At 37.2% G+C, this 60948-nt stretch overlaps 2 protein-coding genes across 2 annotated transcripts; one reads left to right on the top strand and one right to left on the bottom strand.

Annotated features, from left to right (window-relative positions):
- Positions 1–771: 771 nt before the first annotated feature.
- On the bottom strand, positions 772–30883 carry LOC118807453 (E3 SUMO-protein ligase CBX4-like). Its single transcript, XM_036569464.1, has 5 exons — positions 30815–30883; positions 30610–30653; positions 21836–21901; positions 8068–8121; positions 772–2071 (listed from the first exon to the last, which is right to left on the bottom strand). Exons 1-5 carry the CDS (start codon positions 30881–30883, stop codon positions 868–870), a joined length of 1437 nt encoding a protein of 478 aa, XP_036425357.1. The 3' UTR covers positions 772–867.
- A 15023-nt stretch (positions 30884–45906) lies between these two features.
- LOC118807532 (trypsin-10-like) lies at positions 45907–57322 on the top strand. The gene is made up of 5 exons (XM_036569555.1): positions 45907–45950; positions 49140–49332; positions 56521–56816; positions 56891–57042; positions 57136–57322. Exons 1-5 carry the CDS (start codon positions 45908–45910, stop codon positions 57280–57282), a joined length of 831 nt encoding a protein of 276 aa, XP_036425448.1. The 5' UTR covers position 45907; the 3' UTR covers positions 57283–57322.
- The last annotated feature ends 3626 nt before the right edge of the window (positions 57323–60948 follow it).

Here is a 60948-nt window from a genome sequence, read left to right as displayed (position 1 = left end):
TTGTTAGACCTTCAGACCACTGTGGTACCTTTGAGGGAACATTTATATTATTTGTACCTTTGTACATTTTTCACATGTTACTGGTTTAAGTAATAAATAATGCATTTTTCATATCAGGAATTAAATTTGCACGTGAGTCAAAATAAAGCATTCACTAATTCATTTGATTTTCACAGGGGCAAATTGAATTCCTGATATAAAAAATTAAACACATACAAGTTAAAATTTAATTTTCATGTGTGTAAACAGAATTCCTGATATCAACAAAAATAGGAAATAAAAGCTAAAAAGACTAATTGTGTGGGGAAAAAATGCCACATGTGAAGCTTTAATTCATGTTAGCAAAAAACGTTACTCCAGTTATAATGAATCAGAAAAAAGATTTGAATGGAAATCTTACATGCTAAAATATATTTCCTACAATTCAAAATTGAATTGATATTTTTATAATTTGTTTAATTTGATATTTTATAATATCAACTGATAAAGAATCTTTGTTTTCTGGTTAAAGTTAAAAGTTAAAAGCATATTTACTGAACAATTTACTATTATTTGTCACCATTTCTTCCCTTAGAATTTGTAGTTCTGTTTCTGAGAATTTTGGTTTTCTTTGTTTCTTTGTTTCTGTTTCATTCATGTACATTTAATCCCCCCAACCAGAGCTTCACCTGCCAGGTCTTTGATATGCATGACCTTATTTACATGTGGTTTTAATTGGCTCTTAATCAAGACTTGCTCTTTAAAACTTCATAATACTATCATTCTGAAAAGAGTTAAGGTGATCTTCAAGCACGAAGACCAGTTCTACTTTACATTTGTATAAATTAAGAGTTATGTTGTCAGAATTTTTTTATAAAGCAGTCATTTCTAGGCAGTAACATATTCCTTAAACATCACAGGGAGGCTGTTTGCAGTTATGTCTGTGATTATTATATTCCCACAAAAAGGAGTGAAGCTCGGAACAAGTTCAGATTCCAGTTCCTCCTCTGTATGTTGTGGACGAGGTTCCACCTCCTTCTCAGATGTTTTAGAGTTACCGTTTACTTGACAGTTTGTGATTGAATCACTCTCTTTTCTTGACTGTGAACAACTCAGGTCTGTGGGCTTGTCTGCGTGGTCAGAAAATTCAAACCTGTGTCCATTAAGGTGTGTGTCATTGATTTGCCAATGACTTGTCCCTGAGTTTGATGCATTTATAATCTGAAAACTCAAGAACTTTCTGGTCTCATCTTCCCACTCGCTGTCTGGTTGTGAGTAGTGCCATTTGTCACCACTCCTTTGATCTGAATGAAGAAGGACGCCCTTTTCTGAAGGCCTTGGGGCCAGACTGGACTTGCCCGTCAACTGCGATGGTTGATCAGGTTGATTAGGTGCTGAATTGTATAATTCCTTCCCTTTGTTTGTAATAGAATGATTCACAGCAGAGTGGAACACTCCATTTGTAAATCCACATGTGGGAAGGTTAGCCTCAATTTTGCTGTCCTTTTCACAATCATTATCAAGGCTGTGCTTCTTAGAGTACCAATTCATTTCCACTGCACTATCTGTGAATTTTAATGGACTCTGTAGCAGCTGCTTTACCCCAAAATCTGCTTCCTCATTTTTAATCTCAGCTGCCTGGCTGCTATTTTCTGCATATTTGCTCATGACGATGACTTTTCGACCAATTTTATTCTTGTTCTTCACAATCTTCAACTTGCTGCTTATTCCATTGGCAGGGGCTTCCTTGGCAACAAGACTGGAGCCAAGTTTTGGCATCTCACCACCACTGAAGTTAGCTGGAAGTTTCTCAAGCTTTATGGTGATGTCTCTTACTTTGCTGAGGCATCCAGTGTCCTCATCTTGAACCCATTTCTGCTGCAGGGCCTGAGGAATGTTCCAGCCTTCTTCAGTTGCCTCCATCTCTTTTACATTCTGGTATATTTTGGGGTCAGGCTGGTAGTAGTGTTGTTTTTCAGTGATCTGCTGCATCCGTGCAGTTTCAAGACAGATGTTATCATCCTGTGATGCTTCATGCAGGCCAGAGAGGATGCTGGATCTACGAGTAAATGATGGGACCTGAAACAAAACAATGATTAAACTGCCGTTCAGATACACTGGCCTAAACAAATAAGGTGCATTTCAGTCGCCCTAATAATTTCCTGCAAAGTGGACTACACAGGGTTTTTAACATTTAAAGGGAGATTCCAGACTATAGAGTGAAAATGTTCTGCTTGAGGGGAACTTTGCAGGGAGTAAAGGTTATTTATTTTTTATGATTTGCAATGATTTGCAAATCTTATAGACCCGTATTTTATTCACTATGGAACATAAAACACATATCAGAAAGTGAGACATTTTACCATTTCATGAAAAACATTAACTCATTTAGAACTTGATGGCAGCAACACATCTCAAAAAAATTGGGACAGGGGCAACAAAAGGCTGGAAAAGTAAGTGATACTAATAAAAAAAAACAGCTGGAGGAGCAATTCGCAACTGACTCACATGACTGGGTATAAAAATAGCATTTTAGAGCAGCAGAGTCTCTCAGAGGCGAAGATGGGCAGAGGTTCACCAATCTGCAAAAAACCGCATCAAAATATGGTAAAAGAATTTCAGAAAAATGTTCCTCGAAGTAAAATTGCGAAAACTTTGGATACCCCACTATCTACAGTACATAATATCAAAAGATTCAGAGAATCTAGAGAAATCCCTGTACGCAAGGGACAAGGCCAACAGTCAATATTGGATGCTCATGATCTTCGGGCCCTCAGGCGGCACTGCACGATTCTGTACTGAAAATCATTGCATGGGCTCAGGAAACTTCCAGAAATCACTGCCTGTGAACACAGTTCGCAGTGCAATCCACAAATGCAACTTAAAGCTGTATCATGCAAAGAAGAAGCCTTATGTCAACACGATCCAGAAACGCCGCCGTCTTCTCTGGGCCAAATCTCATTTAAAATGGACCGAGGCAAAATGTAAAACTGTTCTGTGGTCAGATGAATCAAAATTTGAAATTCTTTTTGGAAACCACAGACGCCATGTCCTGCAGACTCAAGAGGAGAGGGACCATCCAGCTTGTTATCAGTGCACAGTTCAAAAGCGTGTATCTCTGATGGTATGGGGTTGCATTACTGCCTATGGTGTGGGCAGCTTACATATCTGGAAAGGCACTATCAATGCTGGACAGTATGTAGAGGTTCTAGAACAACATATGCTCCCATCCAGACAACGTCTCTTTCGGGGAGGGCCTTGCATATTTCAGTAAGACAATGCTAAACCACATAATGCATCCATCACAACAGCACGGCTTTGCAGAAGAAGAGTCTGGGTGCTGAATTGGCCTGCCTGCAGTCCAGACCTTTCACTAATAGAAAACGTTTGGCGCATCATGAAATGAAAAATCCAGCAAAAAAGACCCAGGACTGTTGAGCAGCTAGAATCCTACATCAGAGAAGACTGTGGCAAGATTCCTCTCCCAAAACTCCAGGAACTGGTCTCCTCACTTCACTTTACATTTGACTGTTGTTTAAAGAAGAGGGGATGATACACAATGGTAAACACAGCCCTGTCCCAACTTTTTTGAGATGCTTTGCTGCCGTCAAGTTCTAAAAGAGTTAATGTTTTTCATGAAATGGTAAAATGTCTCACTTTCAACATCTTATCTATGTTCTATGTTCTATTGTGAATAAAATATGGGTCTATGAGATTTGAAATTGCCAAAATTGTATGAGCAAAAAAATACAACTGTTTAAGTACAATGTTCATCAACAAACAAAGACTCAGTGAATCTGCAAAAATCGAGGCTGAAAACCACAAATGAATATCTGTGACCTTTGACCCTTCAGAGAGTACTGCATTAAAAACCAGCTTGCTTCTGAGATGGATACTTTGACAACCTATTGTCAATAAACACCGTCTGTCACTGCATCCACAAATGCGAGTTAAGTTTACACTATGCACAGTGGAGGTCATATATCAACAATGCCCAGAAACATTTGACTTTTGTGGTCTCCAGCTCATCTGAAATGGACTGTCCACCTTTCAGACTGTTAATGGACATAGTGGATGTTGTGTTCTCCAGGCTAAAGAAGAAAACGACCATCCAGATTGTTACCAGCATAAAGTTCTAAGTCCAATGTCTGGCATGATGTGGGGGTAGTAGTGGGTAACCTGCACATCTGTGACAGGACCATTAATTCTAAAAGATATATAGGCATTTTGGAACAACATTGACTCTGTCTTTTTTAGAGACACTCATGCTTATTTCAACATGACAATGCCAAGAAACATTCTGCACATGTTACAAGAGCATGGCTGCATAATCAGAGAGTGCTGGAGCTAGCCTGGCCTGTCTGTCTCTCACTGAAAATGTGTGGCACTTTATGAAGCAAATGATATAGCAATAAAGTTAAGTTTGCACAGCTGAAGACTTGTATAACTAAAGAAAGGCAAAAAATCTGCTTTCAAAACTGGATCAGTTTGTGTCTTCAATGCCCAAAATGATTATTAAGTGCTATTTAAAGGAAAGGAGATGTAACACAGCGGTAAACATGCTCCTGTCCCAACTTTTTAGAATGTATTACAGGCATCATATTTGGAATGAATTATTTAATGAATTATTTAAATTTTCTATTAATATTAGCCCATTTAACAGTGCGCTGCACTACAATCTCCAGCATGCACTGCAATGAATGTACACTCTGACCTCCTTCCCCAATTATGGGATGGCGATTATACCACAAAAAGAAAGGATGCCAGTTGTCTAGTTCAAGCAAATAGGGCATTTAAATAGGTGTAACAGTTATTTAACAGTTATCTGTATTATCTGTAGCTAATGTAGCCAGTTGTTATATATATATATATATATATATATATATATTATGGCAAGCCAAACAGGAAATATTTAATGAACATTGATATATATATATATATAATGAACTTTGATTTATATGAAATTAACATTGATATATATATATATATATATATATATATATATATATATATATATATGTATATATATAATGAACTTTGATATATATGAAATTAACATTGATATATATGGAATGAACTTTGATATATATGGAATGAACATTGATATATATACAATGAACATTGATATATATGGAATGAACTTTGATATATATGGATTGAACATTGATATATATTGAATGAAAGTTGCTGTTGAAGGGTTGAGGGTGGCCAAGAAAAACTGTACATCAATAAATGGGCATTAACAAACTCCAGGTGGAGCTTAAAGGAAGGGAATTCTGATAAAGTGACCAGTATCTATATACAGTGATCCCATGGACAGAGTGACCTGAGAGTGGCTGATATATGATGTGAAGACACAGATGGGTGGAGTTTTAATATATACATAATTTGACATGGTGCAGAAGAAGAGTCAGATGAGGCCATAACTTCTGTTTGAAAAATGCTCTTTTATTGAGAGCAAGGGAAAACAATGGCACTTGAAAAGCAACTGAAAATTGCCCTACTCTTTCTTCTGATGGTCACCAAACACAAACACACTCTCCCTAACTCTGAGCTGGACACAAAATAACAGAGTAAACACATACACTGTAACTGAAGAACAACAACATAGCAACATTAAATAACAATCTAAACAGTCTGTTTGTTTGGGGTGCAAGGCTCCAACACACACAACCCCAGAGTCCCTCTCTGTCTGAACAAAACATTTTGTGAATTATATTATTTATTTTTTCATCTCAATGTTCGATCCATGTAAATCAAGCTTCATTCAATATATATATACACATTTTCATTCAATATATATCAATGTTCACTCCATATATATCAATGTTCATTCCATATATATCAATGTTCATTCTATATATATATATATATATCAATGTTCATTCAATATATTTCAATGTTCATTCAATAGATATCAATGTTCATTCAATAGATATCAATGTTCATTCAATAGATATCAATCTTTGTTCTACTGAGATATATTGAATGAATGGTGATTATATACAATGAACATTGATATGTATTGAATGAACTTTGATATATATGGAATGAAAGTCGCTATTGAAGGGTTGAGGATGACCAAGAAAAACTACATCATTAAGTGTGCAAGGCTACAACACACACACAACCCCATAAGCCCCTTTCTGTCTAAACTAAACATTTTATGAATTATATTATTCATTTTTTCATCTCAATGTTCGATCCATGTACATCAAGTTTCATTCAATAAATATAGATTTTCATTCAATATATATCAATATAATAATATATATCATATTCAATGACATATGGAATGAACATTGATATATATATATATATATATATATATAATGAACTTTGATATATATGAAATGAACATTGATGTACATGGATCGAACATTGAGATGAAAAAATGAATAATATAATTCATAAAATGTTTAGTTTAGACAGAGAGGGACTTATGGGGTTGTGTGTGTGTTGTAGCCTTGTACACTTATTGATGTAGTTTTTCTTGGTCATCCTCAATCCTTCAATAGCGACTTTCATTCAATATATATCAAAGTTCATTAAATATTTCCTGTTTGGCTTGCCATAATCATGTTTAAACTGAGAAATTTTATGTTTCATTGAAAAATCGCATTTTGAATTTGATGTCAACAACGCGTTCCAAAAAAGTTGGGACGGGGGCAACAAAAGACTGGTAAAGTTGTGTAATGCTAAAAAAACACCTAGTGGTTGATTGGCAACAGGTCAGTAACGTCATTGGATATAAAAAAGCATCTCAAAGAGGCTGAGTCTTTCAGAAGTAAAGATGATGAGGGGTTCACCACTCTGTGAAAGACTGCACGATCAAGCAGTGCAACAATTTAAGAATAACATTTTTCAATGTAAAATAGAAAAGAACTTTTGCTTTTGGACTGAGAGGAAGTGGAAAAGTGTCCTGTGGTCCGACGAATCAACATATGAAATTCTTTTTGGAAATCATGGACACTGTGTACTCTGGGATAAAGTCCACTCAGCTTGTTATCAGTGTACAGTTAAAAAGCTAGTATTTATGATGGTATAGGGGTGCATTAGTGAACATGGCATGGGTGACTGGCACATCTGTGAAGGCACCATTAATGCTGAACAATATATACATATTTTGGCAACATATGCTGCCATCTAGATGACTTGCTGTCTAGACCAATCACCACTGAAAACATTTGCCACATTATGAAATGAAACATATGACAAAGGAGACTCTGAACTGTTGAGCAGCTGAAATCCTAAATCAAACAAGAATGGGAAAACATTTCACTTTCAAAACTACAGCAGTGTCTCCTCAGTTCCCAAATGCTTACAGAGTGTTGTTAAAAGGAGAGGTGATGAAACACAGTGGTAAACATTTTTGGAACGTGTTATTGGCATCAAATTCAAAATGGACATATATTTTTCAAAAAACAATACAATTTCTGTTTCAACATTTAATTTATTGTCTTTGTAGTATTTTTCTTTAAAACTATGATTTACATGATTTGCATATCATTGCATTCTATTTTTATTTACATTCTGCACAGCGTCCTGCCTTTTTTGGAAATCGGGTTGTATATAATCATTTTGAAAAAAGGTGCTATTTGTGATGGTAATGATTATTTATTAGTAATTTCAATACAGCCCCACCCCCTGCTCATGACTATAATGGACTATTACATGCTGTTATGTGATGACTCAACTGTGTAAAGACAGACTGGTATGAATAAGCCATTAAAGTGATAATCTATTTTATGGAGAGGAGGTTTACAGTGTGATTTTTTTTTAGTAGACCACTTATGGTCTTATCAGGGGCCTCATTCTTGTCTTTTGCCTAGGGCCACAGAATCACTAAATCCACCCCTGTATACAGTACCCTTCTATAGAACATATGCATATTGAGTACAGCACACTACTCTGAGTCATACTTGTGTAATATTTAGAGTCAGTTATACTCCTTAAATTTCACCCCAATAGACAACTTTTCCCTCTGCTTGCACTGCAGACATTTAGCCACAAAACAGAATTAAATGTTTTGGGGGGTGAACTGCAATATAGCTACAGTGGAATACACTATTTCTCACCAGCTTGAGATGTTTTGGTTTTGGATCTCTTTTCTGATAACACATCATCTGCTCCCGATGCTCCCTGCAGAAGAAGAAAAAAGTGAGGTTCTAATCAAGTCTAGTCAAAGTTTATTTATTTAGCGCTTTTTACAACAGGTGTTGACACAAAGCAACTTTAAAGAAAAATCCGCGTCCAAGCCCCCATGAGCAAGCCAGTGGCGCAGTGGCAAAGAAAAACTCCCTAAGAGCAAGAGGAAGAAACCTTGAGAGGAACCAAGACTCAAAAGGAGAACCCATCCTCCTCTGGTCGACAAATCAGACTTGGTCTACTATTACAGTGATATAAACTGTCTAAGCCTATTCTAATTATTGTTGATAATATTACTGTTATGAAAACATGAAGGTATATTTTTATCTGGCTGGAGCACCTCAGCGACTTTCAACGTGGCAATGTCATAAGATGCCACCTTTCAAACACCTTTCTGCCCTGCTTGAGCAGTGATGATCAACTGTAAGTATACTTGCAAGGAAGTGACAACTTTGTGGTACTTTCTGCAGTTTAATAAAAATAAAACATTTTGTATTAATTAAATTTAAATTAAATTAAATTTATGATTATTTTATTCAGGAATGGCAATGAGAGGCAAAGATTAGTTGCGTATCTGGATTCAAGAGCTCTAAAAGTTATATTTATATTTTCAGCACAAGCAAAACTGAAAGGAAGAAAATACAGCTGTTAATATCACTGGACTTCACCTGTGTGAGAACTGAAAACAAGGAACTGCAGTTCTGTGCTGTTTGTTCGGGGGTCTTTTCAAATGAAGCTTTGAAACCCAACAATTTACACCATCACTCAGAGACTAAACACACTGAATATGTATCTAAACACAGTGTATATGAATCTAAACACAGTAAATATGTATCTATACCTGTTGAATTGAGCTGAACTCCTCAGCTTTCCTCTCTTCAGCCTGACATCCAGCACTCAACAGCTGCCAAATCAAATTCTCATCAGGAGAGTCAGAAACAATCAATTAAATCCACCAAAGCTTTTGTGAACGTTTATATGGACTGCAAGTTGCAAATGTTTGTGAACTCCTGATGCAGAGAAAGGACGGTTTTATTCTGTTAATTCTGGTTTTGTTGATATTCAATAATAATTCAGTTTCCAGTTACCTCAGACAGAGGCATCACACTTGGCTGGTCCACCTTCCCCAAGACCAAGTCCAAATGAGCTCTAGACTGAGATGAGACAGAGACCGCTAGTTTATGGTCTCAATACCGTATTTGAGCACTACAACGCTACATAAAACCACACGAATAGGGACCTCAAGGGAGATGATAAAATACAAGAAAAAATACAAGGGATGCAAATCATTAAAAACATTAACTAAATCAATAACATATTAACTAACTGATCTTTGGTGCTAAAACTCTTTAGAGAAAGCTGCTTTATGGGAAGCTTGGCTCTTTATCTTCATATACCAAAGTTGCAGTAGAAACCTGGCTCTGAGCTCTGTTTAATCTGCATGTAAACAGTCACTAAAGTAACTTTTTATCATTTGAGAAATATCACTAAAGTTCAGCAGAGTTGATCACTGTAATGATCTTACTGGAGAAAACAATCCATCCTCTACATCTTGTACAGAATGCAGCAGCACAGATCCTATGATTCTATGATCTTAGATCTGCAGATACTGACCTTCTGCAAACACCTTCCACAAAATACAGAAAACATAGACAGACTCTTTCTGTTATTCTGCTTCTAAACTGTGGAGTCCAGTTCACCTTTTATTAGACAGTCAAGATCAGAGCTCACTTTTAATAAACATCTGAAAATGCTTCAGCGCTTCATTAAAACTCTAAGTCTCTTTGGTGTTTGTCTTCTTAATCTAATCTGTCATTGCTTCGTATGATTTTAAATAATACTCTTAACTTTTATTTATTTTGTTTTACCCTATATTGCTCTGACTGAACAATAGCCACATCAGAAGAATTTAATTTCTTTTATTACTGTTAAATGTGTCTGTAAACCTGTCTGTAAAGCATTTTGAAATGCCACTGCTATGAAAAGTTATCATTATTAATACGTGTGTGTGTGTATGTTTATACTAGTGCTAAACATTTGCTTCTTATCAGTGAATTCAGTTACTAGAAAGTGCACTTATTGCTGATTGCAGGTGTTCAATTACTCAGAAATAGCTTGTATAATCTCCATAGAAAAGTATTCATCAATAGAACGGGACGCTCTGGAGCAGCCACATGTGAGCCTAAGGTCACCATGTCCAATACCAAGCATGGGCTAGAGGTGTATAAAGCCCAGCATTGGGCTGTGGAGCAGTAGAACTGCGTTCTCTAGAGTGATGGAGCTCCATCCAATACCTTTAGGATGAGTTGGAGTGATCCAGATCTGATCATCCAACAGCAGTACCTGACCTCACTAATGCTAAATTAAATCCTCACAGCAATTTTCCAACATATAATGTAAAGCCTTCCCAGAAGATTAGAGGGTCATACTGCAGTTATAATGAACACCACGCTGCTGGAAATCCAGCTTTGTGTCAGCTGGAGATTGGCTAGTATTTTTTGTGTGTGTGTTTGACAACAAACTGAAAAATACAATCACTCTTATTGGCTTGATATTGAAATTATGGTTGATAATTACAAGCAATAATTTGGCTGCCTGTTTTTAGCTTGTGTACACTCTGAGACTCTTTTATCAATATTCAATCATAAATCAATCAAAATGTATTAAAGCAATCGATAACGCTGCATATTTTACACAAGCCTAATGGAAATTACTCTTCCTGTTTCACAGCCTATACTTTTGTCGCTATTCTTTCCAAAGGCTGTGCACATCACTGGGTCTACTGTTTTTCTCTTAGTCTGTTAGACTATGTAGTCTATTGGAGTAGTTCTGTGTCTAAGAATCAAAATCCATCAAACATTCACAAGATGTGTCTGTTATTTATTTATTTAGTACTAGCCTGTGTTAAACTGAGCACCATTCACTTAAATGTGTTTAATGAAACAATACTGCTATGAAATTTAACCTTGCCTGAAGCTTGTTAAAAATCTTGGTGGGAGGTATGTAGGCATATGTAACATTAAAAAAATCAGAGACTTTTAGTCTTGCCTTAAACAACAGGTAAATCATGTATGTAGTAGGTTTAGTGGCAGATGTGTGATTTCTAAATGATACAGCAGCTGCTTTTAGTTGACACTGTCAGTAATGCAATGCAAGTAATACACAGAACTTGATTTTAAACAGGTTTAAACCATGTTAAACCCTAAACTGCAGATAAGTTAATAAAAGTGCAGTGATAGTTTTATGTCCAGTAGTCAAAAGTTTGAATAAAGAGTTGTTTATAAAAAATATATTTTATTATAATTTTAGAATACTAATAAAGATCAAGACATATGTCAGTGTATCCTCTGAGAAACAGGCTAAGAAACAAAATAACATCTAACAGTCAAATATATGCTGTATTTCATTATTTGAAAATCAATTATGAAAGTAGTTAGTCTAGTGCTTTATTCTGTTTGTATGTAAAGTCGTTTCAGCTTAATCCTTATTCTGTAATACAGTTTGTTTATTTTGCATGATAGTGTACAGCTTTTTGCTTTTATGTTTCATGTCTGTTTGTTGCGCTCCTATTCCAGTGAAGTTTGGGAGTTGAGACCACATTTATGGCTGTACTATTTTTAACATTATTTCTATGTAAGATTATCTGTGTCACTCCAGAAAATGTCTGACTCGATGGCTTCCCTCTCTGCCAGTGTCTTTATTGTTCCTGCATACACACACATACATAATCCATTTTAAGGTTATGTTTGCTGCAACTGCCCATAGCTCTCCAGCACAGTATAAAGCGCTGCTGGGTCTGACTACAAGTACACATTTGGGAAAACAGAAGTTTAAGCGTATTTTCTAGCTCATTCCCAACTGACGCCAAAAAAACGATGCCGTCTGTATAGAACATTGCCGGTAGTTCCGTCAGGAACTAAAGTATTAAATTATAATATGCGCTAATACTTGTCAAAAACGCCGCATTTAAGGGCTATGACTGTTATTACAGATAATGCCTGCAACAATTCCTCTTAGAAGTACACATATCTTCCTAAAATATAAGATTATTCACATTGCTTTGACTCGTTACCCTGTCTGTTTATTTAAGCAGTCATTTAACTATTTATTTATGTTTTTCAGCTGAAAATACCTCTCTCTCCCTCTGCTTGTCTCTTTTGTATTTCTGTCCTCAATGATTACTGAAAAAGCACACTTTAAACATGTTTTAAAAGCATGTCTGTACTAAACCCCAGCTAAAGGGAAAGGTAGCTACTCATACAGTTAGTGAGACAAAATAGAGCCTAATGCACCTGCTGATTTCTTACACTGTAGAAATACCTCGTCTAATCAACCTAAAAAACACTTTATGCGGTAAAAAGCAAATGAACTAGTTTTAATTTTAGTTTTTGAGTTGAATAAAACTGGTTCAATTGAAGTATTTTTTTTAGGTTGATCTGACGAGCCACTCACAGTGTATGTGAGTCTGTATGTAATGTCTGTGAGGGTCAGTGTGAGAGATGTCCTTTGTGACATGATTTGTGGCAGTTAGACATGAATCTTCTCAACATTCTGCCTTTCATATGGGAAAAATATTAGGCCACTACATGCCAGACGCACCACATCAGTCAGAGAGCTGATAAATGTATAATATATACGTTTACATACATAATATACTCGTATAAATTTAATGAAATAAAACTTTTAACATCACTTATCTTGTTTGGCATCACTTTACTAACTCACTAACAGCTCACTGTTTCCGAGCTGAAAGATACAAGGCGTAAAAAACAAAGAAACTAGACTGTCAAATTAGCTGGGGTAACAGGCCATTAGACTGGCTCCCTTTCTCTGTGCAAACTCTTAGCTACATGTGGTTTGTGGCTTTCTGTGGTCTCCATATGGCTTTAACTTAATGTAGTAATGACAAAATACTCAGTGGGGCGCTGTGACGCACAGAGAAATTGAGCAGTGTTCTTCTAACCTACATATTCAGAATTTTGCTAAACTTTACATTTTACTGTATTTATGTTAATTTGTATTTATTTTAATAACAGTGTTTTACTGGGAAAACACACTGCCAGATAAAACATTTGCAAAGAATGCCTAAGATTTTTTGCACAGAACAGGTTCATTTCAATGAGTGTTTTTGAAAAGAAAGATGTACAGTGGAAAACATTTTACTTCTCTAATAAAGGTGGTATTATTCATAATAGATCATTGAAATTTCTTGTGTGTGAAGTCCACTCCCAACAACATTCTTAAAAATGGTCTGCAATGCAGTTTGGAGTGAGACACTTCAATTGTTCTAAATGTTTTGTTCTTATTTCATCTTATTTCAGTCATGCTTTCTCAATATCGCAGCTAAATATGGTTAAAGTCACTAAAGGAAACTGAATTGAACTGAACTGAATTAAAGAGACAGAGAGTGAAAGTGGTGAAAGCTTCCCTCATCCTCCTTCTCCTCCACTTCACCTATTTTGGAAGGCGACCAGCAGGCACGGGTCCAAGATGTTTTCCTCTGGTTCCCACGTGTTATACCTATGAAGAGAAAAAGAGAAAAACAGTGAGACGATGGGGGGAAGGGAGGAATGAGCAGACTCATGAACATGACTAGATTTCTTAACCATACTCTGTTAAACATGGCCATCATCTAAAACAGCTGGCAGAGAGATGCAGAAGAGCAAAGCAGGGGCATAGCCAAGGGGTGGCCAGTGCCACCATGTCATATTAAAAACCTGCTGGCCACTCTGGGGACGCGTTGTTAAAACACACGCAGGTTGAGGTGCAAAGTGTGTGCAGAGCTGTGGGACATTTTTGAGCCCCCCAAAGCAGCCTAATACCGTTTTTTAGACAAACAAACAAAAAAAATTGTAATGATGCCCCGCACTTTGAATATTTTCTTTTTTAACAACTGTTATACACCTGGAGTGTGTTCAAGTGTGACTTTGGGTGAGACACAATCCATTACCGCGCCACACATCAACAATCTGATTGGACACCATAAAATTGATTTGCATAAAGTTTGTCCAGAAGGAGAGAGAGCAGAGAAGTCAGGGTGTGCATCAACGGTCTGATGTGTCGGTTATGTGGGTATGTTGCCATCTCTCGCCACATTATCTCACCTCCTGACTCACTCTGCTTGATGTAATTTGTCAAAAAAAGGAGAATCGTTTTGCATTACATCAGTGCTCAGGTAACATGCATGCTGCTCAGAATTTCAGCACCCCAAACTTAAAACAGCTTCCTGCGTCACTGGCAACTGGCCCATGGTGTTAAGCGTGTATTTCGAGTTAAAGAAAGTGAGACGGTCAGTCATCATCAATAAAGCAGTAAGCAGAGTTGTACTACCTGCTCTGTGTGAACAGTTACACTTACGGCGCATATTCTCCCACAGGGCAGTTCCTGTAATGGTCTAATCACTCAGCACTCAGTAATCAGTACAGCTCGCTGTGTGTGTTAGTGTTTAGGGTAGAACTGCCTAACATTAAACTCATTGTGAAAAGTGAATGTGCACTGCCGTTAGCTTGGCGCTAGCAAAACACAAAAAGGCCAAGTGGTCTTATCAAAATGGCCGTACCTCAGCTATATTTCTATTAACTTTTGAAGTGAAAGACTTCAGAATAGGTGATATTTCATGTCTGATTTGAATAAACTAAACCTATTGCCTGTTATCTCCAAGATTAGGATTGTCTTACATGCCATGGCAAATGACTGAGGACCCACTCAGCGTCACTTTGAATTGAATGTCATTCAGCAGTTAAAGCTAAGGATTTTTTTCAAATCTTCAACTTCTAAAGATACAGGATAACATGCAAAGTTGTGGCTGGGAGAAGTTCTGTTAGTGTGCAGCCTTCATCTACATGGGTGTAACAAAATTTTCTTCTTTTTATAGCCTTGTTTCATTTCAACTACTGTTTGTTGTTGTACTCTGTTAGTTATCTCTGTTCATTGTTTTTATGAATTGTTATATTATATATATACTGTTGTGAATGGCTCTCGATAACAGTATCTGCTCAATAACATGAAATATCTACATAAAGTTAAACATTAAAATAATTCAATAAAAATAAAATAAATTCAATTAAATTATTGATTTAATATATCAGTATCAGCTGCATTAAGACGTTACTTATTGGTTATAATATCAGGCCCAAGAATTCTCTCTCTAATACTACAGCTATTACTACTACACTGTACAAATGGCCCAGTTCCACTTAAAAAAAATGACTTTATGTGGTAACAAGCAATTGAACTAGTTTAATTCAACTAAAAAAATACTTTGATTGAAAGAATCTTTCATTCAAAGTATTTATTTAGGGTAAATAAAACTAGATAATTTACTTGTTACCACATGAGTTAATTTTTTTGTTGTTGTTTTTGTTGACCTGACTATTTTTTACAGTACTGGATTGATTTGAACCAAATTTGAATTAGTATTTGAATGTGAATTTGTCATTTAATTGCATAGAATTTTCTACATGCTCTCTCAGTTTATTGACTGCTCATTTGAAGTTTCCAGTTAATGTTTAATCCTAAATAACTGTCCTCTCTACAGGAGTCTAGCTTCTGTGTTCCTAATGTAAAGCAAGCTGTTTCCTTGAGGTCTGGATATCTTTTAGTCTTTTTCTGGTTGACTGCAAGGGGAGTCTTTCATAAAACACACTTAAATATCAAACTAAATATGTTCTTAAGAAAGGTCTCAACATTTGTGCACAAATAGTTCATACAAATGACTTAAAGGAGAGAAATAGATGTAGTATAGTTACAGTGGGTTCTCTTCTACATGACTGATGCTAGCAAGCTAAATGAGCTTACAAAAGCGTTTATTTTACTTATTTATTTTTATATAACAAAGCACACACATACAAAAAAGCACACATATAATAAATGTTATACTGAAAAGGGTCTTGAAATCAACTCATATCAGCTCATGAGCTGCTAATCATCATATAGTAAGAACCAGGGTCGTAACTAGGATCAAAATTTTAGTGGGGTCCATTCTGCAGAAATGTGACCTACAGCTCATAGTGAATAAAATAACTGCTGAATAAACAGTTATTACACCAACTGTTTCTCCTTTAGGTTTTTTTCCTCCTTTTTACCAATCTACATCTGTTATGCACCTTTTCTTTTTATTTTTTCCTTCCTTATCCCTTTGTTCTTCCATAAACTTTTACTGTTTCATTAACTGCTTTGACTCCAGTTACCCTGTCTGTTTATTTAAGCAGTCATTTAACTATTTATTTATGTTTTTCAGCTGAAAATACCTCTCTCTCCCTCTGCTTGTCTCTTTTGTATTTCTGTCCTCAATGATTACTGAAAAAGCACACTTTAAACATGTTTTAAAAGCATGTCTGTACTAAACCCCAGCTAAAGGGAAAGGTAGCTACTCATACAGTTAGTGAGACAAAATAGAGCCTAATGCACCTGCTGATTTCTTACACTGTAGAAATACCTCGTCTAATCAACCTAAAAAACACTTTATGCGGTAAAAAGCAAATGAACTAGTTTTAATTTTAGTTTTTGAGTTGAATAAAACTGGTTCAATTGAAGTATTTTTTTTAGGTTGATCTGACGAGCCACTCACAGTGTATGTGAGTCTGTATGTAATGTCTGTGAGGGTCAGTGTGAGAGATGTCCTTTGTGACATGATTTGTGGCAGTTAGACATGAATCTTCTCAACATTCTGCCTTTCATATGGGAAAAATATTAGGCCACTACATGCCAGACGCACCACATCATGTCATGGATTAGAGAGCTCCTACAGAATGTATGCAGTCAGAGAGCTGATAAATGTATAATATATACGTTTACATACATAATATACTCGTATAAATTTAATGAAATAAAACTTTTAACATCACTTATCTTGTTTGGCATCACTTTACTAACTCACTAACAGCTCACTGTTTCCGAGCTGAAAGATACAAGGCGTAAAAAACAAAGAAACTAGACTGTCAAATTAGCTGGGGTAACAGGCCATTAGACTGGCTCCCTTTCTCTGTGCAGACTCTTAGCTACATGTGGTTTGTGGCTTTCTGTGGTCTCCATATGGCTTTAACTTAATGTAGTAATGACAAAATACTCAGTGGGGCGCTGTGACGCACAGAGAAATTGAGCAGTGTTCTTCTAACCTACATATTCAGAATTTTGCTAAACTTTACATTTTACTGTATTTATGTTAATTTGTATTTATTTTAATAACAGTGTTTTTACTGGGAAAACACACTGCCAGATAAAACATTTGCAAAGAATGCCTAAGATTTTTTGCACAGAACAGGTTCATTTCAATGAGTGTTTTTGAAAAGAAAGATGTACAGTGGAAAACATTTTACTTCTCTAATAAAGGTGGTATTATTCATAATAGATCATTGAAATTTCTTGTGTGTGAAGTCCACTCCCAACAACATTCTTAAAAATGGTCTGCAATGCAGTTTGGAGTGAGACACTTCAATTGTTCTAAATGTTTTGTTCTTATTTCATCTTATTTCAGTCATGCTTTCTCAATATCGCAGCTAAATATGGTTAAAGTCACTAAAGGAAACTGAATTGAACTGAACTGAATTAAAGAGACAGAGAGTGAAAGTGGTGAAAGCTTCCCTCATCCTCCTTCTCCTCCACTTCACCTGTTTTGGAAGGCGACCAGCAGGCACGGGTCCAAGATGTTTTCCTCTGGTTCCCACGTGTTATACCTATGAAGAGAAAAAGAGAAAAACAGTGAGACGATGGGGGGAAGGGAGGAATGAGCAGACTCATGAACATGACTAGATTTCTTAACCATACTCTGTTAAACATGGCCATCATCTAAAACAGCTGGCAGAGAGATGCAGAAGAGCAAAGCAGGGGCATAGCCAAGGGGTGGCCAGTGCCACCATGTCATATTAAAAACCTGCTGGCCACTCTGGGGACGCGTTGTTAAAACACACGCAGGTTGAGGTGCAAAGTGTGTGCAGAGCTGTGGGACATTTTTGAGCCCCCCAAAGCAGCCTAATACCGTTTTTTAGACAAACAAACAAAAAAAATTGTAATGATGCCCCGCACTTTGAATATTTTCTTTTTTAACAACTGCTATACACCTGGAGTGTGTTCAAGTGTGACTTTGGGTGAGACACAATCCATTACCGCGCCACACATCAACAATCTGATTGGACACCATAAAATTGATTTGCATAAAGTTTGTCCAGAAGGAGAGAGAGCAGAGAAGTCAGGGTGTGCATCAACGGTCTGATGTGTCGGTTATGTGGGTATGTTGCCATCTCTCGCCACATTATCTCACCTCCTGACTCACTCTGCTTGATGTAATTTGTCAAAAAAAGGAGAATCGTTTTGCATTACATCAGTGCTCAGGTAACATGCATGCTGCTCAGAATTTCAGCACCCCAAACTTAAAACAGCTTCCTGCGTCACTGGCAACTGGCCCATGGTGTTAAGCGTGTATTTCGAGTTAAAGAAAGTGAGACGGTCAGTCATCATCAATAAAGCAGTAAGCAGAGTTGTACTACCTGCTCTGTGTGAACAGTTACACTTACGGCGCATATTCTCCCACAGGGCAGTTCCTGTAATGGTCTAATCACTCAGCACTCAGTAATCAGTACAGCTCGCTGTGAATGTGCACTGCCGTTAGCTTGGCGCTAGCAAAACACAAAAAGGCCAAGTGGTCTTATCAAAATGGCCGTACCTCAGCTATATTTCTATTAACTTTTGAAGTGAAAGACTTCAGAATAGGTGATATTTCATGTCTGATTTGAATAAACTAAACCTATTGCCTGTTATCTCCAAGATTAGGATTGTCTTACATGCCATGGCAAATGACTGAGGACCCACTCAGCGTCACTTTGAATTGAATGTCATTCAGCAGTTAAAGCTAAGGATTTTTTTCAAATCTTCAACTTCTAAAGATACAGGATAACATGCAAAGTTGTGGCTGGGAGAAGTTCTGTTAGTGTGCAGCCTTCATCTACATGGGTGTAACAAAATTTTCTTCTTTTTATAGCCTTGTTTCATTTCAACTACTGTTTGTTGTTGTACTCTGTTAGTTATCTCTGTTCATTGTTTTTATGAATTGTTATATTATATATATACTGTTGTGAATGGCTCTCGATAACAGTATCTGCTCAATAACATGAAATATCTACATAAAGTTAAACATTAAAATAATTCAATAAAAATAAAATAAATTCAATTAAATTATTGATTTAATATATCAGTATCAGCTGCATTAAGACGTTACTTATTGGTTATAATATCAGGCCCAAGAATTCTCTCTCTAATACTACAGCTATTACTACTACACTGTACAAATGGCCCAGTTCCACTTAAAAAAAATGACTTTATGTGGTAACAAGCAATTGAACTAGTTTAATTCAACTAAAAAAATACTTTGATTGAAAGAATCTTTCATTCAAAGTATTTATTTAGGGTAAATAAAACTAGATAATTTACTTGTTACCACATGAGTTAATTTTTTTGTTGTTGTTTTTGTTGACCTGACTATTTTTTACAGTACTGGATTGATTTGAACCAAATTTGAATTAGTATTTGAATGTGAATTTGTCATTTAATTGCATAGAATTTTCTACATGCTCTCTCAGTTTATTGACTGCTCATTTGAAGTTTCCAGTTAATGTTTAATCCTAAATAACTGTCCTCTCTACAGGAGTCTAGCTTCTGTGTTCCTAATGTAAAGCAAGCTGTTTCCTTGAGGTCTGGATATCTTTTAGTCTTTTTCTGGTTGACTGCAAGGGGAGTCTTTCATAAAACACACTTAAATATCAAACTAAATATGTTCTTAAGAAAGGTCTCAACATTTGTGCACAAATAGTTCATACAAATGACTTAAAGGAGAGAAATAGATGTAGTATAGTTACAGTGGGTTCTCTTCTACATGACTGATGCTAGCAAGCTAAATGAGCTTACAAAAGCGTTTATTTTACTTATTTATTTTTATATAACAAAGCACACACATACAAAAAAGCACACATATAATAAATGTTATACTGAAAAGGGTCTTGAAATCAACTCATATCAGCTCATGAGCTGCTAATCATCATATAGTAAGAACCAGGGTCGTAACTAGGATCAAAATTTTAGTGGGGTCCATTCTGCAGAAATGTGACCTACAGCTCATAGTGAATAAAATAACTGCTGAATAAACAGTTATTACACCAACTGTTTCTCCTTTAGGTTTTTTTCCTCCTTTTTACCAATCTACATCTGTTATGCACCTTTTCTTTTTATTTTTTCCTTCCTTATCCCTTTGTTCTTCCATAAACTTTTACTGTTTCATTAACTGCTTTGACTCCAGTTACCCTGTCTGTTTATTTAAGCAGTCATTTAACTATTTATTTATGTTTTTCAGCTGAAAATACCTCTCTCTCCCTCTGCTTGTCTCTTTTGTATTTCTGTCCTCAATGATTACTGAAAAAGCACACTTTAAACATGTTTTAAAAGCATGTCTGTACTAAACCCCAGCTAAAGGGAAAGGTAGCTACTCATACAGTTAGTGAGACAAAATAGAGCCTAATGCACCTGCTGATTTCTTACACTGTAGAAATACCTCGTCTAATCAACCTAAAAAACACTTTATGCGGTAAAAAGCAAATGAACTAGTTTTAATTTTAGTTTTTGAGTTGAATAAAACTGGTTCAATTGAAGTATTTTTTTTAGGTTGATCTGACGAGCCACTCACAGTGTATGTGAGTCTGTATGTAATGTCTGTGAGGGTCAGTGTGAGAGATGTCCTTTGTGACATGATTTGTGGCAGTTAGACATGAATCTTCTCAACATTCTGCCTTTCATATGGGAAAAATATTAGGCCACTACATGCCAGACGCACCACATCATGTCATGGATTAGAGAGCTCCTACAGAATGTATGCAGTCAGAGAGCTGATAAATGTATAATATATACGTTTACATACATAATATACTCGTATAAATTTAATGAAATAAAACTTTTAACATCACTTATCTTGTTTGGCATCACTTTACTAACTCACTAACAGCTCACTGTTTCCGAGCTGAAAGATACAAGGCGTAAAAAACAAAGAAACTAGACTGTCAAATTAGCTGGGGTAACAGGCCATTAGACTGGCTCCCTTTCTCTGTGCAGACTCTTAGCTACATGTGGTTTGTGGCTTTCTGTGGTCTCCATATGGCTTTAACTTAATGTAGTAATGACAAAATACTCAGTGGGGCGCTGTGACGCACAGAGAAATTGAGCAGTGTTCTTCTAACCTACATATTCAGAATTTTGCTAAACTTTACATTTTACTGTATTTATGTTAATTTGTATTTATTTTAATAACAGTGTTTTACTGGGAAAACACACTGCCAGATAAAACATTTGCAAAGAATGCCTAAGATTTTTTGCACAGAACAGGTTCATTTCAATGAGTGTTTTTGAAAAGAAAGATGTACAGTGGAAAACATTTTACTTCTCTAATAAAGGTGGTATTATTCATAATAGATCATTGAAATTTCTTGTGTGTGAAGTCCACTCCCAACAACATTCTTAAAAATGGTCTGCAATGCAGTTTGGAGTGAGACACTTCAATTGTTCTAAATGTTTTGTTCTTATTTCATCTTATTTCAGTCATGCTTTCTCAATATCGCAGCTAAATATGGTTAAAGTCACTAAAGGAAACTGAATTGAACTGAACTGAATTAAAGAGACAGAGAGTGAAAGTGGTGAAAGCTTCCCTCATCCTCCTTCTCCTCCACTTCACCTATTTTGGAAGGCGACCAGCAGGCACGGGTCCAAGATGTTTTCCTCTGGTTCCCACGTGTTATACCTATGAAGAGAAAAAGAGAAAAACAGTGAGACGATGGGGGGAAGGGAGGAATGAGCAGACTCATGAACATGACTAGATTTCTTAACCATACTCTGTTAAACATGGCCATCATCTAAAACAGCTGGCAGAGAGATGCAGAAGAGCAAAGCAGGGGCATAGCCAAGGGGTGGCCAGTGCCACCATGTCATATTAAAAACCTGCTGGCCACTCTGGGGACGCATTGTTAAAACACACGCAGGTTGAGGTGCAAAGTGTGTGCAGAGCTGTGGGACATTGTTGAGCCCCCCAAAGCAGCCTAATACCGTTTTTTAGACAAACAAACAAAAAAAATTGTAATGATGCCCCGCACTTTGAATATTTTCTTTTTTAACAACTGCTATACACCTGGAGTGTGTTCAAGTGTGACTTTGGGTGAGACACAATCCATTACCGCGCCACACATCAACAATCTGATTGGACACCATAAAATTGATTTGCATAAAGTTTGTCCAGAAGGAGAGAGAGCAGAGAAGTCAGGGTGTGCATCAACGGTCTGATGTGTCGGTTATGTGGGTATGTTGCCATCTCTCGCCACATTATCTCACCTCCTGACTCACTCTGCTTGATGTAATTTGTCAAAAAAAGGAGAATCGTTTTGCATTACATCAGTGCTCAGGTAACATGCATGCTGCTCAGAATTTCAGCACCCCAAACTTAAAACAGCTTCCTGCGTCACTGGCAACTGGCCCATGGTGTTAAGCGTGTATTTCGAGTTAAAGAAAGTGAGACGGTCAGTCATCATCAATAAAGCAGTAAGCAGAGTTGTACTACCTGCTCTGTGTGAACAGTTACACTTACGGCGCATATTCTCCCACAGGGCAGTTCCTGTAATGGTCTAATCACTCAGCACTCAGCACTCAGTACAGCTCGCTGTGACAAACAACTCTGCTGAGCAAAACCGCAGTGCTGGTGTTGTTCATTTTCATTATCAAGGCCACAAACTAAAGCACTCAAATACATTTCTGCATCAACACAGTACAAAACATTTGTTTTTGTGCTCTCTTGACTGAAGATTTTAACCAATATCATGCTTCCTGTTCAGCAGTAAAAATGATACACAAAATGAAAGGAACAATATTTTTCACAGGACCTTATGAAAAAAAAGGAACAATAGCACTTTCTGCTTTTCAGAATTTAACTACACTCTTAAAAAAGATGGTTCTTCAAGAGTTCTTTAGTAAAGAACCATGAACACACAAAGAACCCTTTGCATGATTAAAGGGTTCTTTGTATCATTAAAAGGTTCTTCAGATTGATGGAGAACGTGCATAATAAATATGGCATATTTAATATTTTATGTTTAATTTGTTTAAAATATGTTAAACTCAGCAAATGAATAGATGTGGAAAAAAAACGTGTTACATTGGCTAGTTACAGAGAACCTTTCTTCCTTCTCCTGTAATGTTACAACTACATTTTTACAGCTGTTCAAAACTCACATAAATGAACAAACAAATTGTTTATTAAAGTTATTTTTAGGTATATATAGATATATATATTTTGCATTATCTTAAGAGCGTAGAAGGGTCTCCAAAGACACGTGTCGCAATCAAGAGCTATCTCTTTTTGCCCAGGGTCTAGACATTTATAAGTAACTCTAATATTATCTAAACTATTGCCCTAATAACTGTGTGTAATCTAACATCTTCAAAAAGAATTAAAAGAATCAAAGAATATCAACAAAAATGAAAAGAGGATAAAAAGGAATGAAAAAGACTTCAGCGGTGCTGAGTTCTTGTGGAAGGAAGGAAAAGGTTTATTGAGCATCAAATGGCAAGATGGTTCCCGGTCAATCACAATGCAAAGAACATCTCAAAACATTCCTTTTTTGTTCCCCTCTGGGGTGATGAGGTAATCTCCCCACCCCAGTTACACAATTCCTTACCATTTTGGTCCCCAACATGTCCTTACACCTTTTTTGGTAGCCTTTAAAACGAAATGCATATGATGTCTTTTTTTTTTTTAAACCCACTCTGTTCTGACTCTTACCAGATTGTTCCCTCCTTACAGGGCCCTCTTACGCAACTCTCCATAGGGCCGTCTCACACAACCCTTTATATATGTACAAGAGTGGACCTCAGCTATAACTTAAACTGTCATCTGGTACAGCTCCCTTCTGTGGGCCCAGAAACTCTTTCCCCATTAGAGAGTCTACAGCATACGGTCCATGGTCTGCTTCCCTATATTACCTTATTAGGAGGGGTCTCTATTCAGCCAATGTTTAGTTTATTGATTACTAACCAGGAATATTTTATTTAATCTTTCCCATCACACATGTGCCCAGGACCCTAATGAGACCATGTTGCATCCTTGCTTACACCTTGCTGTCTGGCTGCTTTATTATTAGACTCATGAGTGACCTGTAATGAGGTAAACCTAAACATCTTTTCAGAAGGGTACAGTATGTATCATTGGGGAGTCATCTAGTAATAATTTTACCAATTTAATTTGTTACTGTACACATGCTCTATGACTCCATCTGTGGTAAATCATCCATCTCCATAGGTCAAACTTTGTTACTTGGTTACTTTGTTGATTTTTTGTGACTATTTAACATTTTTAATTCATAATTCTTTCCATGGTAATAGATTTTTAAGTAAAATATCGTCTGTTGTAAGCCAACAATGACTCTAAACAACTACTACAGGCTTTAATGTGTTAAAGCCTAAACCGTCTCTGGTATACAGGTTGTGCACTTAGACGCTCCCTTAAACAGTAACGTGTCGGTGTTTTGCTGTTAGGAGCCATATGTTCAACTAAATCTACCAGAGGACACTTCTGAAATATATTTGGTTGTAGTTCTCTGTCTTCTGGGAAGTAGGAAAAAGTAATTGTGATCATTTTTGCTCGTTTACTTCACAACATACTGTGCAGAAAAGTAAGCAGAAAAAACTGAGTGTGCATTTCGCAATCATGTCTGTGCTTTACATGCTTTAATTGGCGCTGTGTGCGGTTAGCGATTCAGACATCTTTTAACACCTGAAAATAATGCTTCATTCTGTTAGTCCCGATTTGTAAATTCAGATGACGTCACTCTTCACAAACATTATATTTATCATTTATTATCATTTCCTAAAGCTTATAACTTCAAAAGTTAAACCACTCAGGTGAATAAAGCCGGGTTCAAACTGACCAGGCTGATCTGTGAAAACTTTCACAGTCCTGATTTTGTCTGTCCGTGTCCTGTGTAGATCGTGAACAAGGAAAGTGAAATTAAGTGAAATATAAGCGTTTATTTTTACTTTAGCAGATTATTTTCGATACAGATGACACCAAAATCTACGAAAACGTGTTTGATTTGGAAGAGATCGATTTGTAAAAGATTTGACAAGCCAGACTCATGAAAACAGTCCTGCTTCATCTGTCACTCATTCATGGGTAAGTTTCTGAACATAAAGTAAGACTTTTTCATTTCATATACAAACACTACCAACAACCCTGCAAATCCTCTTGTTTTAGGCAGGGGAGGCGCCATGACTTTTTGAAGGGGGTGCTGTACCTATGATTGTCGCGGTGCGTTGCGGGAGGGTGCCGATTGGTGGTAACAGTTACTAACCCATAATCTGGCTATAGGATGAATTCAGTGCGGAGAAGATTTGACTTAGTTCTTTTGCTAAAGTCTGAACCAGAGTTTAAGTATTTGTTTTCATATCGGTTGGTTTCACACTGCAGTAGACCAAATTAAACGGGAGTGCTGGTTTGCGTGTATCACAGTCAAAGCAACAATAATAAACCTTACTTGAAATCTGCTTTTGTATGAATGTAGCCTAACACATCAGGTCGCTATGCTCCACGTTTTGCGATGCATGTGCCAAAATTAAAGGCATTGCTTCTCTATTATTTTATTTATTCTATTGCTCCGCCGTTATTATTATGGTCTGTAAAGAGTCATTAAGTTAAAAAGTGTGGACCATTGTAAAAATGCGTTCCCACCAGCAGCGAGCTGAACCAGGCTTTATTTAGAAGCAAACCGAGACCCACAGTTTTTGCTGGTTTTCTTTTTCTTACTTATTTTTTTACAATGATTCACACCAAACATGTGAATTCAACATCAAGACACGTTCCCCACTGTGTTTTCGCTCTGCACTGTCTGTGTAATCGGCCTGTTTAACATTTGACTCTTTACACAGGCTTGTATCGAGCACCAATTGCTGCTACTAACGGCAGTCGAGCAATACACACATTTTATTTTGTCACACAGACCACAGAACCTATTTTTGATAGGTTGGGTCAGACATCAGCGACCTGTTCGGTTGAATTCAAACTGACACGTAATTAAACCAATCGATCATAAGGAAGCACTAGGGTATTTCGGTTAGTTGGGCAAACTTTGGCACAATAATACCTATGAAAACAGACTCAAATAAACTCACCTAATATGCGAAACTTTTCACAACTATATTTATGTTTGTCAGTCCTTAATTGATAGGCTTTTGCACTAAAATGCTGAAAAACAGTAGGTTTTGACTTTGGAACAGTATTTCAGATATAAACTCTGCCAGTAATCTCATAAATACACTTGTTTTAGGCTTTACCTGATTTACGAAAACTTACACAAACAGAGTTCTGTGTATTGGGGTGTGTTATACAACCATATTCCCATTACCATGTGGAAAAATAGGGTATTTAGTTATTTGGCCAAAGATTCATATAGCAATGCATTTAACTTCAATAATTGAACAAGTAGAGAGATGAAAGCAGGCTTAAATCAAACCACCTGATTTGTGAATTTTGTCTCAACTTGTTTGTCAGTCCTTCATTGATAAGCTTTTGCACTAAAATGATAGTATTGTCTGTCTTTGAAACACTATTTCAGATAAATGCACCGCCAGTAACAATGTACATTCAATTATTTTAGGCATTATCTGATTTGTGAAGGTTTTCATAAATTGGATAATGCCTAAAACAAGTGAATGTACAAGGTTACTTATTAAAGTAATACATTGCTGTATCAGTGTTTGCTCCAAAAACTGAAATACTCCATTTTCCACATAGTAATGGGAAAAGGGTTTTCATGAATCAGGTAAAGCCTAAAACACAGAAGTGTATTTATGTGATTACTGGCAGTATTTATATCCAAAATACTGTTCCAGAATCAAAACCTACTATTTTTCAGGATTTTAGTGCAAAAGATTATCAACAAAGAGCTGACAAACTCCATTCTTGAGTTGTTTTTGCTAAGAGTCTGGTGTTATAGGGGAGTGTAAGTGCACAGCAAATTTGTCAGTGTTACAGCTACACTCTGAGTGTTAAATCTAACCTTTTCTCAGTTTATGTGGGTCCACAACAATTTGAGTTAAAGTTACACTTTATGAAGTGCTGGTATTTTACACCACTTTAAGTGTATTAAAAATTTGAGTGTAATTTTAACTCAAATTGTATGGAAAATGAAAAATCAATATGTTTCAACACTGTAAAAATTGCTGTGTATGAAATGAAAGCGTCAAATAGATCTGTTTCTTAATTTATGTTCAGAAACTTACCCATGAATGAGTGAAAGATAGAAACAGGACTGTTTTATCAGCCTGACTTCTTTTGTAAAATCGAGCTCTGCTAATCGAACACATTTTCATACATTTGAAAATAGTTATTGATTGAAAATAACTTGCCAAAGTAAAAATAAACTGTACTATTTCACTCACTTTCACTGTCCTTATATGCGGTCTACACAGGCCAAGGACAGACAAAATCAGGGCGGTGAAAGCTTTCCAGCTTTCCAGTGGTCAAGCTGATCCAGCATTCATCTGAGTGGTCAACGTCTGGAATTACAAGCTTTACACTGTAAAAATGGCTCGTCAGAGCCACCTAAAAAATTACTTCACTTGGTAACAAGCAAATCAGCTAGTTTTATTCGACCTAAATAAATACTTCATATGAATGATTCTGATTCTTTCAATCAAAATATATATTTTTTTTGAGTTGAATAAAACTAGTTCAATTGCTTGTTACCACATGAAGTACTTTTTGTAGGTAGCTCTGACGGCCATTTTTACAGTGTAAAAAAATAAAAAACGGAAGTGTAATATCGGATTCACAAATCATCATTAACAAAACGCAACATTATTTGCAGGTGTTTGTTACCGCATAACGGAAATACAGCCGACGGTAAGTCACCGCAGTAAAGTTGAATGGCGGTTAGCGATTCGGATTTGTATCGGCTTTAACTCCGGAATGCAGTAACGTTCATCTACAAACCCTGGTGCATTTTGTCAGTCTTGATTTGTGAATTCTGGTGACGTCATTTTCCACGACAAAATCCGCCAATATTACACATCAGGGGTTTATTTTCTACAGTGTGTAACTTCAATAGTTGAGCTTTCAGATGAATAAAACCAGGTTCAAACTGACCAGACTGATTTGTGAAAAATTTCACAGTTCTTATTTTGCCCGTCCGTGGCCGGTGTAGACTGCAAACAGGGAAAGTGAAATTAAGCGAAATAAAAACGGTTGTTTACTTTGGCAGGTGATTTTTTAATACAAATAACATCAAAATCTATGAAAATGTGTTTGATTAAGCAGAACTCGATTTGTGAAAAAAATCACAAATGGAGCTCGATATGTTTTAGTGCTCCATACAGCTCTGTCTCCTTAGGAATAAGACTATCTGACTATGGAGTTTAATTATACAAACATTATCAGTAACATTGCAAATTCACTTGTTGTACATATTACTTGATTTGTGAAAATATTCACGAACAGATTTTATGATATTTTATTGTTTTATACAAGTCTATTTTCATTACCATGCATCTAAAATGGGATATTTCTATCATTTACCCAAACATTGACAAAGTAATACATGTAAGAGATGAAAACAGGCTAGAATTATTTGTCAGTCATTGATTAAAAAGCTTTTGCACAAAAAAGCTGAAATATATGTGGTTTTAACTTTGGAACACAATTTAATATATATGCACTACCATGCAATGTTGCTTATCACTTGATTTGTGAAAATTATCACAAACACAGTATATTTGAGTGATTTATGTAGTTCTACTCCCATTTTTATGTGTAATAATACAGTATAATTCAGCTTTTTGGTATAAAAATAGAGCATGAATGCATACAACTTTAATAACTGATCAAGTATGAAGATAACAGCACACACATATTAACTTTCTGTATCAGTCCTTAATTAATACTTTTAGGCAACAAAAGCTAAATGAAATTTCACTTTTTGTAGCCATATTCTGATTTGTGAAAACTTAAATGTTTTCAAATATAAGTATTTTTGTTGCATAAAAAATAATGACAGTCATTGAAATAAATGAAAGTGTTAAATGAAAAAGAAGAAATAAAATAACAACAGAAAGTTTTTACAAACTGGAACACTCATTAAAGCCTGCTTTCATCATTTGGCATAATCAGTTTTTTGAAGTTATATGTACTGCTGTGCAAGTGTTTGACTAACTAACTGGAATATATTTTACAGGAGAAAATGTACACATCATAGTATAAAACAGTGAAAGTTTTCACAAATGTTCTAGCTCCTAAAACAAGTTAATAACATTGCTAATAGAATGGCTGTATTTTAACCTACTTTCATCTCTCTACATGATCCGTACATGAAGTTATATGCATTCATATTCTATATTTGCCCCCAAAAGCTGAATTACTGTATTATTACAATTGCAAAAAAAAAAAAAAAAAAACTATGTTTGTGAAAGCTTCCACAAATCAGATAACGGCTACAAGTGAAATTTCATTGCTACTTTTAGTGTACATGGTGTTTCAAAGTCAAGCCCTCCAAATATTCAGCATTTTGTTGCCTAAACGAATTAATAAAGGACTGACATTAATATATTTGTAAAATATTTCACAAATCAGAAAAAAATAATTTGAGTGTGCTGTTATCTTTGTACTTGACCAGTTATTACAGTTTCATGTATTAATGTTCTATTATTGCCCCCAAAAGCTGAAAATGAGAGTGGAACAGTATAAAAAAATAAAACCACCAAACTGTGTTCGTGAATATTTTCACAAATCAAGTAATATGTACAACAAGTGAATTTGCAATGTTACTGATAATGTTTGTATAATTAAACTCCATAGTCAGATAGTCTTATTCCTAAGGAGACAGAGCTGTATGGAGCACTAAAACATATCGAGCTCCATTTGTGATTTTTTTCACAAATCGAGTTCTGCTTAATCAAACACATTTTCATAGATTTTGATGTTATTTGTATTAAAAAATCACCTGCCAAAGTAAACAACCGTTTTTATTTCGCTTAATTTCACTTTCCCTGTTTGCAGTCTACACCGGCCACGGACGGGCAAAATAAGAACTGTGAAATTTTTCACAAATCAGTCTGGTCAGTTTGAACCTGGTTTTATTCATCTGAAAGCTCAACTATTGAAGTTACACACTGTAGAAAATAAACCCCTGATGTGTAATATTGGCGGATTTTGTCGTGGAAAATGACGTCACCAGAATTCACAAATCAAGACTGACAAAATGCACCAGGGTTTGTAGATGAACGTTACTGCATTCCGGAGTTAAAGCCGATACAAATCCGAATCGCTAACCGCCATTCAACTTTACTGCGGTAGCCAACCATACTGCGGTCTGTTACCGATGACGAACAGGTGCATCAGACGCAGCAGCTGCAGCGTGTGCGGGGTGAAGTTAGAGTTCAGCCCTGTCAGAGACAGGCTCGTTACACACTCACTTGGGTGACCAGCCACTCCACTTGATCAGATACTCGGGCCTTCCCTGCGGAGAAAAAAGTGATAAACGCCAGATTAATGTTTTTTATAGGTATGCAGCAGAAACAGCAGCACTAAGCAGCCCTACTCTTATGCATTAACAAAAACACACGCACTTAAAGATCTACTCGCCTGCCAGAAATAAAAGGCCAAATCTGCAGCACAAACCTTCCGGATCCGTTTCTTCTCGATGCTCTCCACGGCGAAGACATGCTCTCCTTCGGCAAAGAGCTCCATTTCCCCGTTGCTTGGACGCCGGAGCCTCCTGCTGTGTGTGTGTGTGTGTGTGGGAGATAAACTGTGTGTAAATGTGAAATATGAGTACAGCTTCATTCAGGACGCTGGGCTTTTTCGAGGTGAACTGTGCTTGGCCTTGGTAGTCAGTGAGAATAGCTGGTTGCAGTTGGGGGAGGAGCTGAAAATGGAGGTGTCAAGGTGGATGGTTTTACCTACAACACCTCAGGTGAGCAGGTGTTCTAACAATTCATCCTACTTATCAAGCTGTCCTTACTACAGTATATCTATCATCATTATAGTGTCGTAACATTTTTTACTACCTCTATTTAATCAGGAAAAAAGACTCACTGAGATTAAAATCTCATTTACAGGAGTGTGCTGACCAAGACAGGCAGCATCAAGCCCATTTCACAATGACAACCAATCCACTACAAACATAAAACAGAAAGATCAACCATCAACACCCCCAAATAAATTATTTAAAACAGTAAAAAAAAAAAACAGTTTTACCCATTTCCACTGTTTGAAAAATGTTTTTAACCATTTAATGTCTTTCTGTAACAAATTCCACTCAATGGGTGCTGCCTAACTGAAAGCTTACTTTCCTAATTCAATACATATGGTGGAAATCTTAGGAAGATACATATTTTGAGAGTGTAGACTAATTCCTAGTTTCTTTTAGATATATAAGGGTACATACATTCTTAAAAAAAGGTGGTTCTTCAACCATTTCTAAAGAAAATGGTTCTATATACAACCCTGAACACTCAAAAAAAAACCTTTGCATGATTAAGTGGTTATTTGCATGGTCCTTCAGTTTGATGGAAAATGTGATGTAGATGGTTCTATATCAAACCGTTTTGAAAAGGGTTCTATTTCGCACCCAAGAGGCTTCTTCTGTTGTTATAAATTTGACAAGAATGCTTTTGGGTGCGATATACAGTGGTGTGAAAAAGTGTTTGCCCCCTTCCTGATTTCTTATTCTTTTGCATGTTTGTCACACTTAAATGTTTCAGATCACCAAACAAATTCAAATAGTAGACAACGATAACACAAGTAAACACAAAATGCAGTTTCTAAATGAAGGTCTTTATTATTAAGGGAAAAAGAAATCCAAACCTACAGGGCCCTGTGTGAAAAAGTGATTGCCCCCTTAACCTAAATACAGGTTTGATCCACCCTTAGCAGCAACAACTGCAATCAAGCATTTGCGATAACTGGAAATGAGTCTTTAACAGCGCTGTGGAGGAATTTTGGCCACTCATCTTGGCAGAACTGTTGTAATTCAGCCACATTGGAGGGTTTCCGAGCATGAACCGCCTTTTTAAGGTCATGCCACAACATCTCAATCGGATTCAGGTCAGGACTTTGACTAGGCCACTCCAAAGTCTTAATTTTGTTTTTCTTAAGCCATTCAGAGGTGGAATTGCTGGTGTGTTTTGGATCATTGTCCTGCTGCAGAACTCAGGTGCGCTTCAGCTGGACAATGGCCGGACATTCTCCTTCAGGATATTTTGGTAGACAGCAGAATTCATGGTTCCATTTACCACAGCAAGTCTTCCAGGTCCTGAAGCAGCAAAACAGCCCCAGACCATCACACTACCACCACCATATTTTACTGTTGGTATGATGTTCCTTTTCTGAAATGCTGTGTTACTTCTACACCAGATGTAATGGGACATACACCTTCCAAAAGGTTCAACTTTTGTCTCGTCAGTCCACTGAGTATTCTCCCAAAAATCTTGGGGATCATCAAGATGTTTTCTGGCAAAACTGAGATGAGCCTTTAAGTTCTTTTTGCTCAGCAGTGGTTTTTGTCTTGGAACTCTGCCATGCAGGCCATTTTTGCCCAGTCTCTTTCTTATGGTGGAGTCATGAACCCTGACCTTAACTGAGACAAGTGAGGCCTGCAGTTCTTTGGATGTTGTTGTGGGGTCTTTTGTGACCTCTTGGATGAGTCGTCGCTGCGCTCTTAGGGTAATTTTGGTCGGCTGGCCACTCCTGGGAAGGTTCACCGCTGTTCCATGTTTTCGCCATTTGTGGATAATGGCTCTCACTGTGGTTCGCTGGAGTCCCAAAGCTTTAGAAATGGCTTTATAACCTTATCCAGACTGATAGATCTCAATTACTTTGTTTCTCATTTGTTCCTGAATTTCTTTGGATCGCTGCATGATGTCTAGCTTTTGAGGATATTTTGGTCTACTTCACTTTGTCAGGCAGGTCCTATTTAAGTGATTTCTTGATTGTGAACAGGTGTGGCAGTAATCAGGCCCGGGTGTGGCTAGGGAAATTGAACTCAGCTTTCCAAAGATGTGATAAACCACTTCTTTTTCCCTTAATAATAAAGACCTTCATTTATAAACTGCATTTTGTGTTTACTTGTGTTATCGTTGTCTACTATTTGAATTTGTTTGGTGATCTGAAACATTTAAGTGTGACAAACATGCAAAAGAATAAGAAATCAGGAAGGGGCAAACACTTTTTCACACCACTGTAGAACCCTTTTCTTTTCTAAAGAGCCCTTGAAGAACCATCATTTTAATAGTATAGACAAGAACATAATGAGCCAAGAACAGATCTATAAATTAAAATATGCCGATGAATGAGCCTACCCATAGTCAATAAGGGCTCTTCCATAAAGACCACAGCGGTGAGCAATCAACCAACAATTAGTAATAAATCTTAAAGCACCACGATGCAGTTTTTAATGTGCATAAGCAGTACAAAGGTGCATGCGCTGATGTCTCCATAACCAACTGCTGGTAAAAAAAATAACAAAAACAAGATTTTTTTTGCTTCAAAGGACAAACAAGACTTATTCCTAAAATAAAATTTCATTTTCTTCTTTGATTTCTTTACTAAATGCAAGACATGAGGCTTAAATGTCAAAGAACTATCTAATAGTAAACCAAGATATTTGAAAGTAGACGCATTTTTGACCATATTTCCCTTTAAAGAGGTGACAGGCAGAAGGTTCGTGCAGATTTTCCTTGAATTTCCTTTGTCAACTTTTAATACAAGTTTAAGACTATAAAATCTGTGTTGTATAATATTAAAAGTATCTTGTAAGTTACACAAAGTAGTAGGTCCTGAACTATAGATGACAGTATCATCAGCATAATGATGAAAATTTGCATTTGGCACATTTTGACAAAGACTAATAATATATGCAGTAAAGAGCAGAGGCTGCAGAATTGATCTTTAAGGTACACCCTTAGCCATTTGAATCTGAAAATGAAAGTAAAATAAAAACTCCATCTTTCTTGTAGTATTGGGATATGATTTCTGTTTTGAAAATTTGTGTTGAGTCAGTATACTGATTAGTTAATATAAATCTAATATTAATTCATATGTAGACTAGAGATTAAAATGATTTGTGATTAATGATTAATGATTAAAATGAAGGTGGTAAGGATGGTGGGTGGGAGATGAGCTTTCTTTAGCTTCTCCAGGAAATAGAGACACTGCTGGGCTTTCTTGGTTATGAAGCTGGTGTTCAGGGTCCTGGTGAGGTTCTCTGCTAGGTGAACACCAAGGAACTTGGTGCTCGCAACAATCACCACAGGGGGGTTGTTGGTGGTGATCAGAGAGTGGTCACTCTGTGCTCTCCTAAAGTCAACAACCATCTCCTTTGTGACTTGACTGACTTGACTTGACTGACTGATTTCAATAAAATAGATTAGTGTTTAGTGTAGTGTTGTCAAATGAGTGTCCACTTTATAAAATAAGGCGGTGTATTTGGAGTATTCAAAGTTTACATTGGAACTGTGTGTGTGCGCAAAGCAAGCTTTCTAGCTAGTGTTTCTCAAATATGTCCCCTGGGCCCCCAGCTGGTCTACATTTTTGCTGTAATACCAAATATTGTACCAATGTACCAAATATTCTATGCTTATAATGGGTCATTTCAGGTGTGTCAGGTGCTGGGATAAACAATATCTGAGCACTCAGATAGCACTGAGCTGTAAGTGTTGTCCAAATGACCTGATGTCCCCCATAGTTTGCACCTACAGTTCTTTTTTGTAAGTGCTTTTTGTAACTGTAAGATTTCTGCAGTGCTGTGCTGTATAATTCTTTGTAATTATCTATTATACATTCACCTCCATATAGTATACTTACAGTACTATTGAACTTAGAGTTCAATAAAATGATGCAGTTAGTCTGTGATGGCAGTTTTCTATCAAAACTGTTTACAGAGACAGGGCCTCTGAGCAAATGATTTATGCACAGCATTTGTAATACAAAAGAATCTCAGTAATTTTTGAAATGTTCTAATTTAAAAAAAAAAAAGTCTCACCTCTAACTACTTAATTTCTACTGCTGGTGTGGGTAATTGGGAGGGTCATAGGAATTCCCATTGGCCCGTAACATTTTCGGCTGGTTTCTGTGGACTAATATGTATAAACCCACACATATAAACAAAAGAACACAACTGTGAACATCACAAACAAGTCTATATTTGATGTAGTTTAGGGGATTAAATAAGTGACCACCTTCAGCTAATGAAAAATGCTGCTGAGTGCACTTAAAGATAATTATTTGAAATGCTTCAAAATATTGAATACAGTCAAGTAGGTGGGCATCATGAAACAATGACAAGACGTTATATTAGTTTGTTTCATATTGTCATGATTTTCTATAAACAATTTTCCAAAATTAATACTCTTTATGTCCAAAAATTTCTAGACACCTGCTTCTCCAGCATTTCTTTTGAAATCAAATAATAATAATAATTTTATTTTTACCTTAATAAATTTTATTTATACTGCACTTTTCATATTGGTGGCAGCTCAAAGTACTTTTCAGACGTGATTAAAGGTATTCATAGGGAGTTTGTCCTGCAGTAACAGTCTCTACTCTTCTGGGAAGGCTTTACACTAGATGTTGCTGTCAGGATTTGATTGAGCATTAGTAAGGTTTGGTACTGATGTTGGATGTTCAGTTGTGGATCACTCCAACTCATCCCAATGGTACTGGATGGAACTCCATCACAGAACACACTTCCACACAGCCCAATCTATCTGTTTATGTTAAAACCATGGTATGCAGCATCAGGAGAATGAGGATCATGGTCCTGAGTCATGTGTTCCACATTTTTCCTATTCTTTTCATTTTTAAGTCAGTGTCTTTAAAACTCATGCAGAGCTTCACTTCACCTCTAATGAGCGCTTACTAACTGTTGCGTCTGATAAAGTACTCTAGAAATATAGTAACAGTCAGCCGGTTCTGCTATCATCCAACCACATGCTTTGAATACCACTTAAACAAATGTCACTAAGAAATGTTGTAAGTAAGAGAGCAGATGAAGTGACGTTACTTGAAATTCATTCATTTATTCATTCACTCACTCAGAGGCTAACCCCACTAGCTGAAATGAAAGGAGAATAACATCAGGGATGCATAACAAAATGATGTCATCTGCTACAGTAACACAAAGATGAATTTTTTAGTGATTCTCCATCGCTCATGCAAAACTCTACTTTCACTTTTACTGATATGATAGCTTCTTAAGTGCCGAAACCCAGAAAAAGTACACTGAAATGCAGTAGAAGTCAGCAGTTCCTGTGCATCAATGGGCCACATTGTTTAACTGTCATCAAGACAGTAAAATTTTAGACTTGCAATGCTTTCAAGGAACTAACTTGCATCTTACTTTACTTACTTACTTTAGTTCATGCTTTATTTCATGTGTACAGGGAACAAGCCCACTGAGATGAAGCTCTCATTTACAGTAGGGCCCACTGTCCAAGATGTAATGGATCTGTGACTGGTATAAAAATCTGTTGCAGTGGAAACTGCTAGTTTAGGCTATTCCAACAATTTGTATACAATCTCTCTGAAAGTACTGGAAAGGCGAGGCCAATTCTTTGATATCAAAAGATGAATATGACACGACAGATCAGAATTTTGGCTTTAATTTCCTGACATTTACATCTAGATGTGCTAAACTACTTAGAACATGGCACCTTTGGGGGTAGACCCCCCCATTTTTTAGGCAAGCAAAAATATAGGAACAGGTAGTCTTTAAGTAAAACATAGTCTCTTTAGAAGGTGAAATGCTACTCAGTTGGGTTAAGGCCTGGTGATTGAGTTGGCCAGTCTCTTCATTTCCCTAATGAAGTCCTTTGTTGTGTTGGCAGTGTGTTTTGGGTCATTGTCTTGCTGCATGATAAAGTTTCTCCCACTTAGATTGACAGACAGAACATTTCTGTAGACTTCTGAATTCATTCTGCTGCTATCATCATGAGTTACATCGTCAATAAATATTAGTAAGTCTGTTCCAGAATCAGCAATGCAGGCCCAAGCCATGACACTGCCTCCACCATGCTTGACCAATGAGCTTGTATGTTTTGAATCATGAGCAGATTCTTTCTTTCTCCACACTTTGGCCTTTCCAAGGTACCTAGGTAGATGTTAATCTTGGTCTCTTCTGTCCATAAAACTCTATTCCTGAACTTTTGTGGCTCATCTTTGTATGTCTTTGCAAATTCCAGCCTGGCCTTCCGATTCTCACTGCTGATGAGTGTTTTGCATATTGAGGTATGGCCTCTATATTACAGCTTTTAAAGTCGTTTTTTAAATAGATGATTGTGATACCTTCATCCCTGCCCTGTCGAGGTTGTTATGATGTCACTGACATTGTTGTTGTTTTGGGTTTTTTCTTTGAGGTCTCTCAATATTGCTGTCATTTTCCTTGGCCAACCTGTCCCATGTGTGGTTGTTAGTACACCAGTGGTTTCTTTATTTTTCAAGACATTTCAAATTGTACAGTGGCTCTGATTGATTTCCCCTCTTTTACTTAGCTTCAAAATGGCTTGCTTTTCTCCCATAGACAGCTCTCTGGACTTTATATTGGTTTATCCTTTTAAACAACACATGCAGTCTTCACAGGGGATATCTAAGGCTCAAAGCAAGAACAAGAAAATGATGTCAGGCATGTTCCAATATTTTTGCTCACTTAAAAAAAGGTGAGGGGGTTCAAACAAAAGGTCCTATGTTCTAAGTTGTCTTTGATCTCAAACCCAAATATCTTCAGTGTATAGCAAAACAAAAGAATTGGCTTAGCCAATTTGGAGGAGAATGTACATAACTATAAGATATAGACTGAATGACTCACAAACACTCACAAATTATGCGCAATCCTAGTGCTTGAGACAATAAAGTTGCTGTTTATTAATATAAGCAGAAAAAACTATACTAAATTAAAATGTCATATCTTTAGTGTTTTGGGTGATTTAGGCTACACTTACATTACAATTCTTAGTGCTTAATTCAGATTTTTTTTTGCCCAGGTTCAATCTTCAGTCTGACATCCTTGTGGGTAAGCGGCCCATATGTCTTCTGTGATTGTGAATAAAGGCCAGATTACTAACAGAAAATTCAATTTAGCTTCTGCTGCCGTGCTATGAACACAGAATGAGAACTGGGACTAGTGACTTGGTCCTAATCACAACCTCGTTTGTTCTGAGACCTCACCCTGACTGTGACTGGTCCTAATCATTGGCTGCATTCGTTTTGGACTTAGCCTGACTTGATGGTCAATGTGAACTACCTATGATTGCAGGGGTATAAAAACACTACTGTCAAGTCAGACACATTCTTCTTCCCTTACTGAGCTCACAAAAATGGCCAGTCTCATGGTGTCTGCCTTTTTGTTGCAGAAGAAATTGATGCCCTGCAGCTGTGTTGTTCCCACCAGATTTTAATGTCATGTGACATGTTAAAGTTAAAATTTCTATACAACATGCAGCACTTTCAGTCAGCACCACACATGGCCACATGAAGTGAAATGCACCAATTGCCTTGTTTCTTCCGAGACCTCCCCTTGATTGTGATTGGTCCTAATCACCTGCTTGTTTGTGCTAAGACCTCCCCTCAGTGTGATTGTTCCTAGTCACTGCCTTGTTTGCCTTGTGAAAACTTCCTGGTGCAATTGCTCTGTCATTAGCTTAGCTTAGGTTTAGAGTTTAACCCAGGATTGAAACTGAATGTGTCACATGGGTTTTTAAATCCCATTGCTGTGTCCTTGAAAGCTGCAGTTTAAAGCACACCTGCGGTTTAAACTAAACTCAATTGCTGTGTCATTTGAAAATCACACATCTGGCACTAGTTGTGGCAATAGATGCTAAAGATATGGTTTTACTGAGGTTTAAGGCAATTTTTTCTGCTCGGGTATTTTAAGATTTCTTACCTAGGCCAGTATAACGTCTGTCATAATGTTTTGTGGACTAATTTTTATTTAATGCTATAATGCTTAATTAAACACTCACAGTGTCACACTTACCATACTCAATTAGAGAAAGCATGAATTACTGCAGTATTGATTAGGCTTTTTTCAGAATGTATTGTTCAGAGAAGCTAAAGGTGACCTGTATTTGGGCTATCAGTATTACTCACTCCAAAGGAAAACTGTAGCAGACATGCATCTCATTTAGGCAAATATTTATTCTTCACTTAACTCCAAGAGGACAGAAAGAATAACACTGCACTAGCCAGGCTGAACAATTCAAAATGATTTGCAAAGCTAAGCAGAATGCACTGCCTGCAGTGTCTTCATTCGGGGGTCAGTGTGCAGTATTAAAGTAGCCCAGCAGTGCAGCTCAGTGCGAGTGTGGAACACAGGGCTTGTCCCAGTCGATCGCAAAATGGTGGAGTTCTGCACGAGCAACAGTGATGTTCACCCTCTGTGAGTTGGTTCACTGTCTGATGGTGAGGCAAGCAAAGGGGCTCTTCAAATTGCAGAAAGCCTGTTCAGTGCAGCAGCGTTCTGATGGCTTCTGTTGAACTGCAACTCCACCGTGAGCAGTGCGGAGGGTAGCTTTGCTCACAGAGCATCACTATACCCCTTCATTGAGTACAGTTTTTCTTTTCGCTTAGTGCCATTCAGTTTCATGTGAGCTAATCATTTACAAACTCACTCAACGTCTTTGGCTTTGTTCAGATTGCATGCAAATCATGTGTTTCTCAGATCTCATCTGTTTTTCAGATCTTTTAAGTCGACTGTCCACACTGTTATTTGCGATTGATCAGATTGGATTTGTGTGTCTGCATGTGTTGCTGTGGTAACGACATAGGCATCAGTAACTACATAGCTACGCTGGTGTCATGGATTTCAAACATAGATGCAGGAGAGATGAAAGTGCATCATCTCACCCTTCAAATGTGGTTTGGATCCGATTTTCAAAAATTGGATATCGTGTTTTTTTGCTGTCAATACTATCAAAAATCAATCTGGATGTGCCAAAAGTCAGATTTGGGCTGTCAGTCTGAACATAGCCTTTGAGTGGCTGCATGATTTTAGCCAATATATTTTAATTATGAATTGCACAATACAAATAAAAGACACGGCATTGTACACAGAGGCCCAGTCACATGCACATACTTTGTGTAATTTACACTGCTGTTAGGTTAGACCTGAAGTACAATAAGCTGCTATTGTGTGCTGTAAATGCAAACAAACTAAAGGAAGACAGTTTTAACATTTTGATCATTGTTTTAAATGCTTATTTTTATTGATCTTTAACAAATAACAAAATGTGTCCTTATTATACAGTGTTTTATGTTAGTTGGGCTGAACATGAAGTATTTCAACAGTACAAATGGTTTAGTGATAGTTTAGCGGTGGACCAGGTAGACTCATGCTTGTTTTGACAGAGCAATCAGGTTCAGTTTAACATGCAACTTCATGTTAAACCTCTGGAGATACCAGTCTAACAAAAATCTGTGTTAAACTGAGGCTAAACTGCTGCTAAGCTAACAAAAGCTTAGTGGACATCCAACCCCACACCCCACCCCACCCCCGGACTATGACTGGTCCTAATCAGTGCCTTTTTGTTCCTTGATTCACTGATTTAGGTACCTGTTTCTTAAAACCTTTTACCAAACAGGTAACAGATAAAAAATTCTCTTGCAAAAAAGTCACTTGCATTGTAACCTCATAGTGGAAACACTTCATGTTGCATTCAGAACATCTTTTAGGGTAAATAAGAGAAGAGGAAAAAGTGAAAAGATGATGATTATTAAACTTACAAAATTCAATTATGCTGTAAGCATCAGGAGAAGAAGGAGAGATGAATAATTCATTATCCTCCTCTGTCACGCACAGACAAGCATTTTTTGTAACTTACCTGATCTAATCAATGAGTCTCAAACCCTCATGCAAAGCTTCATTTCAGCTGTAATGAGCATTTGTTAACTGCTGCACCTGATAAAGTACACTAGACATACAGCTGAAGTGTGCAGTTACTGCTTATCAACCAACCATATACTTTAAATACCACTTACACAAATGTGTCTAAGTCTAGTTTAACGGGCACAAAACATAGACTGTGTACCCTAACTAAATAAACCATCTATTCATCATCTCACCTCTTTCTGGCAAAACTTCACAAAGACAATAAGTAAATATTGATGTAAGTCAATTCTGTTCAACCTGTAGTAAACTGGAAACAGAAAGAAAAAAAAAACATATTTGATATTTTTAGTTACTTATGATGCCAGCAACATATTACTAAATAGTTGAGACAGGAGCATGATTACCACTTACATCACATTTCATTCATTACCTTTTAACCTTCACCTTTTTTTTTAATTGCTGTTCTTCAGTTATACAGGTCTTCAGCTATACTACTGTATGGGACCCTTGTTATTGTATTTTGAGCTTAATAATGTGCCTCATGTTTTCACTGTTTAGGCATCTAAAAGGCAGCTTATGTTACTCCAAAATGTGTGTGTCTTTCAGCGATATTGGAGCTTCCACAGATGTCCAGGTTGCCCACTAATGCTCCCTCCACACCATTACAGACACTTTTGAACTTTGCACAGGCTAACAGTCTTGATGGTCTGGTTGGCATTTACTTCTTTGTCCCAGAGAACATGATGTCCGTTATTTCTATAAACAATCAGAAAGGATTACAATCAGCAGTAGTAATAAACCTTACTTGATATCAGCCTTGTTATGATTGGTTTACCTAGTTTACTAAGAATGTAATCAATCAGGTTGCTGATGCTTGGCCAAAAATATGCTCTGCAATCCGTGAGCCAAAATCAAACACATCTTCACTATTGTTTTATTGCTCGTCCTCTGTTATTATTCTGATTGGTTTTGCCGCTGAGTTTGATTCTCTGTCTGTTCATGCCTGTCAGTGCTCTGTGCAGTTTAGGGAAAGCAGAGTTTTCCTATTTTTATGTAAGTGTTCTGAACTCAGTCAGAAAGTGGTGGGTCTTTGCCCCAGTCCTTTAAAAAAGTGGTGGGTCAAATGCCCGCTCACCCCTGTGGGTCTGGCGGCCCTGTGTTGATATATGACTTGATATATGAACCACTGTTCATAGCACAGGCTTATCTTACTCTTGCGAATGCAGCATGAACAGTGTTTGCTGACAACAGTTTGTCAAAGTATTTCTGAGCCTATGTGGTGATATCCATCACAGAAACATGTCACAGGGTTTTTAATGCAGTGCTGTCTGAGGGATCAAAAGTCACATGCAGTCATTTTTGTTTTTGGCCTTGCTTTTAACACACAGAGATATTCTGGATTTCCTGAATCTTTTGATAATATTATGCACTGTAGAGTGTGAAACCTAAAATCCATTAATTCACTCTTTGAGGACCAATGTTCTTAAACTGTTGGATTTTTGCTTATGCTTTTTTTGGTAAATTGGCAAGCTTTGACCCATCCTCACTCTGTCGGTCCTGGATTTCATACCCTATGATTGCATCACCTCTTTTAAAATGTTTTCTGAACATTTCACATTTCACAGGTCTTAAGTTACCCCTGTCACAACTTTTTGGAATGTGTCTCAGGAATCAGTTTTAGAGTGTACATTTGTCTAAAAAGTCTTTACAACGACCAAAAAGTTTGACCATATATCCCCAATCCTGTCGTCATTACACTGACTACCTGTTAAATTTCACGTAGAGTACAAGATTCTTCTCTTAACGTATAAATTATTAAATGGCCTCACAGTATCTTAGTGAATTAATTCAGTCATACGAACCCATACGTATGCTCCGCCCACAAAATAACAGTCTGCTGACAGTTTCTAGAATTAGAAGAACCACAGCAGGTGGTCGAACATTTTCCTATGTAGCCCCAAAATTGTGGAATCATCTCCTGACTCTCTAACATCTCTCCATAAATGGAACTGTCCTGTTAATCAGTTTCTCTCTCTCTCTCTCTCTCTCTCTTTCTCTCTCTCTCTCACACACACACACATGGGAGCCACCAGAGCTGCTAGAGTCATCAGCTCCATCTCCGTTGGCTTATCTGCACCGTTTTGACCACCATGGAGCTTCACGCTATGCAAAGCTGTGCAAACCTCACCTACATGAACTGACCCTCCTGATGCTGCTGCTGCTGCATAATCTCAAACTATCTAATTAATCATTGCTCCACCTGTTTTTTCCCTGTTTTGTATTCTAATATTTTATACTAATGCTGTCTGCTATTCGGTGTCGACCAGAGGAGGATGAGTTCCCCTTTGAGTCTTGGTTCCTTTCAAGGTTTCTTCCTCTTAATCTTAGGGAGTTTTTCCTTGCCACTGTCACCACTGGCTTGTTCACGGGAGCTTGGACCCGGATTTTTCTGTAAAGCTGCTTTGTGACAACAAAAAACACTATATAAATAAACTTTGACTTGACTTGATTTGACATTTGCAAAATACAATGAAAATTTTTACATTCTTTTTTGCATAAGAATCACATACATTTAAAAAAATCAGTCTTAGTACAGAGACAGCACTAGTGACAATACTAAACCATGTCTTATTATCCTTTGACCAGGAAGTGTATTGTGGCATCCTCCACACACTCCGCATTTCCGCAAAGGGATGTGGTATGCAAAGATGTGCCTGCCCACGCCTCACCCTCCATTAAAGTGGACATTTGCTGTTGCTGTTGATGTTGTTGTTTGTTAGTTTGAGATGTGTCTCTGTTATTCTCACTGTTATTCTCACTGAATAAGAAGCAGCCAAACACAAAGAAAAAAAGAAGCACCTTATAAACTCAACTGAGGATGGTGAAAAATACAGAACCCTCTTGGACTGTTCCAGCCTGCCAAGAGCAAGAGAGCTGGCTGGGGAAGAAGGCAAAAGAAAATGTGGCAAAAGAAATGGTGATGCGGGCTTTGGGGGGCTGCAGCCCAACAAGAAGGGGCTGGACAGTGGCTATTACCACGATACAGCTGTGCCTGGCCCTGGAGGGGAAAATGCTAGTGGATCTTCTGGCAGAGCAACACGATGGCCTAGCAGCACTGACCATGGCTCTCCAGTGATGGTTCAGGCAGGTGCTGGCAGCGCTGTCAGTCAGGAATCTACTCCTGGACAGACAGAGGCTAAAAGGAGAGCTGATAAGTGTGCTGTCAGCAGAGTGGAGCTGAGCACGATGGTTTAGCAGGCAACAGTACGAGCCGAGAGCTAACCTGAAAACTTTTTTCCTCTTTCTCTGCTCTGTTCTCTGAGTTAAGTACAGCTGAGTTATGGACCAGGGTCCATATTACAGAAAATTCTTAAGTCTGAGATTTGCTTTGTTGTCATGGCAACTTCAGTTAAGACTAAAGCCATAACAGAACAACAGTTCTTAAGTCTATAATCTTATCTTATTTCCCGATAAGAATAAGGTATTACAGAAACATCGTAAGTTGCCAAAATATCCTAAATATTTTCTTAACTTTAAGACAACCTCAAAGCATCTTAACTTCTGTTTTAATCATCTGTTTCTATTGTTTTATGCAGTGATAGGCAGCACAGTTCACTATAAGTAGCATAATGATGTTACATTTTTCTACGCAGAAAACAGTGCTTTGACTTTTGAGTTTTTGCTTATAACAGCTTTTAAAAGTGCCTAACACTGCAGACTCGATCTTCACCATTTACTTGTATTACCTTTGTGTGTTAATGTTGATGATAAAATATTACAGAGATGGTGGTGAATAATGAGGAGACAGAGCTGAACGTGTGTCTGTTTATTAGGAGGAGTACCATTAGCGAGCTCGGCTAAAGCGTTTGGGAAATGAAACTGAAACTGGAGAGCGGCAACGATCTGGAAAAACAGCAGGAAGCACTGCCACAATATTCTTAACTTTCAGTTTATCACCCTTTAGTATTATTTGACTTTCTTTACACTACTAACGGCAGCTAACGTTAGCTGTCTGACTAACTACTGATTACATGTTTACGTTTAAGCTGTGTGCGTATGGTCAGTTGCTAGGTAACAGACATGACAGTTGATTGTCAACTTCAATCATTAGTTAAGATTTTCTAACATGAGATAAGAAAAGATGATGTAAGATAAGATAACGTTCTTACATTAAGATAAGATTTGCTTCTGTATTACGAATTTGTGAAAAATCTTATCTTGACCCTTGTTTGAAAAAATTACAATGGCTTTTAACTAGCTTAACTCTGCAGCACTACACAATTCACATAACGCATTAGCAAGTGGCAGAGCAATATATCTACAACTAATGCTCACTTTGAGGAAGATATCCCTTTATGGCATCAACTGGAATCTATATGGTGGTCTATGGAATTCTATGAAATTGAAAACACAATTGGGTTGAATGCTTTTTCAAAGGCATTTTGCCACAGAATAAGCACAGTAGTTGAGAATATGTAGTTGCAAAGAGGAGAGGCGCTGTTCCTCTTTTCCTTTTGAATTTTGCCCTCTTTTTAGCTTTGTGTTCTCTTTGACAATGTAATCTACATGCAGTATTAGGGAAAGCAAATGCATATACATTACATTACATACACATGTTACTGTCTTTTGGGATCAGTTTGATACCAATTAAATTTGCAAGATTTCCATTTCCATTTTCATATCTGAGATCAAAGAGGCATGTGAGCTGAGAAAGTCTCTGGAATTATGAGGTTATCTTCATCTTCATGCAAAGCATCCTCAGTGGACCGTTGGTAAGTGGTGGCAGTTTGAGGTACAGTGTGACAGCCTGATTGCTTAATTTGGTTGTTGAGTGATATGTAGGGTTTAAAAGCTCTCAGCATCAGACTCACTTCATGGCAAGGAAGACCATAATGAAGAGTGTGATGAAGAGTCTCTTTCTCCTGGTGTTGGCAGGTGAGTTGCTGCTATACTTTATATTAAATAACTTTAAGCCAAAAACTGTGATGTTTTATTTAAGTTTCTGTGAGATGATCAATATTTTCTTTTCTCCTGTAATGAGTTATAGCAGTGGTCTCCTCATAGATTGTCAAAGGGAACCCTGACTGCTAAGACTTGTATGCCCTAAGATAGTGTACATGTTAAATACAATTAAAATGTGATGTGTAAACCAAATTGGAAAGTATTATTTATTATTAAAAAACATGTCAAATAGATAAAATTCCTCCACTAGTAGGTCACTGTGGCACTGTGATGTCAGATGGTTGCACTGGACTCAGTTCTGTGGAAAATACAACTATCAAAAAAGGTTTTCTCTTGGTAAATGTAATGCTGTATGTAAAGTTGGAAAGGCTGAATGATATATTTGTGTTAAATTAGATATTAACTTTGCTTTATCTCATGTAGTGGAAAAAAAGCAAGCGACCATTTTTGCAAGAAAAATGATAACCTACTAGTGGAGGATTTTTACTACTTTTCATACTAATAAAAGTATTTTGTTTGGTTTCTTTAATATATTTTAATAATATTTGACCACCATACTTAAAGGAGTCTCATGTTATTCTTTCACTCTCTGGATATTGGTCCTGCATGCTAATGACCACTGCTCTTAATGGCTGTCTCAGTAGAGGGGACAGGGTAAGGGGTGTGGTTAGTGTGAGGTAGAGAGTTCAACATTGGTTGCAGTGGAATACAAGGTAGAGAGACCGTACATAGACCGTTTTTTTAACCTTTTTTTACACTGAAAGCCTGACATATATATATATATATATATATATATATATATATATATATATATATATATATATATATATATATCAAAATTCAACCAAAGCACAATAAAAACTTCTATCTCTTGCTTTGCACACAGGAGCTACTAATATAACTTTAAAAGCATTTGTCAGATTGCATAACTGTTTGTAGCTACTGTAGTTATTTCACATTATAGATGATTTTGTGCTCGGCTGTGTTCATATTTAAAACAGGCTGCGTTCATACACTTCAAGTCCTTAAATCCACATAATGTTTCTCCCCACATTCATCTCCAACATGCTGACAGTGTCGCTGCTAATGCAGGACTCCATGAACACAAACTCTTCCTACCAGAGTGATGAGAAGCTCTGAGATTCAGCTCTGAGAACTGTAGCTGGGAGTCTCAGGGTGTGTTGTGTGCTGGTGGATCAGGAGGGAGTGATGCTCAGTAAAACCCCTCACAGTCATATAGTAGATATTGGTTAAACTGAGATTTTGATTGTTGGATGTTAAACATGGAATTTCTATAGCGTTTTAGTTTCTTTATTCATAAGCACTTTGGGTGGGACAGTAATAAAAGTGAGTGGCCCCACTAGACCCATTCACATCCTCAACACTGACTGCACTGTCAGTTACTGTGAACTCTTTTTAGCTGGTCTTTTTAACAAATTTTGATTGCTGAATGAGAGCAATGAGAGTATTTTAAGAGTAATTTAAGCAAAGTTTAGTTTTTATATATATTTTATTGAAATGATTGAACGTATATTGAATTAATATATGTAATGATGATGTGAAAACAGATTAGATTTGAGCATGGCATTTGATGTTGATAAAACTTTTTCTAGTAATATTTGAGACAGAGTTTCAGTGTCTGTCTTTGCGGACATTTTAAAATGTTGTGGATCCAATTCCACATTTCTCACTCTCTCTCTCTCTCTCTCTCTCTCTCTGTCTCTCTCTCACACTCTCAGTTCAGTTTAGCAGTGCTTTATTGGCATGAATGTAATAAAATACACTATTGCCAAAGCAGTTAACAAGAAACACATGGACATAAATAAGAGAAACATAACATTATAGATTATAATAGAACACTAGAAAATTAATTATTAACAGGGTTACTATTAGTAATCAATAAGAGTAAAGGAAAATCTCTCTCTCTCTGTCTCTCTCTCTCTCTCTCTCTGTGAGGTTATAAGGTTCTGGGCTTGTTAAAATATTAGTGGCTGTAGCCGGAAGCCCAGGAGTTGCCCCGGTAGTGATTAGTGCCTCAGTGCCTTTTAACGTTGCTGTATTTTCGTCTGTGTTGTAGACAAGAGCCAATCAAAACTCACATGTAAATGAGCTCATACATATTAAAGACCAGACAGATGAAGCTCAGGTTGGCTGACTGTATGAACACTATAACAGAAACAGAAACAAAGAAAAACAAATTCGAAGTGAAGAATTTCTGAAATAATGCAAAATAATCCGGTAAATATGCTTTTAATCATGTTTCCAATTCCCAATTCTTTATAATCAGTACCATTTTTTATTAACATGTTAACCATGTTTTACTAATTAAAGTTTGACGTGTTATTCTTTCCACACAAATCAACATGCTGAAATTCTAATTATCATTTTAGCTTTCATTCCTGATTTTTCTTGATAAACATGTGAAAATTAAAATTCCACTAGTAAATATTAAATACTGTGTAGTAAAAATTCAGGTTTGACTAGTAAAAATTGATTAGAAATATCATTTCATGTGTAAATTGAAGTCCTTGCAAATCCACTGTAAATTGAGAAACAGGGATTAAAAGCTAAAACTTGTTATAAGATCAGTTTGAACATGTAATCAGAATCTCAGCATGTCAGATCACTCTTCATTGATTTGGATTCCAAACTAAACCTACTTTCCATTTGGTGCAGCAGTGTGTGTTTAAAGCGTGAGAGGAATCTGTTAATATCATCTTTCTTTGTAACACCTACATTTGCATTTCTTACTGAAATAGTTTGTGCTGATCTGAAATCCTGCTCCTGTAGAGGGTTTGCTGTGATGTTCAGTCCAAACAGATCAAGGCGTGCATTTTAAATATGTCTGTCAACCAGCTGTGTGTGTGTGTATCTATCTGTGGCATGCGTGACCAAACATTTGGAAACATTGTAGAAAATATTCTTTAATCCACACCAGCTTCTTACAGAGAAAAATGACTATCAGAGTGATTCAGCTGTTATTTCTTGTGATTTTTTTGTCCTGTTATGAATCACTACCGCCATATTTAAATGAAGTAAATGCACCCACACTTCACAAAGCGCAAACAGTAAAACATGCTGGTAATCCTCGTTTATGACTCATCAAACAGTCCATTAATGATTCATTAATGTTAACTCTTGTTCTCTGTAATTCTCTGAAAGGTGCTGCACTGGGGGAAGTTCAGAAGAGGGTTTATGTGGGTCAGACTGTTCGCAACCTAGGAGGTGCTGCACCTAACAATCATGGTCGGCATCATGTGATTTTGTACCGTCAGAACTGTAATGGTCCTCTACGCTGTGGAGGTTCTCTGATTACTCAAGACTGGGTCATCACTGCTGATCACTGTGACTGCAAGTAAGAACAATATTTAGCAATATTTAATCAAACATACTTTGCAATTTGCTTTGTAAGCAGCTGTTATTTTTCCGATTACGACCTCTATTACGATGATAATATATATAGTATAGGATGCACTTTTTGTAACTATCAAATTCGCTAATTGATTTTGACAGGTCGTAGCCCCGCCCCTTTGACCTTTGACCCCATCATCATTATCATCATCATAATTACCCTTCCGCCACCCAGGGTGGGGGTGTCACCCATGACGTTTGACCCCCCATTATCATCATCATTATCATCATCATCATTTCCCTTCCGTCACCCTTGACCTTTTGAACAACTTGCCCATGCTTCAATGAAGCATCTAATTTAGACATCTGGTTTTGAACAGGAAATATTCTGGCGCCAATACACCCACCAGTCACCCACCCCACCGTCACCCTTCTGTCCACAGGTGGGGGTGTCACCCTTCATGAACAACTCCCTATTGTTCAATGAAGCATCTAACTTAGACATCTGGTTTTGAACAGGAACTCTTCTGGCCCCCCAAGAGTACCCCCACTCCCATTCTTCAATTAATCAGCTGGTTTAGACACATAAACAGGGAATGTTCTGCCCCTACCAACACCCCCTTGCCCCGGAGGCCTGAACAGGAAACCTCCGGCACCCCCCAACAACCCCCCCCCCCCCCCCCCAACACACACACACACACACACACACACACACACACACCCGTGTGCCACCGGCCTTACCCATCTGTCTTTGAATAGATAATATCTTGCTATATCGTCCTATTTCACCCGTATTATTTTCAGCCATTTTGATACGCTATGACGCTAACATCGATTTTCACGCCAATTTTTAAATACATGTCGACCAATCAGATGTATGTTTTCATAACTACACGTAAGATCAAACTCCTCCCTTCTGTCTGTGACGCTGTGAGCAAGGGTTTTTAAGAGTTAGTGTTTCAAGAGTCTATATGCAGATAAGCAGCTAAGAAGCCATGGCCAACGCACCAGATGCCCCTAAAAAGTCTGTGACAGCTTTGTTTAGATCAACATTTTTGCTCAATGAGTCGGACAAATTTCACGCGTGGAGACTATCCAACGGAAGCTACTTTGGATTCGTTTTTGATGAACAAAACGACAGCGTTACCCTCTTCAGCAGTCCGACAGAGAGTTTCACGGATACCACGGGGAAATTCATTCTGCATCGGAACGATTGGAGCAGTTTCAAGAGACACTGCGGTGAATTATACTCTTACATGATGTAAAGATATACAAAGTGTGAAGCTGATTACAAGATACTCATAGTACCCTGGAAACCTTCAGGACATCCATTTTCACACACTTTTGCTCTCCATACCAAAAAGAATGCCGACGACACGTGCGACATATGTCTATCTATGTTGTGCAACCGCAAGCGTTTGGCACCGGGTACGGGACTCATCAGAAAAGATTCCCACGTGATCGTAAAATGGGGAGATTGGAAAGAATTATATCAAGAATGCATGGAATGCATTGAAAGATTGTTTGATGAGCTGGAACGAATTAAAAGTATAAAAAAACTTAAAATGAGACTGTATGATTATTTTGAAACCGACACCAGCTATCCGTTTGCAAGCAACGTTGATGTGGACATTGACATTGTGTTTGTGAAAGAAATTAGGGGAGGAATCAGAGTGATGTCCCAAAACCCATCACGTGCTGAATAAAGCCAATCCCCGCAGCGTCGGCGCTTCACAAGGTTTTTGTACTCACAGTGAACGTCTGCTGAAATGGCTCAGGAACGCTTAAACATGTACTCTTATGTTCTGAACACGGAGAACTCTTCTACAGGATCGACTCAACCGAAAGCATCTGATGAATTTGACGAGTGTATAAGCACGGTCGTGCTTTCCATCATCCGCGCTGTGACCGGCGATCTGCTGGAAAGAATCATTGAAAGAGATATGAAAGAAAACTGCAACGGCTGCGCCATTGACCACCCTAGTCAGCATCAGCATACATGTTTGTATGATCCTGAAGACTACTATCTACACATCAACGCTAAAAGACTGTTGACAAAACTGTATGAACCTTGGCTAAAATACACCTTAGCCAGAGCTCTAAAGTTGTGCAGAATTTCTTCCATACCATCTCTGGAAAAAATCCAAGCCGTTGCTAAAATGATCGTGTGCGATTTACAAGATGAAACTCACATCAAGGCGACTCTGAAAGAGATCAAAGACAAAACTGCACAGGTCTACAGCGAACAAGTGAATGAAGATATTGTCGACTACTGGAATTTTCACAGCTCTCTGGAGCCGCAGACCCATCATGGGTAACATCATCACCACCGTCTCTAACCTCTCCAAGAAGCGTCTGAAGGTACGGGTTACATCTGTGCTCTGCAAAGTAATTGAAGCGAGAGTTAATGATGAAAATAGTTTTTCAAGTCAGTTATACGTAGACCTACACTCTGTTGTAAAACTAGAAGAGAAAATGGAGTTTGTACGATGATCAAACGTGAATTGGAACAATCTGCTCTCTGCTGCTGTAAATAGTTCATATCCCTTACATGAATATATGTATCATGTTTTATATCACATGTTCGAATTATCGACTGAATGTAAATTTAGTCATTTTTTGTGCATCTTAACCTATGTAACCGATGTGTGTGTTTTAAAGATCATGAACAAGGAAAATATCGATGTTGGAAAAACGATTGACTGTTTGTTTTCTTTTTATCAGACAAAAATGTAAATCTAATTCACGTCACTAGATTTCTGAGTTTGTAACAATAAAATGTTGACTCCACACTCGTTTTTGTCCATTACTACAGAGGCGCACCAAAATGACTGAGCGGTTGTTGAAAAATATATATTATACACCCTCTGACCCAGGGTCTTACGGAGGGGTTGAGAGTTTGCAAAGAGCTGTTGTTGAGAAAATAGGTAAAAGGATAAACGATAATGACCTCAAAAGCTGGTTAGCGGCTCAGGATGCGTACACTCTCCATAAACCTGTTTCTGTGAAATTTAAAACAAACAGAGTTTTTGTGAAAAACATGGATGAACAATGGCAAGTCAATTTAGTGGATATGACCAACTTATCAGAGAATAATGACAATATGAAATTCATGTTAACTTGTATAGATATTTTATCCAAATATGCTTGGGTACGTGTATTACGAAACAAGTCAGGAGTCGAGGTAACCAAAGCTTTTGAATCCATTCTTAAGGAAGGGAGAGTTCCTAAAAAACTGCAATCGGATCAAGGTAGAGAATTTTTTAACAAAACCTTTCAAGGTTTAATGAAAATGCATCAAAATGAAACCCGTACAAGGTTTTAAAAACATTGAAGGAATTTGTCTCGTTCACCTCGACAGGTTTCATTTTGATGCTGCTGTGGTAGTTGTGATCGTACGCGTGAACCAAGTCCTGTACTACGTCGATGTATTTTCTCATATTAACGGCTGTGAAATATTTCCACATTTTATTCCTGAGCGTCTTGTTAAACCGCTCACAGATTGACGCCTTTTGACCCGTGCCCGTAGCGAAGTGAACGATGTTGTGCATTTTCATAAGAGTACATGTTTAAGCGTTCCTGAGCCATTTCAGCAGACGTTCACTATGAGTACAAAAACCTTGTGAAGCGCCGACGCTGCGGGGATTGGCTTGGGGGGTGCCGGAGGTTTCCTGTTCAGGCCTCCGGGGCAAGGGGGTGTTGGTAGGGGCAGAACATTCCCTGTTTATGTGTCTAAACCAGTTGATTAATTGAAGAATGGGAGTGGGGGTACTCTTGGGGGGCCAGAAGATTTCCTGTTCAAAACCAGATGTCTAAATTAGATGCTTCATTGAACAATAGGGAGTTGTTCATGAAGGGTGACACCCCCACCTGTGGACAGAAGGGTGACGGTGGGGTGGGTGACTGGTGGGTGTATTGGCGCCAGAATATTTCCTGTTCAAAACCAGATGTCTAAATTAGATGCTTCACTGAAGCATGGGCAAGTTGTTCAAAAGGTCAAGGGTGACGGAAGGGAAATGATGATGATGATAATGATGATGATAATGGGGGGTCAAAGGTCAAGGGTGACACCCCCACCCTGGGTGACGGAAGGGTAATTATGATGATGATGATAATGATGATGGGGTCAAAGGTCAAAGGGGCGGGGCTACGACCTGTCAAAATCAATTAGCGAATTTGATGGTTACAAAAAGTGCATCCTATACTATATATGATAATGTCTGCTATTGCCCAGAAACATTTGTCTGGTGTTTTGTACCAAACACTGTCATTTTCCCTTTGAATTAAACAGACTCTTTTTGTTACCGTGTAAGTTATTAGCTTGCTAAACTAGTGCTAGCAGGAGGGATTTTATATTTTGTAGTTTTTTATATAAACAGATATTTCAGTTATTCCAGTTGTTAAAAGAAAATCATGGCTTGGAACAAAAAGAATTTATAGATACTTTTGACACTTTCAATGAATTATTTAAATATGTAAATATACAAGCTTTAGAGAGAGGACCACTTAAAATCGTTTAAAGACCTCTTGACTTGAAATGATAAGAAATAGTTAGGCCTTGTTAGCAGCATACAAGAAAACAATCACTGTCACAACGAGCCCCCTCAATTACATGATTAGCATGACAAAGTATATAAAATCTTTATTATGAAAAAACTAACTTAAGTTTTATAACTAAGCCCTTCTGTCTACTCAAGAGAAACCTTCCATAATTGTAATGATTGAGAATGTGACAAACTAAATTTATGGAAAGTTCTGAAGTTGTGGCTGTTTTAGATTATAAGGAATATTAATTTAATTTGTTTTTTATTCATAGTATTCGATTGCATCATTAAGAAGACCACATTGCCATGTTGGTAGGTGAGCTGTAACTTGTCTCATCACCGTTACTGCAGATACAGCCCTGCAGGTGGCTGAAGACCCAGCAAAATAGATTAGAATGGAGATGTTTACTGAGCAGCAAACAAACAGCACAGCAAAGCTATAATCAGCCACTGGAGCTGTTGAATGCATCTCACTGGCTGATCTAGTGTCGTGTTCCAAACCACTTACCTGTGTACTTCACCTGCCACACTAATGAGTGCACTTCTAATGGTATTTGTGCTATTTTTACACACTGTTTAGTGTACTAGTATGCAGATTGAGACATGAAAATAATGACGTAGCAGGAAGTCTCAGCTATTTAGATTTCAGCTTTCATTTATTATCACTACAGCAACAAATCAAATAAAGTCAAGTCAATACACTCAAATATATCTGTTAATATGGTTTAAAAATGTGATTTAAAAAGTTTAAAACAAAACATGTTTTACTGCCTTTGCTGGATCGTTTCTGGCTTTACCTCATTACAAACAGCCACAGCACTGCTGCATAAACTTGATGTTGCTACCAAAATGGTGGCAGCATGATTGTGATGTCATTGGAATACTTTTGCCCAGTAAATTTGTTGATTTCATTTAATTTTTCACATTTTTTAAATCTATCTATCTATCTATCTATCTATCTATCTATCTATCTATCTATCTATCTATCTATCTATCTATCTGCAGTGCCCTCCACAAATATTGACACAACTGGTGAACTATATATTGTCATGAAATAAATATTTTTCTTAAATCTATATGTGCCACAATTATTGGCACTCCTAGAATTTTTTAAGAGTAAAATCTAACTGAAATATATTACCATTCATATTTTATGTTTTAAAGTTCACCTGAGCGATTAGGAACACTTAAATGGGCACCTATGACTTCCTGATTCACTGGGGAATGTATATGAGATAAAACACTGGCCAAATTTCCTCAGTCATCCATTACTATGAGAAAGACCAGACAAAACAGCAGTGATGTGCAACAAAATGTTAAACTGCACAAATCAGAAAATGACTACAAGAAAATAGTTGAAAATGCATATTTCCACTATCAGGACATAAAGCAAGAAGCTTAAAACAACCAGTGGTGTTAGAAATCTGCTGGGACGAGGATGTATGTCTACACTGTCCTCATGGAAAGTGAGGAGGATGATTTGAGTGGACAAAGAATCTACAAAGATCACAGATGGGTAACTGCAGACATTAGTGAGGTCTTGAGGACAGAATGTCTCCCAAACCACAATCAAACATCACCTATGTAACCACAAGTTGTTAGGGGGTTGCCAGAGGAAAGTCTCTGCTGTCAAGAACCAAAAAACTCAAGCGCCTACAGTTTACCAGATTTTACTGCAACTTTCAGTTGGACTGTGAGTGAGACCCAAATAGAGGTCTCAGATCCTTTTCCATGTGTTCCAGTCTCGATAAGCATTATTGGAGAAGACTCTGTTATCCTTGGCTGCACTAAGTATTAAATGAAGGGGTGCCAATATCTATCTATCTATCTATCTATCTATCTATCTATCTATCTATCTATTATTATTATTATTATTGTTGTTGTTGTTGTTGTTGTTGTTGTTGTTTTGTTATTATTATATTAAAAAATAATTACAACAGGAGGATTACATGTGCACAAGTTTCTACAACAAAATTCTAGTATCGGTATATGTGGCAATTGAATGGCAATATAATGTAACACTTTTCCAATAAAAAGAAAATTGCAAAAAAAGTTCACTCACTTTCACCAAACATATCATTTAACTTTGTATTGTAATTAGTTTTGAACTCCAGTTTTGGAAACTTCTGTTTTCAGTTCTTTTTCTTTGACTTTCCCTTCATTATAGAAGGGAAGATTACATTTTTAGGGTGCTCTGTGACTTTGCACACAGTACTGTATACATTTTTAAAATGAAGAATGTATTTTATATAAAATTTTATACAAAAATTTATTTTATTTACATTAATTTATTTATTTAAGAGATGTTGTTAAAAAGGCAGATACTTTATTGTAGTAGTCCAGCATCACCTAAACATTCTGCTTTATCAGAGTACAATAATGACAAAATCAAATATCAGCCTAATCTAAACACTCAAATTAATTTCATTTTCATTATCTGCCAATACTGTTATGATTCTGGTATCATCATCATGCATCCTGTTTATTTCTCAGTTTACCTCAGAATGCAGAGTGTAAAGAGGATAGAGCACTGCCTTTAGTTCTGTATTACATAATGAATGTAAAAAGTGATGAAGAAATGCAGGTAGTCTAGTACAGATGTGCTCTGAACTCATCTTTGTTCTCATTCTCTTATTTTGTGCTGTTAGGCTCTTAAGGGCAGTTTTGAACTCTCATCCGAATCCTGATCATGAAGATGTGGATGAAAATGAGCGAGAAGAGCGGAGGATCGCGGAAAAACATTATTGTTGTGACGACGGAGATCATGATATCATGCTACTGAGACTGAGAAATGACCAACATCAACATCATCAATTTCCCACCATTCAGCTCCCTCCTAAAAACTGCACTGCACCGCATGTTGCCCAGCAAGTTCTTTATTACGGCAGGATGAATGCATGGCTTGGTCAACAAGACCGTCATCATAGAAATCTGCGAAGGATGTGTAAGATTCAAGTAGATGTGCTTTTCAAATGAATCAGATTGTAGACCAAAATTACCATCATCTCTTTTTCACAGATCCCTTCGAAGCAGATCGGCTTCGCTTTGCAAACACCCCTGTTGTGGCGTGTCAAACTGGAGCACCAAATGACTGTCCACCAATACAAGATTACCCCTATGTCCCTGGTCACTGTGTTTGTGTTCAGCATCAAAATATTTCATCTAATCGAGTATGTTTGCTCGTAATCCTACATCAGTCATGTGTACTGACTTTAATACACACAGTGAAGATCCACAAACTACTTCTTTCTGTGTATTTGCAGGGTGATTCTGGTGGGAGCCTCGTCTGGAATGGGCTGCTGTATGGAGTGCTTTTAGCTGGACCTGACTATCTCAATGGTGGTCCAACAAGTTTTGCAAACATTTGTGACCCGCTCTACAGAAACTGGATTGCTCAGACTGTTCATTAAGTGCAACTGTAATTTCAGAGATCAGTGTGATGTGTGCTGCTGTGTGATAATAAAGAGATCTCAGATCTCCCTATAAGCATAAACATGACTCCGTCCTCTTTCTGTGTTTATTCTGTACATCATTGAGACATGAATTTACGTCTTTAAAACGATTAATTGTTCTGATGTGCCAAATTCGGAGTGAAATATTGTTTCACCTCTTACTGTATTAAATGTAGGATATATTAACCCTCTAAGGTAAGCATTACGATATGTTATTAAATAAGTAAACATAATTAAAAGAAATGTTTAAGAAATCATTTTCTTTTGGGGTACGCTTTAGCATGCATCACTTTAAAGCAATGCTTTAATGTAATGGTGAGGAATGAATTATTGTTTCAAATTTGAATAAAGTTTATTCCAACACTCGTGGAAAATCACCAGTTGAATTTTCATGCCATTTGAAATTGAAAACTTTAAAATGATCTTTTTTCAAAAGAAAACCATTGTACCATCCTATAGGAATGAATGTTTTAAAGAGAGTAAGCATATTTCAGCAAACTTTACAACAATCTATCAAACAAAATGAGGACAATGAGTCACATTTCAGTGTTTGATCTTTTGTGTTATATTTAAATACCTATTTTCAGTTAAAGTGCACTGTTTAGTAGACTGCACAGTGAAATAGTTTGTACCTTATTACAACATTATCGAATTTATCTGGGTTAAACGTTAGAGACAAAAAGGAAATTGTGATGACTGTTATGCTTATGAAGAGTACATAAGTCCACAATACCAAAAAATGTCATGGTGAGAATTCATAAAACTATGGGGCTTGCATTTTAACAATTTTCCATTACTTAATTATCAAATAGTACATTAAACAATTAAAAATGAAAAATTACTGAGCTAGTATTGTGAATCCATTTTTTTCCAGATTGTAAAATGACGGACGCTTTCAGAACAATTTTATGGAGTGAGATGATGGAGCTAAAACATGTGACACCAAGGCCACATGGTTTAGCTCCATTTTTTTGTCGAGCGACACATGTTGCCTAGACAAAAATTGGCCCTAACCCTTGTGTGGTTCTGGTGGACCCACTGCATTATTGTTTTTTTTTTTTTTTATCAATACAGCTATAACAATTTATGTAAAAATACCAGATGTTTAAAATATCACAAGTGGTCAGCGTAGGGTTCTCCTTCAGCAGCTGTAGTCAGTCAGCAGCATGTCCATGTTGTCCACCCTCACACACACACACACACACACACACATATACAAACACATACACACACAGACATACACACACACTAACAGCAGGTCATGTAGGAGGAGAACAGAGTGAAAGGACACAGCACCTCCACATGTTTATTCCCTGCAGGTTCACCCCAACACCACATGTGTAATATAAATGTGTAGGGGCTGTACAGTGTGAAGTCACTGAAAATGTGTTATTTTATATGTTGTTCACAGAAAATGAACAAAGGCCAAAGAATTTTTGAAATAATAATAATAAATCACATCATTTTTTCTTTTGGTAAACACAGATCCGAACATCATACAAGGGTTAACAGCGCATAGCTGAGTGCAAGCCTTGAGCGGTATTTTCCCCATAGATATACAGACATAGATACAGCGTGGGGTTCAGCCAGGCACTTCAATGGCGCTGCCATTTTAGGGCGGTCAACATTGCTGCCTGACAGCATTCAATGCAGGTTAATAAAAGTACTGTCCAAAATTATTCTATTTCAATCTCACTCAGAAAGGGGAATAGGATTATATAATGGAGAGAACGTAGCAGTCGACACTCATGTTTGTGTGATGATTCTGTGTAGATATGACTCCTTGATGTGATTGTTTTTCCTCTGGTTTTATACTACACTTATTTCATTTAATAGCCTACACAGGAGATCTTAACTTGATGTAGCAGTTACATTAATTTATTTACAACGATTTCTAATGCTGAGTAAGCACTGCAGGTAAGTTACAGCATTCCTTAATTCTTATAGTACCTTCTCACACTAAGCTGAAGTCAGCTCCTTATTCACCAGCTTCTTGTTTGAATTTTCCCGTTCCACCTTAAATGGTGTAGCCTGTGCCACTAGAATGTAACTGCTGCACCATTCAAGGTGGAATGGGAAAATTCGAATAAGATGCTGTGTTTTGGATGGGTTATTGCGTTTTTATGTGCATTAAGATTAGAAGTTATTCGCACGTTGATGGATTTGCTGATGTGTGTGTGATTGTGTTTCTACCAGAGCTTGTGCTAAACTGTGGTAGGTGCTTTCCTGCTGCTCCAGACAGCTAACCAGCACCATCACCATCATTATTAAATAGAAATAAAAGCTACCTAGAGCAATCTATGTCTGAAGATTATAGCAAAGCAAATTTGGTGATAATCGGTTAGGTACTAGTGCAGTTATGGCCGTTTTAATCATGAGAACTCATCATATCTCATTACCATGTATTATACAGTGTTTACAAGATTTTCCCCTTTTCGTTTGTACGCCGTTCTGAGTTTCTCAGTAAAGCGGAGTCATGGACTCCATCTTCAACTTGTTCTTTGATCCCCTCCCCCATGCTATAATATAAATATTGCTTTGAAGTTAATTAGCAGTACTGTCCATTTTACAGATGTTTATGGAACAACAGAACCAGCATGTATTGGCTCCTCTTCATTTTCAAAATGCTACACTGACATATTTACATACCCTGCTTCTATATTTTATGTAGAAGATGTCATAAGATGGTAATAAAATATTGTGTTTTATTCCTATGAATTTTGTCAATGTCCTTTTTTTATATGAGCCATATTGTACTTATCATTCATCACTGTTCTTGTGAGCTGTCATGCCTTCTGTAGCGGAGAACGACATCCCTCACTCCGTCCAGCACTCCAACTCCCAGAATTCACTGGGAGGTAACATGATCAGGAACTCTCAGCCATCCGCCTACCAATGTTCACGCTCACCTGAGTATTGATTGTTTACACCTGTTTCAAGGACTATAATGTTTGTCTACCATGTTTTGTCTTTGCGAAGTATTGTTACATCCCCGTGCATTCCCGAGCCTTGTTTTTTGTGTATTGACTAGTGATGGCCAGATGAAGCCTCATGAAGCCTTGAAGCATTCCATCCAGCTGGTTTAAAAAAAGGTTAATTTCTTGAAGCTTCATGTGCACACAAACCCCCCTGCTGGTTAAAACCTTTATTGTCATTTCAACTATTTGTGATGGTCTCTTGGCTGTCTTGCAACATTGTCAGCATGGGAATAATCACTGCCAAGAATAAAATACCTTCATTTGATTTTCTGTGGTTCATTCATTTATTCATCTAGTCTGTTTTTGATTAATGTGTGGGTTATGGTAATAGAGGTCAAAAAAACTTTCCAGTATGATTTCAGTCAATAAATAAATCCAATAGGACATGAGATGTTTATGTTAAAACTGTTGCAGTGCTTTCAAGAGATGAGACAGTGATTGTGGGGTGATGGTAACTTTATTCATTTTCATTAAGAAACAATATTTTTTCCACTGTGCTTGGACTCAGTCGGTTTCTCTTTTTGGAAATAACCTCTCCGGCTTTGGAGAAAACCCTTTCACATGGTACTGAGGAGGCAGGGGTGCACAAGTATCCCACAGCAAGCTTGTATAGGCTTGGATATATGCACCTCTGCCTCTCCCAGGA

The sequence above is a fragment of the Colossoma macropomum genome, unplaced genomic scaffold, assembly GCF_904425465.1.
Source record: "Colossoma macropomum unplaced genomic scaffold, Colossoma_macropomum, whole genome shotgun sequence".
Taxonomy (NCBI): domain Eukaryota; kingdom Metazoa; phylum Chordata; class Actinopteri; order Characiformes; family Serrasalmidae; genus Colossoma; species Colossoma macropomum.
Note: the sequence above shows the minus strand (reverse complement) of the source record. Positions and strands in the feature narration are given on the sequence as shown.

Bases quoted from the DNA above. Each gene is read 5' to 3' on its own strand.
- LOC118807453 (XM_036569464.1), bottom strand. From the start codon at position 30,883: ATGGAGCTCTTTGCCGAAGGAGAGCATGTCTTCGCCGTGGAGAGCATC. The intron at 21,902-30,609 runs GTGAGTGTGTAA...TTCTCTTCATAG, and splicing joins TGGAGTGGCTGGTCACCCAA to GTATAACACGTGGGAACCAG. The intron at 8,122-21,835 runs GTGAAGTGGAGG...CTTCTTCTGCAG, and splicing joins CTGGTCGCCTTCCAAAATAG to GGAGCATCGGGAGCAGATGA.
- LOC118807532 (XM_036569555.1), top strand. From the start codon at position 45,908: ATGAAGAGTGTGATGAAGAGTCTCTTTCTCCTGGTGTTGGCAG. The intron at 49,333-56,520 runs GTAAGAACAATA...TTGTGCTGTTAG, and splicing joins GCTGATCACTGTGACTGCAA to GCTCTTAAGGGCAGTTTTGA. The intron at 57,043-57,135 runs GTATGTTTGCTC...GTGTATTTGCAG, and splicing joins AAAATATTTCATCTAATCGA to GGTGATTCTGGTGGGAGCCT.